The 64044-nt window shown below is 46.5% G+C and overlaps 1 protein-coding gene and 1 long non-coding RNA gene across 2 annotated transcripts; one reads left to right on the top strand and one right to left on the bottom strand.

Annotated features, from left to right (window-relative positions):
* Positions 1–4179: 4179 nt before the first annotated feature.
* ADAMTS8 (ADAM metallopeptidase with thrombospondin type 1 motif 8) lies at positions 4180–25032 on the top strand. Its single transcript, XM_027579343.1, has 9 exons — positions 4180–5120; positions 12814–13053; positions 14107–14242; positions 14912–15079; positions 16072–16373; positions 18744–18927; positions 21372–21544; positions 21666–21841; positions 23600–25032. Exons 1-9 carry the CDS (start codon positions 4320–4322, stop codon positions 24168–24170), a joined length of 2751 nt encoding a protein of 916 aa, XP_027435144.1. The 5' UTR covers positions 4180–4319; the 3' UTR covers positions 24171–25032.
* Positions 25033–26196: 1164 nt separating this feature from the next.
* Positions 26197–27556, bottom strand: LOC113914277. The gene is made up of 3 exons (XR_003517427.2): positions 27316–27556; positions 26571–26623; positions 26197–26249 (listed from the first exon to the last, which is right to left on the bottom strand). It is a non-coding gene; the product is annotated as an uncharacterized LOC113914277 (long non-coding RNA).
* Between the last annotated feature and the right edge of the window lie 36488 nt (positions 27557–64044).

The following is a 64044-nucleotide window of genomic DNA, read 5'->3' as shown; positions in this document are numbered from 1 at the left end:
AGGGAAAATAAGGTGAATCTTAGCACAAAAGTGATGTCAAAAGCCAACCATAATCCTGGGATAGGTGCTCAGTAGTGTGACAGATAAAGACCGGGGAATTGTCTCTCTGTTTTCGGCAATGCAGGGTTATGGTGGTTACACAATAGCCAAAATTATAGAAAATGAACAAAATTGTGGCAAAAAGACTATTATTTTGCTCAGAAAGAAAGAACTCTTTTTATATTTAAGTGCAAGACCAGGCTTTTGAGAAAATCTGTTTATTCCCTTCTTTGGGATCTCTAAAGATGAATCCTAGAATCCCTTCCAGCTCTGTAAGGCCATGATTTAATCCTTGGTTCTAAGCAAATAAAAGAACCCTAATTCAGTACAGGACACTGTCACCAGAAAATAATATATTTAATTGGTAGTTTATGAATGTGACCTTGGTTAAAAGCAATGTCTCCACTACTTATTAACCGAGAGACCCTAAGCAAGCCTCTCTCAATCTATTTATCTGTAGGATGCCTTTTTCAGAGGTCTATCCTGATGATAGAGTGGAATAATGTTTGTGAGCTGTTCAGCACAGTGCCTATCCCCTAGCAAGCACTCTCAAAAGGGGGAAGCTTTCATTTACTGACGAGTAAATGAAAATGAAATGAAAATGAGCCTTTAGAACAATGCCTGACCCAGAGTAAGCACTCAATTTTTAATGAAAAGTTATGAATTACAAATGGAATTTGAAAGTAATATAGCTTCTTTACCTTCACACAAGCAGTATCATAGTATCTTGGGAAAAAAATTCACCACTAATTATGTGTCTCTGGGCAAGTCCCTAAAACCTCTGCATTTCTGTTTCTTCTCTGCAAAATGAGAGTGCAAGTGGATTAGATGACCATTTATGTGTCTTCCAACCTGGTTCTAGAAGGAGGTTCTAGACAATACCAGAGCTTAGTATACACAATAAATGTATAATATGCACTCTGTAAAACTCCAGCTGTGAACTAAGAAATAACCAGTGACCAATAGTAGAATTAAAAACTTAAAATTCACAATAGCCCTACAATATAAAGTACCATAAACATAAAAGTCTTTTCATTATTTAAGGACTGATTAAATAATGAATAATTGCTAGATACAGAATCAAGCACAAACATAGATATTTGAATTTCAATTTTCATATAATTTCCTTTATATTCACACCGAGAAATTATTTTGAGCCTCTCATTCTGTAAAAATCATGTAGTGAGCTTAAATAACCCCATATTCCAAATGTGAGAACTCCAAGCTAATGCTGCTTTACTGTGACTGAGGAGTCAGCAAACGTTTCCTGCAAAGGACCAGACAGTAAATATATTTTAGGCTCACTCAACCCTGCCCTTGTAGTTCAAAAACAGCCATGTGTAAATGAATGGCTGTGACTGCATTCCAATAGATCAGTAATTGTGGACACTAAAATTTGAATTTCATACTGTTTTTAAGCGTCATGAATTTTTTTTTTCATTTTTTTTTCAACCATTTAAAAAGGGTTAATACCATTCTTAGCTTGTGGGCTATACAAAAATGGGGAGTGTAGGATTTAGCCGATGGGCCAAGGTTTGCCAACCGTTGCTGTAATTATATACTTTGGGAAAGAATGTGATAATGTAGGAAATCCAGAATTAGCAGAATACCCCTCTGGGATTTTCACTGGTTGGTTGGTTGGTTGGTTGGTGTTTGTTTTGTTGTACTGTTTTCATCTACTATTTTCCGAAGGGTTTTCACCACAAACCAGGGACCCTTTCTCAGTCCTAGGGCAAGGGCAGGCACTGGGTTTAAGCATAAGTAAGGCAAGCCTGACACCTTCAGGTCGCTCTGCAAGTGGCAGGTGCCACCCTGGAAATTAACCAGCAAGGCCCATCTCCTGGGAAGTAGGAATCCAGGAGGGGGCAGCCATACAGATTCAACTCAGCAGTGAGCCAGCCAGCAGCTGTTGTTATTGTTGAAATGGGGCAGGATAAAGTCCACAGATCACTGTCTGACTTCTCTCTCCAAAGGGCTGTCTTTAGGGGCATTTCATTCTATTGAAAAAATAAGTAACTTCAGAGGACTGGAAGGACAACTGAGACCAGAGGGCTCCAAGGACATTCAAGACTTTCCCTGCTCTGGATAAGTCTCCTGCCCGCAGTTATTCATACATTCCAGAGGAGAGGAAGCGGTATGAACCACAATGGCCCCATCCCTCTCCTTTCAGATGCTTACAGAGGAAAAAGAAGGGAAATGTATAGGACATAATTGCTATTGAAAATCAGGAGATTTACTCTGGGAGATGGTGATAAGGGGCTTCAAGAAGCAAAGGCCAATGATCAAAATGTTACAAAAGGCTGGAAGTAAATAGGATGACTCAACTGCCTACCAGGTCAGACCCTCCCAGGACTATCACGCCATTGTGCTGGGATGCAGCACTTTGCTCCTTTTTGGAAAAGGATTGTAGAGGCCATTCTTTCCATACCCCTCTCTCCAGAAGTGTTTCCCCGAAACATCCGAGACTCGAGTTATTCCCATCTTGTAAATTATCCTGGAAAAACAATCCTACAGCTTGCTAGTTCATCCTTTCATCTAACTGAAAGCCATCCTTCCGTGTTTCTGAGAGTAGACAGAGGGGACACTTGGAGGGAATTTGGCAGGGTTTACCCCTGGTTCTGTAGTCACAAAAGTACTTTTGTATTTCTGAGAGCCTCCGCTTTGGAGGTGACAAGCCCTGAGGGTCTCACATGCATGTTGAACATCCATAGCTGTCAGTTCGATGGGCTAAAAAGCAGGAAGGACCTCAACTGTCAGTACTCCCAACACAGGCAGAGAACTGGGTAGCTGGGCATAGGTGAGCTGGCAGAGGACTTAAAGGTCCCGGTCCCAGTGAATCTCCCACACTGACAACTTGGAGCAAGGGCAGAGAGGGGCGAATCTAGAGCCTATCCTTAGAGAGAACAAGACACTGAATCCGATTCAGAGCTGTGCCATTAAGATGGGGGTGCCATGAACTGCTGGGATTTTTGGTCCTCCGTGGAGACGGCAGATCATGCCACTCCTCTCCCTGGGTTGCGACCCCCCTCATCCTAGGGGGAGATGGCAGGGTGGGGCAGAAGAAATCAATTCTCACACATTTGTACCCACAGCTGTGGACAGTGCCATGAGAGGGAGCTTGCAACCTTTCGTGACGCCCCCTGGGGACCTGAGCAGTACTCACATCAAGTTTTCAGGGCCCAACGTGCAGTTCCTGAAGATCTGCTGCCCTCCTAGGGAAACGCTTACCTTCCCTCTGGGGTGATTCCACTTTGCTGCCAACCACACCTCTGATAACCACTGTGCTGGGCTCTGCCCTGCAGCCCCTGGGCAAGGCAAGTAACAGAGTCCTTGGTTGCGTTAACCAGGTGGTATTCCCCCCCCCCCCCCGATCAGAAGCTGGCGGTGAAAATGTGGGTTTTAGTAGGGAGCAGGATTTTAGTATGACCTTTCCTGCCTCCCTCTTTTGCTTTACAATGAAAAGCTCTGGAACCTCTCCGGAGACCTCTCTTCTACACATGGGATCCCCAACACCAGAGCTACAACTGTCGGATCCCCAGAGTGACTCTGCAGGGATGGGAACACTGTCTCTGGGGCCAGTGCAGGAGCCTCTTGAAGGCTCTTTTCTGGGCACTTGGCCTTAACGGAGGTAGGGACTGGGGCCTCCCGAAGGACTCGGCCTGAAGGGCCAGTCCAGCATTGTAGGAGTTAATGTGGGACCGCGCGTAATGGGAAGGGGAAAAAAGTTGGAGTTGACACTTACGGAGGGGGGTGGGGGGGGGGGCGAGTCTTGCTGACTCCTGATTGGTTTTACATTTCATCCAAAAATTTTTTCTCTCCTCTCTCGCTCCCTCTTTTCAGTTTCTCTCTCTGATCCCAGGGGAGGGGAAACGGGAATAGTGAGAGATCAAAAATAAACCTCTTATGTCAAAGCCGGGAAGGAAGTATAAATACGAAGGGCTCGGCAGCCCACTCGGTGCTTCCCGGGGTGGGGAGGAGGCAGGAGGCGGCTGCGCGGGGACCGCGCGCAGGGCAGGGGCGGAGGACCGGCGCACGCGGGCCGGGGCGCCAGTTGCTCGCGCTCGGCTCGGCGGGCGGGCGCGGGAGGAGCGGCCTGCGCCAGCCAGAGGGGCCGCTCGGGGACCGCCGCCGCCGCCGCCAGGCCCCCACTGGCCGAGTCGGCCAGCGAGCTGATTGATTTGCTTTTTCCTGGAGAGAGCGGCCGGGCTGCGCTCGCGCCGCCAGCACCTGCCCGCGCCGGGCCGCCTTCTTCCCTCTCCCGCGCCGCAGCCGGAGCCCCCATGCCCCGCGCCGCCCCCCGGTGGCCGCCGCTCCTGCTGCCGCTGCTGCTGCTCTTGCTGCTGCCGCCGCCGCCGCCGCCGCTCGCCCGCGGCGCCCCGGCCCGGCCCGGCGCCCGAGGGCAGGCCTCGGAGCTGGTGGAGCCCACGCGGTTGCCGGGCAGCGCGGGCGAGCTCGCGTTCCACCTGTCCGCCTTCGGCAAGGGCTTCGTGCTGCGCCTGGCGCCCGACGCCAGCTTCCTGGCGCCCGAGTTCAAGATCGAGCGCCTCGGGGGCTCCGGCCGGGCGGCCGGGGGCGAGCGGGAGCTGCGCGACTGCTTCTTCTCCGGCACGGTGAATGGGGAGCCCGAGTCGCTGGCGGCCGTCAGCCTGTGCCGCGGGCTGAGCGGCTCCTTCCTGCTGGACGGCGAGGAGTTCACCATCCAGCCGCAGGGCGCGGGGGGCTCCCTGCGCCAGCCGCACCGCCTGCAGCGCTGGGGGCCCCGGGCGCGCCTCGGGACCCCCGGGTTCGCCTCCTCCGAAGCCCACCCCCTCCCCGGAGGACCCGAGTGGGAGGTGAAGGGAGAGGATCAGAGGCAGGAGAGAGGAGACGAGGAACAGGAGAAGGAAGAGGTGGAGGAGGAGGAGGAGGAGGAAATGGAGGAGGAGGGGGGCAAAGAAGAGGAGGCAGAAGGCGTCCGCGATCTGCCACCACCCCTGGGGGCCACGAGTAGGACCAAGCGGTTTGTGTCCGAGGCTCGCTTCGTGGAAACGCTGCTGGTGGCCGATGCGTCCATGGCTGCCTTCTATGGAGCTGACCTACAGGTAGGACTCACTTTGCCTGGAGGCCCCCCGTCACCTCCTAGAGCCTCCCAAATCTCCCCTTTCCAGTTCCTCTGAGAAAATCCTTCACGCTCCTCATCCTCCCAAGACCGACCCCAAACAAGGTTCTTTCCCTTCTGAGAAAGCGCAGTAACTCTTTTCTTAACCTCTGACCCTTGGGCTACCTACTGCCCCTCTCCCCCGTGTCCCTTCCAGTATAGAGTGGAGGTCCTGGCGCTTCCTTGACCTCTGCCACTCACCTTCACCCCTGGCATCCTGAATCTCCTTCAGCACTTGGCAAACTGAACTAAAAGTGGGTTTAAAAGCGCACCCCCCTCCCCCAGGCACCTGCCTCTCCCAACAGAGATGAAAACTGGACATTTTGGAAGAGCATCCACCCTATCCTCCATTTCTCAGCCCTCTACTGTCTCCAGACCTGAGAGGTTCCCAAGGATAGTCAGCTGGGACGGAAAGATGTGTCTATTTCATTCCCTTTGCGGACAGAACTGAGGTTGCCATAAGTAAAAGATATTGTTTGGAGGGAGTTGAACCTGGAAAGGGGCTGCCCAACTTTTGTGTGCCCAGCTGGTTCTGATCAAGGGGCATGGACTACCTTGCCAACCTGGCACTAGGCCCCGGCCGAACTTGGCAGTGCCAGCATCAGCACAAAAAGGGAGGGGAACAGAATTTCTGCCTGGGGGCTCAGCCTGGGAAACTGAAGCTTCAGTGGAAAAGGGAGGGCATATGAACGCTTTCAGTTAATGTTCCTTGTGGAGCCAGAACTCTGCTTGGTCCACCCCAGCTGCTCTCAGCCCAGACACAGCTCTCTACTGAACTTGGGCAGGAAAATTGAGTTCAGGGGACAGCTCCTGTAGCCAGACCATGTCTAACTAGATTCAGAGGTGGTGCAGACTCAGCAGGAGGAGTCTGTGTCACCCTACGTCCCAACACCTCCCCCAAGAACAGGGTGAAGTACAAGGGTTCTAGGGGAGGGCTATACTTTCTCTTCCCTTGGGGAGCACAAAACCAGAGGTGTGCCAGGTAGAGAAGAGTAGAGAAGACCTGACCTGCCCAGAGGTCAGAGATGCCTGCAGCAGGGATCCTGGCCACTGCCGCAGCTCAGTTAATGCTTTTTCAATAATGGCAGTCTTGGCCAGTGACCCTCTTCTAGGCTCAGCCTATGCCCAACTGTTGGGGGCATCGAGTGCTTCCGTATCACCTGTGCAGAACAGTCTAGTTGATGCACACCATCTTCATCACTCTGCAATCACTGGGAAGTGCGTCCAGATGGAAGGATGGGAAGAGCTAGAGGGGAGAGGTCCGTGTGGGCTGCTTCTCTGGCTCCTGCAGGAGCAGGCTCCTTTGCACACTGTTGGAGTATTCACTTCTCCAGAGCACGGTAAGACAACTTTGAGCAGTCAGTGTGGTCTTCCCAATGGGCTTCGGGTCTATGAAGATTGAATATCTGTTTCCATGACTACCCTGAGAGCAGGGGGAGGCACCAGCTGACTCCTCTGACTCCTTCTCCTCAAGCAAGTCCTCAAGAGCGTAGCTAGCTGGGCTTCTCCCATCACAGGTTAGGACCACCACAGCTGGCTACTAGGGGGCTTGACCAAAGAGAGGTTAAAAGTACAATCACTGCAAACCCAGAGCTGAGATGCTTGAGCCCGTCCCCAGGCAGGGACCAGGTTCTGACGTCTGCCTAAGAACCAGGAGGTAGGAAAGATGACAAGAACACAAAGAAGCAGCAGAAAAAGGACTTTTCAGGCTTCGGAGCCAAAATGTTTTCTCTAGTGCCTTCCTACCATCTAGCTCTCTCAGCCCATCATCACCCAGTAACTTAAGACACTGAGTATTTGCCTCAAGGGGGTATTTGGCTGGGCTGGGTCTGCCCCAGGTTCTCCTCACAGAGACACCCCGGAGTGCTCCCACCCTTATAGATTTCTGGGTGGATGAGCCAGTGCATGCTTGTCCCACCCCCTCTCCCTCCACACACACCATTCCTGGACCATTCACAGACACACTCCTTGCACCCAGCCAGCCTATGTGGGTCAGGAAAGGACATCAGGCCCCCGTGTAGGCTAAGGTCCTTTCCATAGGGTATCTACTTCTGGGTCCTACGCCCGAAGGAAAAGTGCTCTCTTGGCTTGACCAGCTCCATCACCCCCGCCTTGGTCTTCCTATGTCACTGCCCACTTATACCCCTGCTGTCGCCATGTTGGGATGAGGCAGGGACTGAGGCACGGCTGCTTCTGTGACCTCCCACTGACCCCTCTGCTTTGACTGCTCACCAGCTGTGGAGATGCCACAGGATAGACTTGAACTTCTCAGCTCAATCCCCTGGGCTTCCTAAACAGGTCCATGAGCTCAGCCAAGACAAGAATGAATGTCAAGTTATAGTTCCCCAAGACCTTGCCTGCCCAAAATAGAATCCAGTTCTTTATTCTTCAAGGAATCTCCTGGAGACTTCGTTCACATGGATGGAAGGCAGTTTGGGGTATCTTAGCAACCAGGGGTGTAAGTAAGGATGAAGAAACTTCACCCCCTTGAGGGTTTGCATTTCCTCCTCTGTGAAGCCAGACCCTGCTCATCAGGACTAATATAAGCATCAGTGAGGCTGCTTCATGATGAGTCTTCTAGAAAGTTCAGCCATTGTCTGAGTGCATTCAATTTGCACAATGGTTTGCATGCATCACGTCAGCAGAAATACCAGTGAGAGAGGCAGAGGAAGAAGGTTCAGCTCACAGGGAATCTGTGCCTTTCTCAAGGTCACACAGCTAGTAAGTGGCAGGGCTGGGTCATGACCCAAGTCTCCTGAACCTGGGAGCAGTGCTCTTTCTTACTGTGCCATGAGGTTTCTTTAGCCCGAGGAGGGTCTGTGACAGTGGCTCTGCTTACCCCCTACACTTGTCTGTATTGTGGGAATGGGGCATTGAATCCAGCAGTCCAAAGATGCCCAGCCAAAGTGGGAGGCCCTATCCTGGGAAGAAACCACCTTCAAGGCCAAGAGAAAGAATTAGCCACGCTCGAGGCTGGTCACACTGTGAAGCGACAATGAAGTTTTCCAGAACTCTGTACACTTGAGTTCACTTAATCCCTTGACAGAAGGGGCCCCTGCCTCCCACCTTCTTATCTGGTTTCAGAGTTAATGAGCTCAGACAAAGGGGGCTTTCTGAAAGGAGGGACCACCTCGGAAGAGGCCATTAACTCTGTCTGCATCGGACTGCCTCTGTTGCCTGGATGAAGCTGCCGCAGGAAAGCTGTGAGTGGCAGGCTGGGCCGTGCCCCCCACGGCGGACTCGAAATCCGTCCCGCCAGTGTATCAGCTGAACTCTGAACTCTCTGCTCAGCAGAGAGGGTCCGGGGAGTGGCACTCCTCGTCCCCAGAGACCAGAAGATCCCCAAGATGTCAGGCTACCAGCAAGTGATTTCAGGGAAGGGTTAAATCCCAGCCATTCCGTCTCCCCCTTACCCATATCCTCTGGGAAAATGTCTCCCACAAGCCCTAACACTAAAGGGACCACATCTCCCAGCACAGTCCCCATTTAGGCCTGTTCTGGCATGATTATTAATAGCATCATCTTCGCTCTCAAAAGCGTCCTGGTTTGGATAGTGACAGAAGCAGACGCATGCCCCACTTGCTCTGTAGCTACCTACATCCTCACGGGGGAAAGACTTGTATTCTACCTGTGTGTGAACTCTGTTCCCCTCCTGGCAAGAGGATGAGTCTTTTCTGTTTCATTTCTCATTTCTCTCCAGTCAGAATGATCAACAATATGAAGCTTTTCCCAAAGAAAATGCCTTAATATTCAAAGGTCTTTGATTTACCACCTCTGCCTCCGCAGGTATAGACGATGCCAGGGGTAAGCTTGCTTGCTGGCGTGCTCTGGGTTTGCTCTGGCTCTGCTGCAGTTGTCCTTGTAGCAGCAAGGATAGGTGGCAGTCAGTGTGGTGATTAAGAGCATATACTTTGAAGAGTCATCGAAATAAGCTGAGTGTCCTTGAGCAAGTTACCGATTTCTCTGTACCTTGATTTCTTCACCAGCAAAATAGGAACAGTTATATCAATGTCCCAGCATTACCCTGAGGACAGAATAAAATATGGAAAGCGCCTGACCCAGTGCCTGGCACATAGTAGGTGCTCAATAAAGCGTAGCTAATAGTGGAGTTGCCTTTGGTGATGGCGTTTGTCAGAGTAGGACATGCCTTCACAGTCAGCCCATTGCCACGTCAACTCTGCTGTCCCACGCGGCAGGGAGACCTTCCTTTTCAGCTTGCTTGGCTCAGAGTGTTTAAGCTTGACTCCTTGTGGTAAGTGTGTGTGGTTCTGGAGAGGTGACATTGCCCCTTGCTATTTTGAGAATGAGGAGAGATGAAGGACATTGGTGCAGGACCCTTTCTTTTCTCCAATTGCTTCTTTGCTTCTCCACCACCTCCCCAGCAGTCTTGGGCCCTAGAGAGACCCCCAGTAGCAAAAATGTGGCACCAGTTGCTGAGGTCAGAAGGTTTCCATGTGGCCACTCTTCTCCTTGCCTCTCCCAGGCGTGCTGCAAGGAGAAGCGATGGGAAGCACAGTATGAAGAGCAAAAGAGCAAAGCATAGGGATGACACTCTGAGCAGAAGGAGCTGCTAGAAATGCATTTGGCCCCGGCCCAGACTTCTAGACTCTCCCCGCAGTTGGCTTTGGCTGCCATGGGAGCTCTGGGGGAGGAATGTCCCTAGTTGTATCACAAAGAATCAAATCAAAGAGCTAGGCTGCATCCCAGCCTAGCTGCCTAGGGCATTTCTTTCTCTTCTTCAGGTCATAGGGGCACCAATGAAGAAGGAGACTCCCTTTTTAAAAAAGGCTGTGTCTTTTCCTAATGAGAATTAAGGGCATGAGGTCCCCCAAGTCATTCAAGAGCAGGGTTGTTTGACCACCCCTGGCCAGGCTGGTCATGCCCCCCCCCCCCCCCGACCTGACATGGTTCTTGGAGGTTGTCTGCTGTGCTGGGACCCCCACTCCACCAGGGGCGCCATCTTGTTCACATTCTTCAGCAAGCAGCCCACACTTGGGTGGTGCACAAAGAAGTATAAATAGACACCAGGTGGTGGAGTGAGCCGTCTGACCTTCTCCTCGACTGGCTCCTGAGCCCTCTCTCTGTGGAACTGTAAGTCAGGCCTGGCCTTTTGGCCCAGGGTACTGCCAAGACTCGGAGGCTCACAGACTCTCTCGGCCACTGCCCCCACCAGGTCCCTCCCCCGAGGGAACTGTAAGATGCACTGCAAATGTCAGGCATTCCTGCCATGGTTTCTTAGAGGAGCTAACAGTGGGATAGCAGTGCTTCCCACCTCCAAAACCTCAGCGAGACTAGACGAAAAGGGAGATGAGCAGGACCAGGTTTGGGGACTTTAACAGAAACACTGGACCACACAGACCTTGCAGCTCTCTTGCAATGGAAATTATCTTCTGAAATAGCAACCAGAAGGACATCCAAAAGCTCTCAACTCTAACCATCCGCCTTGAAGGGAAATGGCCCTCAAGCCCGCTCAGCCTGACAGGTATTTAGTGTCCGGAGATGCTCTGAGCTCCCTGAACCGCAAGGGAGGCTCTCTGAAAATCTTAATGTTGGGAAGCCTCCCCTGATGCCTCACCTCGTTCCTTTGTGCAGAAATTGACACCCGTGTGCCTTTGGCTTTCACTGGGGGCGTGGCCGGTGCATGGTCCCCACTCAGCCGCGTTGCCCCGGAGCCTCAGTCTGATCTGGTCAGCTTGAGAACGCCGAGCCCTCTTAAACCTCAAGCCTGCCAGGACCGATGCTGAGCAGCTGGTATCTCTTGTGGTAACACCTTCTTTGTAAAACATTGTCTCCCCAATTTTGAGATTGTGAAACTGGGACTCAAAGGGAAGAGATCTTGTGAGGAGAGTTGCAGGTTGCCTCTGAAGAAATTCCATGGCTTGGTCCCTGGCCCATCAGATTCGACCCTTCCTAGGGCAAGAGAGCAGGAGACTCTGTCTGCCCCCTGGAAGCAGCAAAGGCCTGGCCAGGAAGTAGTCTCAGCGAGCTCCCATTCCTCAGCCCTCACCCCCAGTTGCATAATGATGTGATTGCTTTTCTCCCTCAGGAATCCAGCTCTAGGAGCAAGCGCCAAGTTTCAGCTTTGCTGATAAGATGTTTACATCAGCCTAAACATAGCTAGAGTGCTTGACACGCTAAGAAACCTGCCAACCCCTGTTTGTAGGGCTTACAAAATACCTGGCTTGTTGCCCGCGAGGTGAACAGACAGATCCCATTCACAAATAATAGGATTCGTCTGGAACGCCCACACATGGCCTGAACCGACGGAGTGTCCCTCTTTAGCCTTTCACCCTCTTTTCCCCTCCTTCTCCTCCTACCTTCCAGACCACAGGAGAGAAAAAAGAAAGGCTGACGGGAGATGGTGCCCTAGGGAATGGGGAGCGGGGGCAAATGAATGGCAGCTCGGCTGGCCACGCTCCCAGCTGAAGGCCTGCGTGCCCCTGCCCCTTTCTTTCCTGCAAAACAATCCAAGAGGACTCACTTCTAGAGGTCCCTGAGGCAGGAGAGTGAGCTCCATCTGGCCGCCTCCAAAGCCTTGGGAGTAGTTGGCAGCCCAGGGATAGGACAGAGGCCCAGCAATGATGTGAACTCCTTCAGCTGGTCTGGACAAAACTGGAAGCAGGTGTGATCCTCTGCGCCTGGGTCTCATTAGGCCCACTGCCCCCTCTCCAGCCCCTGGCAGAAAGGAAGAACCCTTTCGGGGTTGTCCAGAAACCCAGCGGTCAAGCCCTGGGAAACTTCATTTGACGAGTGTAGGCCTCAGAGACAGACGTGCCTGGGCTGGTGTCCTGGCTTTAAGAGCTGTGTGACCTTAGACAGCTTGTTTAACTCGTGTGAACCTCTTCTCCCTCATTTGTAAGCCCAGGATGACACTGCCTACTTCACAGAGTGAGTGTGAGCGTTTAATGAGGTGCGGGTCTGGTGACAGGTGCAGACTAACTATTAGTGACTACTGGAATGATTTCAGGGTTAACAGGGCCCATCCTGCAGAGTAGAAGTTACCCCAGCAGGCATCAGGAAAATGCTCCACTGGATTCTAAGGGACACATTCTACTAACCTTGAACACTCAAATAATTGCTTCTGGGCTGAGAACAGAGAGGGGAGGGGGCGGGCAGGGGGGCTGGCAGGAAGTTGCTTGGTGTCAGAGTTAAGGCAGAATAATAACCAGTGCAGTCCAATAGGACCTTCTGGTGATGATGGAAATGTCCTGTCTGCTCCGTTTAATACAGAAGCCTTGAGCTATAGGTGGCTACTGATGTACTTGAAACATGGCCAGTGTGACAGAGGCACTGTAATTTCCATTTTATTGAATTTAAACTAACTTCGATTTACACAGCCACATGTGGCTGGTTGAGATGTTAAAGGCACAAGCTTTGGAGCCCGGCCATCTGGGTTCAGAGCCTGGCTGTACACTCATTAGCTTTGGGATCTTGGGCCAGTTACTGAGCCTCCCTGTTCTTATATGTAAAATGAAGGGAAGTAACACTGGGACCTCCGGGGTTTTGTGAGTCTTCAGCAAGATGCTTTATCTCCAGCGCTCAGCGCAGAGCCCAGCACATGGAGGGGGGTGGCAGCGGGCAGGCAACGGGCCAGGAGATCGAACCGTTCCCTCCCCCTGCTCCCATCTTCCCTACAGAACCACATCCTGACGCTGATGTCCGTGGCAGCCCGCATCTACAAGCACCCCAGTATTAGAAACTCCATCAATCTCATGGTGGTAAAAGTGCTGATCGTGGAAGATGAAAAGTGGGGCCCGGAAGTGTCTGACAACGGGGGGCTCACCCTGCGCAACTTCTGCAGTTGGCAGCGGCGTTTCAACCAGCCCAGTGACCGGCACCCAGAACACTTTGACACAGCCATTCTGCTCACCAGACAGGTCTGTGGGCTGGCTCCAGAGAGCCCAGGCAGGAAGGGGGGCAGGATGGGTGGATCAAAGGGAGGACCATGAGGCCTGCCCAAACATGGGAAATGTCTCCCTGCTGGCCCCAGCTGGACACCAGGAGCCTCGTGTGTGGAATGATGAGGGGGAGGTCATGAGGACAAGTGTGAGGTATTTGCAAGGGAAGGAGAGGAATCTCGTAAGGGCTCTTTTCCAAAAGTTTGGGACCAGCTGTCTACTGAGGTCATAACAAGAGGAAATGGGCTCAAACTGCCCAGTAAAAGATCTGGAGTTGGAATGTAGAGAGAAGGTCCATCTACAATGACTGTTAAACACAGAGGCAGGGAACTGGGGGTCACCTTGAGATTTCTCCAAATCAGGAGGCCTGCCCTCCTAGCTGGTGCAATTGAAACAGATAGCTTCCTGAAGGCTGGAAAATCTAATAATATGTGCTGCCCTGTTGACGCTTTCAGTCCTCAGGACAACCCCACCAAGCCCCATTTTACAACTCAGGAAACTGAGGCATAGATTGCCCCCCCAAACACACAGCGGTGGCACCCATAGTCAAGCCTAGGGCAGTCTTGCTGCAGGGTCAGTACTCTTCAGCACTGTGCTCTCCTGCCTCCCAAAACAAGCCAGCCCTAGGACGTGCCAACTCTAGGACACGAAGTCCCAGCCAGCCCTAGGACACACCAGTGTAGAAAAAGAAATGGGCTTCCTCACGGAAGTGGCCTTTGCGAAGAAATAGGGCCTTCGGCTTACAAATTTTCCTTCAGGGGCACCTGGGTGGCGCAGTCGGTTCAACGTCGGACTCTTGATTTCCGCTCGGGTCATGGTGATGGGGTTGTGAGATCGAGCCCCATGTCAGCCTCTTTGCTGGGCATGGAGTCGGCTTAAGATGCTCTCTCGTCCCCTCCCTCTGCCCCTCCCCCTCCCTCGCTCTCCCCCTCTCTAAAAAAAAAAAAATTTCCTTCAACTCAGGAGGAGCAGAAATAGGAAGATTTTCTGTTGTATGTCTGTTCTCACGCCCTCACTCTCTCTGCCAAGCAGAACTTCTGTGGGAAGGAGGGGATGTGTGACACCCTGGGTGTGGCGGACATTGGCACAATCTGTGACCCCAACAAGAGCTGCTCTGTGATCGAGGATGAGGGGCTCCAGGCGGCCTACACCCTGGCCCATGAGCTAGGTAAGACTTGCCATGCCAAGCCTACTGTACTCTGTCAGGGGGAACTGCCTCTTCCAAATCCAGGCCAGCCCAGGGTCTAAGGAAGATGCAGCTCTCACTCTTGGCCAGATTCTACTCAGAGTTCTGACAGAGTGATTATATGTAAATAGATACTGTACTTTCTCCATTCCCACCCTGAGCATGAGGCCGTAATATTAAAATAGGGTCTTGGATCATCATCAGGGGTCCCCAGGAAAATGCCAAAATGAAACAAATGCTCGGGTAAAGCTACGATGCTTTGCCCAAGCTAAGCAGTCACAGTAAGAATTCTGGGGAGATCAATTGTAAAGAGAGTGCTGTGTCAGGGAGTGAATTTTTGAGGACAGGCTGAGGCTGAAAACAAAGGGATATCAAGGTTCCCCCAGTACTCTGAGAAAGGCTTCTGCAAGAGAAAAGCCCAGAGTGAAGCCCCAGACAAAAATCTTTAAGGAAGAAGGGCATGGCCATCCCCATGAGGAGCTGGTGACTGGTTGGCCCGAGACGCCCTCTTCTGTCAGCGGAGGGTGGCTGTCTCGCCAGAGAGAGGGAGAGGGGTGCTGGGCTGTGTGGGGAGCTCTTGGGGTGGGACAGGGCGGGCTGGAGGGCAGTGGAGACTGGTCAGGGTGGACTTCAGGTCTCTCTCCACCCCAGGGCACGTCCTCAGCATGCCCCACGACGACTCCAAGCCCTGCACACGGCTCTTTGGGCCCATGGGCAAGCACCACATGATGGCGCCGCTCTTCGTCCACCTAAACAAGACACTGCCCTGGTCTCCCTGCAGTGCCATGTACCTCACAGAGCTCCTGGACGGTGGGCACGGTAGGTGTCCCGCAGGCTTCTCCCTGCTTTTTCTGGCCCGCTGCTGGTGTTTGAGGTCTGCCCCGCCCGCCTCCATGGTGGCTAGAGTGCTAGTGGCACCCGTGCAATTTCTGGTGGAGCTCCTTCAGAGAGCAGCAGAGACGTTTCGGATAGGACAGATGTCGGAGAGGTGTTCCTCACCCAGCCTCCTTCTGTGCTGTGGCAGGCTAACCATCCCCACAAAGCATACTCTTTCTTGCCCTATCTTCCAGCAGCCAGCGTGCTGTGCTAATTTAGATGATTAGTCCCAGAGCCAGTAGAATTAGTCTGAGAAGGTTTGTCTGGAGGAGGTGGGTTTGAACAGAGCTTGAAGGAATGAAAGAACGCAGTACAGAGGAGAGAAGAGAGCATCCCGGCTGGAGAGATAGATCATGCTGTAGCTTAGGAATGGCAAAGAGGCAGGGAACAGGTCAGTGTGACAGCAAGGGTGGGGGATGGGGGTGGGTGGCATGCCAGGTTAAAAGCATTGGACTTATTCAGTAAAGCAGTGAAAACACAACTTACTCTTGATTGTTCTCATCGAAGGAGACAGGGACACCTAAGATACAAAAGTAATAGATTATCCAAACATCAGTACTTAGGCTTTATTTTGCCTGCCACGGTTTTTGAGAGCATATTTGCATCCCCCATTCCGTGTGCTGTAGATTAGTATTACAGTTAGCTGGCATTCCCTAGGTACACACTGAATGTATATAAGATGTTCTGGATAACAAAAAAAAAAAAATTCAATCCTAATAACATTTTACTTAACTGATAGTCAAAAATTGGATAAGCTCATATAGATGATTGAGTGTTGACAGTTTTTAGCTTATGGTCAAAGAAATTATGATGGCTAGGCCTTACACCCCATCAGTAGGAATTTAAGTGTAATGTGGGAGCTCCTCCACTGGGGAGCTGAGAGAGGGAAACCCCTGCTCCTCATTCTTGTTCCTCTGCTTTCCTCCATTTCTCAGGAGACTGTCTCCTGGATGCCCCCACGTCGGCCCTGCCCCTCCCGACAGACCTGCCAGGCCGCAGGGCCCTCTATGAGCTGGACCAGCAGTGCAAGCAGATCTTTGGGCTGGGTTTCCGCCACTGCCCCAACACCTCTGCACAGGACATCTGCGCCCAGCTCTGGTGCCACATGGATGGCACCGAGCCCCTTTGCCACACGAAGAATGGCAGTCTGCCATGGGCTGATGGGACGCCTTGTGGGCCTGGGCACCTCTGCTGGGATGGCAGCTGTCTGCCTGAGGAGGAAGTGGACAGGCCCAAGGTGAGGGATGGCCACCTGGGGGTGTGGGAGGAGAGGGAGGGGGAGGGCTGTTTTCAAGGAAGAAACCACACTTGAGAGCCATGAACTAAGAGACTTTGGGCCAGGCTGCGACTAGGACGTCTTAAGTAAAATCATTCGTCTTTTAACAAACGAAGCAAAGCATATTTACCCAAAGTCAAGAGGAGCCCTTCGAGGCTGGACTCAGAGCAGATGGATGACACCACCAGTGCTCAGGGCCTTCTGAGAACTCCCCTCTGCAATTGTTCTGGGGTGGACTAGGAGGCTTATGAGGACAGGTGATAGGCATGAAGCTTTCCAGCACAAAGACCAGATCGTGGCTGTTCAATAAAGGGAGGCCATTATGCATTCCATCCTAAACAGATAGTGTGATGGCAGAAGAGGAACATTCAGTCAAGAGCTGAGGGAAAAGTATTCATAACCTACCCATGTCTGAGCTGCATTCATCTTCAGAGGTCAGGAGAATGAGACTAATTGTGGGAATTCCATACTCAGGAGGGGAGAAGGAATCAAGCTGTCTCTGACCAGGCAGAGAAAACCTGGCCCAGGACTGAGGAAACTTACACGAAAAACCAAGGCAATGCCAGCGAGAGTTTTTAAGTGATTCGCTTCTTTGCCCTGCTCTTAATACTTCCAAACTGTGAGGCTGATCACATTTCTCTTACTGCAAGTCACTGAGCCCTGCCTATGAAACAGCATCTGCTGAGTTTCGCAGCCTGGTCTGGGCCCAGCACTGAATCACCAGGGTGGCCTGAGCACTCACTCTCCAGAGGGCTGTCCTCAGTGGCATGTCCTTTGCCCTGAGGCTCAGGATCCTGCTTGGGCCAGGTAAGCCACACTCTTGCTAAGCTTGCACCAGGGCAGGATTCACAGATTCAGCCTCAGCCACTTCTCATCCTCCCCATTCAGACACTGAGTTTCTCTTCTGTGTACTGACTCCCTCTACCCCGTCCAAAGCACGTGCTTCACACATTACTGAGGGGAGGAGGTCTGTCCAACATTCCTCGGCACCAGAGCCAAGCTCAATGCAGGGAGAGTTTGACATGGAATGATCATGGGATGATGTTTATCATCTATTTTTAAGGGCAAAAAACAGATCATAGAACACTATATATATGACAGAATCATAACTATGTAAAATTAAAACACCACATCTTTATGATTATTCAGAGCAAAAGTGTGAGAGGTTATTGATGAAAACCACATCAGTGATTTTATTTGGGTAGTGGTTTTTTTTAAGTGTTGTTTTCTTTCTTTATACTTTTCTGTATTTTTCATTTTTTATGTAAGCAACTTTTGTCATTTTTTTAAATTATTTCCCTTTTGAAAACTCTGTGAGCCAATCAAGGGCAAAGCTTTGTTCTCATAGGTTGATTGTAAGGATGGAAGCAAATCTGATTATTTCCCAGGCATTATCCTACCATTGGAACTGGTAGCTGGTAGACCAATAGCAACAGTTCCCAGCAATTATTCCTTTAAACCAGGACTTCTCAACCTCGGCACTAGAGACATTTGGGGCTGCATAAGTCTTGGTTGTAGGAGGCTATCTTCTTCACTGTTGGATGTTCGTTGGATGCTCATTGTTCGGCGCTCATTGGTGGACGCTTGTAGTTGGATGCTCGTTGGATGCTTGTTGGGTGCTCATTGTTGGATGCTCATTCTTGGGTATTCATTGTTGGGTGCTCATTGTTGGAATCTCATTGTTGGATGCTCACTGTTGGATGTTCACTGTTGGATGCTCATTGTTGGAGGTTCATTGTTGGATGCTCATTGTTGGATGCTCATTGTTGGATGTTCACTGTTGGATGCTCGTTATTGGATGTTCATTGTAGGATACCTCATTATTGGTTGCTCATGGTGGGTGTTCACTGTTGAATGCTCCTTGTTGAATGTTTAGCGGCACCCAACCTCTACCCGCTAAAGGCCAGCAGCATGCACCCTCCCCAACTGTGACAACCAAAATGTCTTCAAACATTGCCAGATGTCCCCAGAGGATAAAAACGGCCCTGATGGAGAACTGCTGCATTAGACACAACTTTATTCCCATAAAATGTTGTTTCATTCAACAACTAATACCGAGCACCTTACTAATGGCAAGGCACTGTTTTAGACACTGGGGAGTCAGCAGTGAAGAAGTCTAGCACAGCCTCTGTGTTCAAGAGGCCAATCGCCAAGCAAGCCACACAGTCACTAACAAATGATTAGAGCAGTTTACTGAACAACACCCACCAGGATGAGCATAAGTAGGTGAAGAGGTCAGGGCCAGGGACCCCTGTTACACTGAGAGCTGAGTCCCCCCACCACCACCCCACCACCCCCGCTCCTGACTCAGGGTGGCCTTGTGTGTTGCAGGCTGTGGTGGATGGAGGCTGGGCCCCATGGGGACCCTGGGGAGAATGTTCCCGGACCTGCGGAGGAGGAGTACAGTTTTCACACCGTGAATGCAAGGACCCTGAGCCTCAGAATGGAGGAAGATATTGCCTGGGTCGGAGAGCCAAGTATCAGTCGTGCCACACAGAGGAATGCCCCCCTGATGGTAATCGCCACTGATGGCCACTACTGTTGTCACTGCAGCTGATCCCCAGACAAAAAGTAGGGTGGGTCTCCTCCCGGGATGCAGAGCTGTCCTGTGAGCCAGACATAAATGGACCCTGCAAGGCACCAAGTTTTAGGGCAAAGCCTAGCAGCCGCTAGACAACTCTCACTGTGCTGGGAGAGTGTAGCAAAGTCAAGGAAAGAAATTGCCCCGATCTTCCAAGATGTGGAAATAGAGGATGACATTCCCAACCAAACTTATTCAAGGAGTTGGGAGGAGCTCAGCAGAGGGGCTAGCATCTAGGATAATAATCCTCCTGGAGGCATCTGAACCCTTGTCTGTGTGCAGAATAGAAGTGTTTTCCAAAGCAAGTGTCAGAGCCAAACCTCCACTGTCTTTCCAGCCAACATTCAGCCCAGGGTGGAGGGAGGGTTTCTGAATCTGATTCTAACACACATTCCTTCTGAGAAGAGTTGCCCATCTTCCCTTGAGCCCGTGGCAACTGCCTGATGGAACCTCACCAGAGAGTAGCACTGCCTCTACCTCCCCTTGGCATACATTCCTACCTCCTAGTACCCACTGGAAAAAACACACATTAACTCAGAGGCAGCCGGGGTAGCAGCAAAACTGGTGAGAGGGAATCATTAGCAGTTTTTCCCCACCATCCCATCCAACTCCCCTTTGTGCAGCTCCAGGAAATACTGGCAGGCGGCAAAAGACAAGCAGAGTTTTAAGAGAGATGCATCCAAGTGCAAAGACACACTGACATTGGGTTGGTGTCTAATGAGGGAATCTGTAGGCTTTGCAGTTTTGCAAGACAGGAAGGATCGGCAGCGGCCCGCGGCTCTAGAAACTTTGCCCCGGAATCGTGAGAATTTGCCCGGCACATGGGGTGAAGAGAGAGAGAGAAGAAGGGGAGGGGATGAAGATAAGGCACAAGGTAGACGGAATGATTTCAGTTGCACCAGGATCATCCTCTCCGTCAACAAGTGGTTTTTAGTGCCTCTCGTGTGGCTTGAACTATAATAGATGTTACAAATGACATCGTAAAAATGCACAAAGCACGGTCTCTGTCCTCAAAGAACTCGCAATCTAGTTAGAGATCCACATGCCTCTTACAAAGCAACTAAAGCCTAAGCTCTGAGGCCCGGACCCCCGGCTTATGAAGAAGTCAGAGCAAGGAAAAGCCTGGGCTAGTCCAAAGCTTCACAGGGAGTTAGGGCTGAGCAGGGCCTGTAGGATGGAGATGGTGACGGGGTGTGGGAGGACACGTGCCTGCGTGGAGATGGCGGGGGGCTTGAGAGGGGCTAGCATTTACTTGGGTGGAGTCAAGCAGCATACTAGCATTTTAAGGCTACACAGCAAAGGTCTGTCAAAGCTGAAATGGTATCTGGAGGTTCTCTGTGCAGGCTGTCCCATCACGTCACCTGGGAAGCTTGTTGAAACACAGCATCCCCGACGGCTCAGATGCATTGAATCGGAATCTTAGGGGTAGGGCACGGCCATCTGTGTTTTGAAAAGTCTCCACAGGCCATGCAGGGATGCAGGGGTAGAGAACCTCAGTAGTAAGAGCAGGTTTAATTTCAGGATTGTGGGGCAAAAAAAAAAAAAAAACCCATTTCTTACTTCCGACAGATTGTTCTGGAAGCAGCATGCAGCAGGATGGGAGAAGAGGCTGGGCACTAGGTCTCACATGCAACCGAGAGGCCTGGGCTTGTGGGAGGTGGACTCAGATGGTGAGAGTGGGAAGGAGACACTTAAAATCGCAGATTGTCATGAATAGAGTGTAGGACTTAAGGACCAGGTTGGAAATAGTCGACGTAGATACTCAAGTGTTCAGCAGACATCAGATGCCAGTCTCACACCAGAATGTGGCAGTATCCCCAAATGAAAATTAAACCAGTTCGTGGAGGAGCCATATGGGGTTAGGCTTTTTCTGAGCTGAAAGGTAATCATCCTGCTAAACATGGAGGTCCCCCGGAGACATCCAGAATTACAGCGGGTGAGCTACAGGGGCAAGATCAGAACTAGAGATGTCGATTTGAGGGTTTTGGTCACCAGTTAAATGTCATGAAGGAAGTCAAAATCGAGCACGATTAGCAGGGGCCCAAAAATATACTCCACGGATCATTCAAGCTTACTGAATTGTCCCCTGTTCCTACTAAGTTTATTCATCTGTAAGATAGAATTGGTATCTTCCCCCAGACGGAAAGGATATTTATCCCAGAAAGCCCAGCTTGAGGCTGGATGCTCCTTTCCTTGCCACGTGGACCTAGGTCGGGAGTGTCTAGGAATGTTGGGCCCAGATGACACAGAACCTATGTCCTGGGATTGGCTCAAAACCAGGAGGAAGAAAGGGGCCCTGAATGCTGGCATTTCTGCCGCTGGGTCCTCTCTGCTTCAGCAAGGCATGTTAACTGCATGCCGTTTCTTACTCTTTGTAGGGAAAAGCTTCAGGGAGCAGCAGTGTGAGAAGTATAATGCCTACAATTACACCGACATGGATGGGAACCTCCTACAGTGGGTCCCCAAGTATGCCGGGGTGTCCCCCCGGGACCGCTGCAAGCTGTTCTGCCGAGCCCGGGGGAGGAGTGAATTCAAAGTGTTCGAGGCCAAGGTAAGAGTCCTTCTGGAGCTCAGAACCACAAGTGGGGAGGAAGGCCACCTGCTCCGACCCCACCTGTGGGTGGCCTCTGTGCACACCACGCTCTCTGTTACCTTCTGCTTCCCTGCTCCAGGTGATCGATGGCACCCTGTGTGGACCAGAGACTCTAGCCATCTGCGTCCGTGGCCAGTGTGTCAAGGCTGGCTGTGACCACGTGGTGGACTCGCCTAGGAAGCTGGACAAATGTGGGGTGTGTGGGGGCAAAGGCAATTCATGCAGGAAGGTGTCTGGTTCCCTCAACCCCTCCAGGTGAGTCTCACCATAGTTCTGTGCCTAGGTTCCAGAAGAGCGGAACAGGCTTTAGAATCAGGCTGGCCTAAATGCGAATCGTGGCAGCTACTTATTACCCCTGCGGCCCTGAGCTGTAGTTTCTCTGTAAAGCTTTGGGAGTCCCTTCTATCTCGGAATCATCATACCGAGTCATGAGATGGGCGGAACGCTTGGCACAAGGTCTGGCCCACAGAGAGGACAGAGCACAGGGCCGCCAGAGGCCCTGAGGATAGGAGTGTATCAGCTCTGAGTCAACCAGCAATAGAGCTATGCTGAGTTACGAGGGCCCTTGCCAGAAAGTGGCTCTTCCAGGCCTGTTTTGGGAAGGACATCTCACCCTACACCTGGTGAGTCCCATCCTTTCTGCAGGTGGATCTTTCAAAGAGGGGGTCCAAAGAGGGGGGTCTTGGTGGCCTTAGTGCTTTCATGGATCTGAGAACTCTGGACGCTTTCGCACACCTGAACACCATATGTTCATGAAACCCCTAGTACTGAAATGCTTTCATTTCTTTTTTTTTTCCTTAAGTGCTTTCATTCCTATGGCCTCATTTGATTCCTAAAATAAGTCCATCAGGTAGCCAATACTATTATTCCCCATTTACAGATGAAGAAACCAAGGCACAAAAAGATCACATGACCCTCCTAAGGTCATACTGATAGTTAATAACAGCCAGGAAGAGAGCCCAGGTGTCTTAATTCCTGGGCTGGTTTTCTCCTGCCATGGCACACAGTTCCCAGGGAGGAAGGGCCAGGGCATATGTTACGTGGCCACACTGGGCTCCCCCCTGTCTCTCGCTACCTCTCACCTGGTCGGCTTCGGAGAACAGAACCAGCCCACAGCAGACAACTTGGCAGTCTTCAAAGTTAAACTCAAAGGATAGAGAAAAAAGAAGCATGTGGTGTGCGATATTCAGATAGCAGGTCTGCTAGCTGGCTTTCTCTTAGGCATTAGACATATGGGGCTGTGGATTCTTTCAGAGCCACCCTAGACTCAGCAGCTAGCTGAGTGGGCAGAAGGCAAGAGTAGCAGAGAACCGACCGCCTGTCCTCAATCTTCTTTGCTTTTCTCCCGGCCTATGTAATCCAAACACTTCTGCCCCAGAAGAGAAGAATAAAAACTAAGGTTTCTCCATCCCACGTAAAGCTCTAGACCTACAAGAGAGTTGACACACGGAGGAAGGCAACTAGAAGCAGCTTTATCGCCCGGGCTCCTGCCCTGGGGCCATGTTAACCAAATAGTAGGGGCTGATTGGCTCTAAGAGGTGGAGCGAGATGTCCATTCTGGTCGGATTCTGGAACTGGTGTGTGGAGCAGATTTTTCCACATGGGTTTGAACCCTGGGTATGAAGGGGGCCAAGCAAAGGTTTATACCCGTGCAGGGAACTGAGTGTGTTTGAGATCTCACTTGAGCCCAGAGCTGTCGGCTTCGGCAGGACCGATGCGATTTTGCAAGCCCTTCTGGGATGTCTTCCTCTGTGCTGATATCCAGATCCACACATCCAAACTCCAAACATTTGAAGCTGAGTTACCAGGCAAAGCAAAAACCCTTGAAAATCCCAATGTACAAAACATTCTTGTCGGCCCCAGCAGCTAAGTTATGTGGAACTTTGGGGCAATCACTTGATGATTTGCTAGCACTTTGTGACCGCCCACCCTAGTCACCAACATGCTACCTTGCTGAGGCGGCTGGGCTGGGTAGCCACTGGTCCTCAGGGGGTCTTTCTGTCCCTACCGTAGTTACGGCTACAATGACATTGTCACCATCCCAGCTGGTGCTACTAACATCGATGTGAAACAACGAAGCCACCCGGGGGTCCAGCACGACGGCAGCTACCTGGCGCTGAAGACGGCCGATGGGCAGTACCTGCTCAATGGAAACCTGGCCATCTCTGCCATAGAGCAGGACATCTTGGTGAAGGGGACCATCCTTAAATACAGCGGTTCCATTGCCACCCTGGAGCGGCTGCAGAGCTTCCGGCCCCTGCCCGAGCCTCTGACCGTGCAGCTCCTGACTGTCCCTGGTGAGGTCTTTCCCCCCAAAGTCAAATATACCTTCTTCGTTCCAAATGACGTGAGCTTCAGCACACAGAACAGCAAAGAGAGGGCGACCACCAATGTCATCCAGCCCCTGCTCAATGCGCAGTGGGTCCTGGGGGACTGGTCTGAGTGCTCCAGCAGCTGCGGAGCTGGCCGGCAGCGGCGGACCGTGGAGTGCCGGGACCCCAACGGCCAGGCCTCTGCCACCTGCAGTGAGGCTCTGAAACCCGAGGATGCCAAGCCCTGTGGAACCCAGCCGTGCCCGCTGTGATCCCTGGGGTGGGGGTGGGGGGGTGGGGGGGCGGGGCCGGTCTCGTGCTCATGGACTCGGGGTGCTGGGGTGCAGACCGGCGTACCCACTGCGGTGACCCGACCTATGGAGGCGGCATGGCCTATCCAGGCCTGCCATTGCCACAGCCACTCCAATTTGGCATGAATTCACGATGGGGAGACGAGAATGGGGACAATAGATCCTAAAGTCTACTATCTGGTGGGTTGGACCTAGTGCGGGTTCAGGTAGAGGTTATAGGTGAAAAGGTAAAAAATGCACTTATTGACCCAAACGGGAGACTCAGCCTGTTTGCAAGGGACTAGCAGAGTTCAATGAAAGAAATTTTTCCTGTTTGGTTTCCCCGATAAATAATCTACCTCAGAGGGGAAAAACAATTAGTAAAAGAGAGGTGCAGAGTGGGGAGGTCAATGACGAATGTCAAAGCGCCATAGCTGCGCCCCCGGGGCTGTCTTCAAAAATGAACGTGACTGTCCTCGGTATTCAAATCCATCGCCTGCAGGGCTGCAGAGTCGCAGGACTGTGGAGAGCCACGGGTTCTCGGGCTTCCACCTGCAGGGGTGGATCCATTTCAAGTATTTATGCAAATGTGTCTCTGAACTAAAGTGTGATCTTGTGCCAATGCAGTGGTCTGAGCTGGTTCAGTATTTCTTTGGAAAGGGCAGAGGACCCAGAGCCCAAGGACAGAGGCTAAAACTAGGTCAGCAGACCTTGAACACACCCAGGGAAGCTGGCACCTTGCTTCCGTCTCTCGGGCCTTCCTCCTGCTGAATCCGGCTCACTCGAGCAACTCTTCTTTATAATCTAGACCAGTGGTTCCCAAACTCGACTGGGCATTAGGATCATCTAGAGGGATTCTTAAAATACAGATTGCTGGGCCCTACCCCAAGAGCTTCTGATTCAGTGGGTTGCCGGGGGGGCGGGGGGGGTGGGCAGGGGGTCCTGAGAATCTGCATTTCTAGAAAGTTCCCAGGTGATGTGGAGCCTGCTGGTTTGAGAACCACCACGCTAGAGGAAATGTCTGACTCGGAGGCAACAGTGGCAAACGTGATGTCTCTGGACTCATCATTCTTGAGGAAGACGATCCCATTCCACTCTGCAAACATCCCATCCTCCCTTTGATATACCGACCAGCCAGAGATACCAGATTCTCTTAGGACCTGAGGAATGCTGGACCGTATCTAAGCACCATCATCCCAACGACCTCAGCTCCTTCTCTTCATATCAAACTTTATCCCCACCTCACAACTCTTCTGGCCCCAACAACTTGCAAGGGTTCCATTCAGCCCTTTCTTTCTTTTTTTTTTTGAGAGAGACTGCATGCACACGTGTGCCTATGTGAGCAGGGGGTGGGGGGGGGCGGCGGAAGGAGCAGAGGGGGAGAGAGAGAGAATCTCAAGCAGACCCCACGTCCAGTGCAGCATCTGATGTGGGGCTCAATCTTACGACCTTGAGATCATGACCTGAGCGAAATCAAGAGTCGGACACTTAACGGACTGAGCCATCCAGGCTCCCCCCATCGGCCCTTTCTACACAGAACTGCATTCCCCACCTGCCACCTGAAACCTACCTGAGAGCCCCCAAAATCCCATCTTCCACTCCATATCTCCTCACCTCTTCCTGGCTCAGTCTTCCATATGGTCTAGTGTAGAGGAAGCGTAGTCGTTGGTCACAAATGGGCGACATGAAGTAGGCGACCACATCAAGGACTGACATTCTAGTGAAAAGAAGGAACGTATATACATTTACATCTTCCCTTTTTTATCATCTTTGACCCCTTTGTCCTTTTCTTTCACTTTCTCTCAAGACCCCTTCAAATAACCGGTGAGGCTGGGCAGAGAAGGTGCTATATGGAGCCCTGGGGTGAATGAGGAAAAGGGGCCCTCTGGGAGGACTGGCCCTGGGGGCACGAGACAAAACAAGGGGGATTTCAGCCCCTACCGTGCCCTCGGCTGGTCGCTGCTGGTCACCTCTGTGTGGTGCACACTGTGGCCTTCGACATGGAGTTGGCCACTTTTTCCCTGTCTGCTGACTCGTTAGGGAGTGGGAGGCCAGGCTTACCTAAACATAAACAAGCACACACACAGGCATGTTGAGGATGACTAGTAAAACCAGATTTTTCCTTGCTGTGCACCAGTTTTGTTGAAACTGATGTATGTTTCTGCAACTCTTCATCTACTGTTTCTCATTCTCCCCAAAATAACCAAGGCTAGGAGTGTCCCCCATGAACTGCCCATATCAGTCCAGTGGTGCCATCCCTACTGGCAGAGCGTTTGCCCTGGAGTTCAGCTTGCGGCAGAGCGGCTGATGTGCAAAGCAGAATGGAATCCAGCTTGGCTCTTCCTTGCTGTGTGGGCTCGGCCAGGCTCACAGAATACATACTTGTTTGTGTCTGGAAATTCAACAGCTGCAGTGCAGGGACTCGGCAAATAGATCTGCAGAGAGAGACCACACCATTATTTCCCCTGGCCAACCTCGACCACTCTTTTAGCCCAGAGAAGGGAAGAGTACATTTCCTCTGCTGAGAGTTTGCATTTTCCAGCTAGTACTAGCGTCCCCTAAAGTCCTTAAGGCCCTGACTCGACAGGTAACTGCAGCAGTCATTCATCTGGATCCTCCAAACACCTGCCAGAAATATTTCAGAGGTGGTGCGTTAGCATCAAAGTTCATTTCTTTCATCCTCAGGATCAGTGAATCCTTGCCTGGGGTTTACTCTCTGCCCTTTATTCCCCCGTAGCTGAACAGAAGGATTTGTTCCAAAACTATGCAACATTATTGCTCCCCAGCCCACTTTAGCAAACCATCCCCCTCCCAGGAACATGGTCCAGAGGTGATGGGACCATCTTCCCATGAGCTCCACGCTCCACATCTTGCCCCTCTGATGATGTTCACTAGGTTCTTCGTGTTTGGGCTTTTTAACCAAGTGGGCCCTCATAATAAGGACTGTCCCTCCTCCCAGGGTCTGAGTCTCCCCTGAGTGAAGGAAAAGAGGCTCCTGAGCCCACAGCAATCTCTGCTCCACGTGCTGTGCCTCAGATCACCAAGCCCCTTCGAAAAGCAGCCATGTCCCCTTCACTTCGGGGAATGAGGAATGGTTTGTGAGAGTGAACAAAAATATGGAATCTACCAGTGAGAATCAGATGTAGTATTATCCTTAGGTTCCCAGATTTCTGCTGCCACGGCCTTATCCCTTCCTTGTGCCTCTTCGGTCAGTTGAAGCTCAATTACGGGATATAGAGCCAAAACAAAGCATGAGGTAGAGTGAGCATGAGGAAGACAATGAAGGCAACATTTTAGGCAAGGTTAAGCTACCGTCCCCGACACCTGTCCTTCTCCACCCTGACTCTGCTCTGCTCTATGCAGAGTGAGAGGGAAGGCGCTAAGTAAAGAGAAGCATATCCTCCTCGCCAGCATTCCCCACCCCAAGGCCTCGAGCAGTTGTGCCCATGGGCGCCAGGACAGAAGGCAGAGAAGGGGAGGGAGGGAGCCCCACTCCCGCCCTTGAGAACTATGAATGGGTTTGCTCACCTTCGGTGGCCCTTGGCTGCAGGACAGTATGTCTGTGAGAAAGCTCTCTTCTGGCACAGCGTATTTTCCTGTGGTCCTTCAAGAAAGCTACATGTGGAAGGTGAGAGAAAGAAGTCATTCACCTAAGCTGACATTCCTGCTGGTTCCATTTAGATCATCATGAAAGTGATATATTGTGGTCATGTTGGGCTCACATGTGAAAAACTTCTCAGCAAGAGAAAATAACACACTGAAGGGAAGTGAATGTTGGAGCGCTGAGTGAGCAGAGTGCTTGGGTTGTGACCTCCACGCCCTCCCTGCCTCACTGGTACCACATCAGCCCTCACCAGACACCTGTCTGCTTCCTAGGGTAAGCCTTGCCAACAACCTGGCCAGGCTTATCACAATAGATGTGATCCCTTCACAGCTTGGCTCATTCTTCTTCAGGAGGTAGTTGGCCTCCCTTGCTTAAAATTGAGCCCACACCTCTCAAAAACTAAATTAAAGGGCTCCTCACAGACACTGCCCAAGTGTTGGGAAGAGAAAAGTGAGACCAAATGTAGAAGTGTCTTCTGAACCATAGATGCTAGTGCAGGGAGAGAGAAATACAGGAACCTTCAAAGCCACCTGTCTCTTGTAGAACACACTTTCCCTCAGGCCTTGGGCTGAGCGAGGAGACACAGGAAAATTCTGGCTAGTCTTCCATCCCCATGAGCTAACCAGCCTACCCCTGGCAGATACACACTTGCCCCAGGAAAGGAGTGAGTAAAGAAGCCTTCCCCAGACCTCACCGTTCCTCATTCCAAACTTCTTGCAAGTCCCAGGGTCACTGGAAGAGTTTGTCCTTAGCCAAACACAACTTCCTGTTTCTAAGAAAGGGCAGGGGGAAAACAAGTTGAAAGAGGTTTTGGACACTGGAGATTTCGAATTTCAGTAAACGCAAATGAATCAGACACATGTGGAAAAAATTTCTCCGGAAGTAAGAAAAGATGCTGTGAGTTCCCTTTGCTGGACCAGGAAGTGGGAAAAGGGTAGCTGAGGTAGGATGTACAGCAGAGGCTGACAGAAGAGAGAAAAGCCATGTGAACGTTGGATCAGGGAGAGGGTCCCGGTGATGACAAGGGTCAGTGTGGGCCCTCCCAAGGCCACATCCCCCACTTCCTTACTACTCAGAACTTCTCCGCCTCTGAAGTCATAAATTTAAATATCCTGCTACCAACCATGACCTCCTGTCCTTCAAGATCTCTCACTAGCTCCCACTAAATTTATTCTAGGGACCCCCGGATCCTTAACCACCTCCAAACATACACACTGCCCGGTCTTTATATCTCCTCGGTCTCCCCTTCGTCTCTCCCTGTGGTGTTTAGACTCCATGTTCCAGAACCTTCACCTCAGTCTTGCCAACAGCCCCAACTTCCTTGTCCCACTGACATTCTGTGGAATTCAACAAGCAGAGCCTCACTCCAGACACCCTCACCTCTTTGCCTCATGCTTATTATCATCATGCTAACAGCCTGGCTTCACACCACTGAGGGAAATCACATAGGTGCCACTATAAAATTATGGTCCCCAGTGGAAAAACTCTGACCCAAGCAGGCTTCTTTAGTCAGCTCTATTGCTTGTTCTCGGAAATTATTATACACTTTCTCCACTATCTTCAAGCTCATGATCCTGCCACATTCCCCTTCCTATGAGTAGATAACCTTACCTCCTACTACCAAGTGGTACCAAACATTACATTTCCCATGATAGAAGGGAGAGAGGCTCAGCGAGGAGAGACAGTCTCACTGTTGCCAGGTCAAGGTACAGACATGAATCTAGAGGAACATTATAATTCTACCTTATTTTGGATTCAAGAGATATATTCCAATTGCTGTCAAGTCCACAGGAGGGTGAAGATACAGGAGATAATTTCTCTACCTTATTAAATCAATCCCTCAGCTCCGCTGAAGGTCGCAGCACATCAGGTCTAGACACCCAGGGCTCATACATGGCTCAGCTTCCCCATCCTATCATCCTTGTTGACCCCTCTGTTCTCCACAGAGTAAGTGCCTTTTCTACCCAGCGAAATGCCTTTTCTTGGACTTGGCCCCTGACGGGATTTGTCAGTCATTCCATTCCATGTAGAGGCACTGCTACATGGAGTTGGGTCTTCAGATCTCAAGGGTGGAGGAGGGGAAAAAGGAAAAAGCCCTCACAGGGACAGATCCAAGGACAACATATCTTAAAGACAATAGACTTCCCACCATGCTAACTTCGGCCTCCTGCTAGCCTATCCCTGATGTGTTGTAATGCTGAAAGAATGTGTCCCTCTTCTCCATCTTGAGTTATTTACTACAGGCCCCTTTTGTTTTCTCAGCCTCCAAATGTGCTAGATTTCAGGAAGGGGGATGGGGTGGGGGGGAGGGAGGAAAAAGCTGCCCCACGGGAAAATGAAAGTCATCATACAAGATGCTCAATTTCTTGCTACCAATCCTAGGGTCTTAGCTGTAGCTACACCTATCCTTTTAAAACCCATCCTCTCTTCCTGTTTCTGTTACATGATGAGTTATTTCCCTATCAGAATTAAGCCCTTCTGGACACCACCGCCGTCCACCTTTTCAAGTCCTTCAAGGATCCCTCCCTCTCCTGTAGATTTAGCTTCTCCCTCTCTCGGCTGGCTCCTTCCCATGAGAGTCTGAAGGGCGCTGCCTCATCCTGCCGCTGTCATGTTGTGGCCCTATCTCTTCACACTCCCCTCGCTTGCTAAGCACCTTCTGCTCCTCCAACGTATGCACTCTTTGCTCCCTGTGGACCTCCAAATGCATTCTTCCCTTGCCCTGAAATGTCCTTCTCCCCTTTTCTCCTCTCCTCACTTCAACAAACTCCTATTTATTCACAGGGCCCCAGATTCAAGGTCACTTCCTCAAAGAAACCCCCCGGGTTGGGTTAAACACCCTCATGGCATCGTGCACTTCACGTTTCAAATACGCAGCACACAGTCTTCACTGCAGACCCATAGTCCCTGATAGCCAGACTACATGTTGTGTTCATTTGCATACAGCAGGCACTTCATACATGAAAACACAAATGATCAAGTCTTTTTCTACTTCAGTAGGTTTACACCACCCCCACATTCCTCTCTGCTCCTTCCAAGTCACATTTCAGAAGATTGCTACACCCCTCACCCCCTACCAATCCAGCTCCTTCCAGAACTGCCCACAGAGACTGTCTTGCCAAGGTCGCCAATGACTTTGTGCTAAATCCAGACAGTCCGCTCTCCTACCGCCTGAGTTCTGGCCCTCCTTCCTAGTTGTGGAGATCCTCAGGGATCTACTCAGTCTTCCTGGGTGATCTCATACACTCCCACAGTTTCAGTCTTTTCCACACACTGATCACTCCCAAATTTAAATCCTGAGGCTGTGTCAGGGGTCCCCAAGACCACGCCGTCATTTGGAGATTCACTGAAGAACTCACAGAACTCAGCATGTAGCTATTCTCATGGCTGAGGTTTATTACAGAGACAGAGACACAGGCAGAGCCTGGAAGAATCCACAGGAGGCTTCCTTGTGCTCTCTTCCTCCCATGAGGGGCCACACAGAGCCCAGTCTTGCTCCAAAACTTGCGTGTGATGTTTCTGCCCAGGGAAGCCCATGAGAGACTCAGTGCCCTATGTTTTAAATGGGGACAGTCAGGTAAGCAGCCTCTGCCTAGCACATACCAAAATTCCAGACTCCCAGAAGGGAAGTAGATGTTCAGCATAAATCATCTTGTCTGCACAAACAGTGCAGGAAACCAGCCTTATCAGTCAACTGTTGACTAGGACACTCTGAGAGCCAAGTTCCCAGACACCACCAGCCAAGGGCCCACCATGCCATCAGGTCTTTCTAAGGACAGCGGTGGCAGGCCGGCTGTGTTGACTCCTTTCTGGCTGGAGCTATCTCCCAAACCACAGGCCCGTGTCTTTCCAATTTCCCACCAGACTCTGTCCTCAAACTCACCCTCTTCCTCCCAGCTGTTGTGACTATGACCTATCTGCCATTTCCCCTTCTTCCCCACCCACCCTACCCCCTGGCTCCCAGATGCAACCACTCCTCTCTACTCCCACTGCTGCTCAGTGTCACCTCCCCCTAGGATGGCTACAGTAGGCCTCTCCCATTCTGCTTGATATCCCTCCAATCTGATGCTCACGTTATTCCGTTAGCTTTTGAACATGAAAATTGGATCACTTCATTTCCCCGCTCAACCCTTATAATGGCTCCCCAGTCCACGAAGAATATAAATCTAAAACTCTTAACGAGACCGACAAGTTCCTAAGTGAACATAACAGCGCCCAGTCTTATTTTATGTCACTCTCTCCCCTCTGGTGACATTTGTGTCTTATCAGTTTCTCACCAAGCCTTTTCTCATCGGAGGGCTTCACACATGCCCTTCCCACGCCTAGGATGCTCTTTCCTCTGCCCACCCCTGGGTCCCCTCAACTCATCCTCAGCGTCCCAAGTTGTGGGTCACGTCCTCAGGAAGCCCTCCCACATTTTCCCTAGTCTAAACGAGGCCCCATTACTCTCTCTTTCATAATTAATAACTATACATATCTTATGTGCATTTTTCATGTCATGCCTCCCTCTCCTCCCCACTAGACTGGAACCTCCATGAGGACAAGAACTCTTTGTTTGCCGCTGGATACCCAGAGCCAAGCTAGAACCAGCCACATGGCTGTGTGTGGGCTCCTTTGGCTCAGGCTGCCCTAATGAAGTATCGTAGTCAGGGTGGCTTAAACTGCAGACATTTCTGGAGCCTGGAAGTCTGAGACCAGGGTGCCGCCATGGTTAGTTCCTGGTGAACACCTACTTCCTGCCTTGCAGACGGCCCCCTTTCCTCGGTTCACACTGATGGGGAGAGAATGAGAACCCAAGCTCTCTGGAATCTCTTCCCATAGGGCCAGAAATCTCATCACCCTCATGACCTCCTCTAAACATACCTCCTCCTCAAGGCCCCATCTCCAAATACTATCGCCCTGGAGGTTAGGGCTACAACACACGAATTCAGGGACAGGATCCAGAGTACGTGCTCTCGGTGTTCAGGGAACAAATGTGTGAATTGCTGACAGAGTGGGATTTCTAAAATGCATATTTAATCTTGTTACTCCTTCACCCAAAGCTCCCTCATGATTCCCTCTGCCTATAGGATAATTTCCTAAGTCCTTGGCACAACCTCTAAGCCTGTGATGACCCAGCCCCTGCCTCTCTGTCCAGTGTCTCTCCCCACGGTGCCCCCTGGAAAGCTCCCCTTTCTCCTTCGGGAGCATGTTGGGTGCTCCTGTCTTCTTCCGCTTCCCTGCCATCTCAGGGCCGCCCTCCTCTCTGTGGTGGCACTGGACCCTGTTCAAAGCTCCTGAAAGCATAAAGCACTAAAGTAGAGGTGGTGCAACTGAGGAGGCCTCGGCACCAGATGTAGCAAAACTGCCAGAAACCTGACCTCATAGGAGCTGAGGAACTCCAGAGAAAAAACACATCCACGGGAGGAAAGAGCCACCCATGTGAGCTTGACCTGAGTCCCTCTTTCCTGGAGGGAGGAGGTTGTGACAAGCATGGTGTCTATCCCTCAGCACTAGGTGTCACCAGCTACACAGCCGCTTGCTACCCTAGGGAACTGTCGCCTGCCTGCTGGGGGGAGCAGAGATAGTCCCACCACCCCAGCACCACCATCACCCCCCGCTGTCGCACCCTGAGAAAACTGGGGCGGCCCTGTCATATCTCTGCATGTGTCCTTCCCCAGGTTGGTGAGTGATTAATGGGTGAGCGTGGCACGGCAGACACTTGATCTGCATACATTCTTTGCCTCTCTTCCTGTCCCCCATCTTGCAAGCCCATCCCCCCCCACTTCCACATTAAACCTGTGCTTTCAGCCCTGGTACTTCTCCCACCATACCTCCTCCTGCTCCCTGGACAACTGGCGTTGCCCTCATCATGTTATGGACTACCCCAGTGTATACTCTATCGATGCAGGAATTAGTCCATAATTCCTCCTGTGTGAATAGCTTCAATCTATCTGCTGACTGAAATGAAATTTGGGGGAGAATTTGCTAGAACTCCAGTCTCCCACCATATTCCAAATTGAAACCTGACTCTGAGGTTACATACCTGGCGAAAGGGTTAGCATGTGTATTAGGAAAGCAGTAGGCGAATCATCAGATGATCTGGCTTCAAGATGTGTATCTGTCCTTCATCAACTAGGTGACCGTGGGCCAGCCACAAAGTCCCTCTGAGCCTCAGGTTCTTCATCTAGAAAATGTCCCGCCAACCTCAGAAAATCTGTATAAGAATCAAAGGAAAGAATGTTATATGAAGTTATTTGGCAAATTCTAACATTCTACAGAAACGGAGGGAATTCAGTGCCTTAAGGATTAGGAGATTGGGGGGCATCACTTGCTGGAAGAGTTTTCCGGTTACAATCAAACCCCTGAATAGGAGGGAGGATGTAGGCAGAAGAGAATGAAAAGAATAAAATTACCTAATTTAGTGAACACCGGAACGCACAGCATAATTCGCTGCAGGATGACACATTGGAGAGAATTAGGGAGAACAAAAGGGCGAACCTGGCCGTATTTGACTCATGGTCCAGGACTTCAAATCCAATACCAAGCTTGGCAGGCATGTGGAGCATGGACCACCCTCCTCTCCCCTCTGAGCACTGAGTCTTTGGGAAATAAATACAAGATTTGAGGACCAAAATGTCAACTTTATTTTTTTATGATAGCCTAAGATTGGAAACTACCAGATGCCAATCCAGATGGGACTCATTCAATAAATTATGGAAATTCAGTCAATGAAATACTATGCAGCCATTTAAGAAGGAAAAAACTACAAGGTGTTGAACAAAATACATAGTATGCTACCAATCGTGGGGAATGTATGCGCATATGTATGTGTGTGTTATTTGCTAATGGACTTATGAAGTATGTCCAAAAGGATATATAAGACACTGTCAACACTGATTACCTCTACAGAAGGGACTAAGAAGCCAGGAGAGTAGGAAGCTGGAAGACTTTTCAGTCTCTGCCCTTCTGTGCCGGGACTAAGAAGCCGGGAGAGTAGTAATGCTGGAAGACTTTTCACTCTCTGCCCTTTTGTGCCTTCTGAATTTTGAACTGTATAACGATGAGCCTGCATCACATATGCATATGTGTGTGTGTGTGCGTGTGGTGTTATTGGACTGGATAAACGTCTTGGACCCAAAGTCAGTGGGCTCCCCATCTCCTAATACCTAGGTCCCCACCCTAAGTTCAGACTCCGTGACCCATGTGGGGGGAAACCGAATCCAGACAGCACTGTGAAGGACAGGAACAACAGAACACATGCCATCGGTCTCCAGGCGGGACAGCCACGGGCTATGGACACAGCCCCCTCTTTCCCGGTCTCAGCCGAGGGAAGAGAGGGATTGGAAATTTCTCCAACTGCATGTCCTCTCGCTGCTTTGGTGACAAGCGTCCTCCCTAAGAGTACAAAGAAAGTTAGCATCAGGTGGAGGAATCAAAGATGGGTCATACGTGTAAAACTGTGGGGCTGGGGAGGTGGATGCCCAGAAGGAAGGTGATACGAGGCGACAAGGCTAAGCTGAAGGATTAGGGGGAACAAATAAGTGGTGTCAGGGTTTCGTGGGTCACAAACTTTTGTAAGGGCCAGAAAATGAGAGAATGGCCCTGAAACGGGACCCAAATATTTTATATTGCATCCATTAGGTGAGATTGAAGAGTAAAAAAGATGTAACCTCTGATCTGGCACAATTATCGAGGATGCTGACAAGATGGGTCAATGACAAACCTCACCAGAGCATGATTCAGCCTGGTTCTAAGGAAGCCCCTCCCTTTCCTGATCCCTCGCTGTTCTCCACTGCATTCCCGCCCCCCACATTTAGAAAAGCCTCTTCGTTCAGTGTTCCAATGTTCTGTTTTGCATTTGGTTTTGTTCAGCAGCAGCGTCTGCTTCGCCAATTTCTGCTTAGGAGCCCCAGTGCCAAGAAACGACACAAGAAGAGCAAGGCCTGGGCAGGCTCAGAAAATGCCAGAGATGTTGCCACCAAGCCTCCTCCACCAAGGCTGCCAGGAGAGCTTTGCAAATGGAATCAATCTGAATGTACTGATGGGAAACATCTGAATGAAAGAAGCCAGTACAAACAGAAACTGCCGAGTTTCCCACTGCAGTAGCCTGGTTTCTCCTCGTATACATTTGCTTTTCTATCACAAGGAGGACACATGCTTCTTCTCGGAAAAGTCTCCAGATCATGATGATTAACCATGACCTCACAAATCCCACTTTCCCTCAAGTCCACTCAGTGTGCTGTGCTGTAGTCTGCCCCTTGGCTGTTTGCCCTTGTTGCCTTGATACGTTTTTATACAAGGCAGGTGGGAGGTCAGTTTTGTCCACAGTGTGCTGCCTCTTTTCCCTGGAATTTGAAAAGGTCAGAAAACCTCACCCACTAACCGTGTATGTCCCCCTCACCCCCAAAGAGAAGCCAAGAATACCTTCCAAATGTAGTCAAGGAACCCAGGGCATTCCTCTATAATTCCCAAGCCTACCTGATGTCCAACAAGCAGTGGTGGCATTCACTGTAACACGTCTCCGATGAAGTTATGATAAAGGAATGTCATTCTTTCCCTAGAGCTGAGGGAAAAGAGTTAGGTAATAAAACCTGGACAGAGGTTGTCTAGCAACTTCCAAGGAAGGATTCTAACTAATACCTGGCATTGGATCCTAGGCTTCGGCGTCTTCAGAGGGGAAAGTCTGAACTGTCTCAAGAGCTATTAACTTTAGATAGATGTTGTTTTGGCAGGGTCCTGTTTCCTTTTCCTGATCTCATTTTCACCATGCAGCCTTCTCCATTTCAGTTTAGAGCAGTTGGCAATTCCAGTTGCCCTCACAGATCGTGACCACTATACCTTAGCGTTGTGCTTTGTCAATCTGGTGCTCTTGATGTTTAGCCTGATCTAGGCAAATGCCACATAGGGATCTGGCATCTGTAGAGCTTTGGTTCAGTCCTGGGACCCATGGTGATCAAGAGTGCTGTGATTCAACACTTAGGAAGCGTCGAGCCACCAGTCCAGAAGCAATTAAACCATTGGTCAGGGAGTTGCTCAGCTTCTCAGGTTCTCTGAAGGATAACTTAGCTACGTGTTACTCTGAGCATAAACATTATGCTGACCTTGATCCAGGAATTTAAACAGTGTCATTTAATGTAAACGCTAGCAAATGCCTTCTTGCTGAAGTGGTCTGTTTTCAGGATGGGTTAGGGTTTCTTCTCTACAAAAGCACTTTGGGGCATTGGATTTTAAACTCACAGTCAGATCTGCATTTCTTCTCTCATTTACTTTGGCTTGGCCTTGCAAGCATCAATACCAGCTTCTAAGGTTGAGGGAGCCCTCTGCTGATGGCTTGGGTGTAAATTCATAGCACAAGGCAAGGAAAATTGGGCAGTCTTCACAACTCTCCAACCTGAGAGCCATAACGTGTCTCTAGACCTGGAGCAGCCCTCTGCTGTGAAAAGCCAGGTTCTAGAAAGTCCTGAATTGTCTCAGACTACGCACGTTGTTTCAGGTTTTATTCTTTATGGAAGTAGAAGACAAAAAGTCTGCAGAGCGGTTCTCATACTAGGCATCGAAGGAGCTACACTCTTGCAGCGCACGTACGCACACACGCATGCGCACAGCATGCAACGGCTGTGCCACAATCCACGACTGGAAGGTTCTGCCCTGTGTGCGCACGTCCTGGAGTAAAGGAGTGCGAGGTGCCCGGGTATATATAGCATCCCGGAATCATGGGACTGGATTTAGGAACATTCGCCCTTTGTGGTGTGTCCAGATGAAGAACTGTGATGAGACCACAGCTTGAAAGAGGAATTCTTCCCAGCAGCTGTGGCCTTGAGGCTGGAGGTTAACAGCTTAACACCAGAGTGTGTTGCCCAATTCAAACTCTAAAAATTAATGGTGATAAGGGTGGGCTGTCTGCCAAGGCCTGTGGTGGTGAATCCCAAGAGAAGTACTTTCTATTTTGAGACCTCTCTCAATGCACGATGTGCTGTCCTGTGCTTTGATGCATGTCCCACCTCTTTGTCTATGTGCCTCTTTCCCCAACTCTTTTATCCCTAAACTTTCTTGAGCTTTCAACCCATAGGCAGTGATGACCCATGTAATTCACCGAAAAGAATAGTCATGTGGTAACAGAAGTCAGAAACCTGACTCAGATGCCAATCGCAAGAACCGATGAGAGAACTCTTGCCTTGCCAAAGGCATCAGAGGAGAGACGAGAAATGGTAAATAGAAAATCAAACTAAACTTTTTTCCAGGCCAAAGGGGACAAAAGCACAGTAAGTATCTTTTCCTTGAGAGAACTCCCCTGAAAAGGAAAAGGAAAAGTGCAACTCGTGCCAGATAATATAACCAACACCGTCCAATAGCTGTACAGACAACAGGAGCCAACTCTGGAAAACAAAAAGATGAATAGATGCTATACTCCTGCTCAAAAATCTTCCGAGACTCCCATTGCCCATATTGTATCTAAACTCTTTAAGAGGATATTCAAGTGTCTTTACATCTCCTGCTGCACCCCAAACCCCTGCGCCTGCCTGCCCCAACACCTGTACACACACCTCACTTTTGCCTTAACTATTAAACCATTCCGCCTCGTGTTTTTCCTGCTGCTATTCCCTCCTTCCTTCCCCATTTGTCAGGCACCTGCCCATCGTTCAAGAAGGAGCTCAAATGTCCCATCCTCCATGAAAGCTTGCCCAGCTCTCCCAGACAGAATAACCTGCTCTCTCCCGTCTGTTCTCAAAGGATTTTACTTATACCCCCCCATTACCATACTTATGTATGGTCCTCGCCATCCAGTACCTTCTACAATTTATAAATTGAAATCAAGGCCACATATCCATTTCTGCATCCTCCCTTGAATTTCTACTTCCACCACGTCACTCCACACCCCCCCCCCGCCCCGCCCCCCCCATGCCACATTCCTCCCGTCAAGGGTCTGTCCTGGCAACACCCACATAAGAGATTCTCAATACGGTGTTTGTTCCATTAAATTACATTCATAACTAAGAGGATTAGGAGGGAATACATTCACTCCAAAGACAGAAGAAAGGCAGTGCCCTGATAACAGGCAAGTGAGATATCACTTCAGGTCCTGCTAAGAACTCTCATTTGTCACTTTCAAGGTGGCTCATCTAGAAGTGGCTCAGGATTTCAAATTCCTCCAATTTAAGGACTCTGCCTTCTAGATGTGACAATAGAGCACGGAGAACAATTTTTAAGCAACTACGGGGGGAAAAACCGAAATCTTTTTTAAGACACTCTACAGCCATCTGTTAGAAATTGGTCATAAAAACTATCCAGATACGCTGTGAACAGGAGTTCAGTGCCGCCCCCTGGAGTTTGTAGTGAGCAGTCCTCAGTGGCGTTAAACTGAGCACATCCAATCGAGTGTTTGTCCTCCAAGATGGTCGTCATAGTGCCGCATGGGCTTTGGGAGTCTAAAAAATCCGAGTTGAAATCCAGGTTAACCATTACAACCTTTAGTTTCCATGCCTCTAGGATGGAGCTAATAAAATCCCTCTTCACAGGGCTGCTTTTAGGATTAAATGAGATTTTGAATATCAAATACTTAACGACTCACAACAAATGCTCAGTAAGTGGAAGCTATTATTATTACAGTAATGATTCTATAATTTAATACATTTCTGAATGTTCTCTTTTAAAATTACTTTCAAAGCCTGTCTATAAGCCACATGCAAAAATCATAGATTTTTTCCCGTTTTTTTTTTTTGTATTCCTTATTTTGTGCTAAAATATCACGATATTTGAGTCTGCATTTTATTAATCAGATTTATCCAAAAATTATATTAGAAGCTTACAAAAGCCAAAGCCACTATTGAAAGAAAGTTTTGCCACCACTGACTGTTTTGCAGGTACTTATGGAATTTCAAAGGCAGTGTTCAAAACCTAAATTTTGTATAAAAAGCATTCACATCTGATACAAACATCTCAGACATTCTTCACGAGATCTAGTAAAAAGACATACTACTCCTTGCTTAATCAAATCATCAAGTAAGTAGCGATTAATATGAATACGAAGGCTATTATGGGATGACAATCATAAAAATCAGGTCTTCTGAGTTCATAACATAGAATCCCAGGAAACCTAAAACTGTGGAAGCAACCCAACATGGAAGCTGAGTTAAGCTGACATTCTAGATGGCTCCAGGGAACTTCAGTGGAGTGATAGTCTCTGAGCTCCCTACTGGACCTGAGAATAACTTTAATTATTACCTCATATTGCACTGCTTAGCCAGAGAATGTCCTCGAAAAGTTGCTGGATTCACTAATAAATAAAATAAATTAAAAAATCAGAGCCAAAGCTCTGATTTTTCAGTAGGAGATTATTATTCATTCAATCAATAAGTACTTCCTGGCCCGGCTTATGTATATAACATAGTACTTAACACTGTCAGAGTGACAAAGAAGATACTGCCTGACCTCTGACCTCATGGGCTTTCCATCCCAGGGGAGACCAGAATTCTAATCTAAAGTCTGTCAATTCTAATCAGTATATAAGCCTACAAGGAATATATCACAAGTAATACAAATACTCACTGAGTAAATAGTACAAATAAGGCATGCTATGGAGAGAAAGACACCTGTGGATGGGAGTGGTCATGGAGGTCCCAGAATTAAACTCAGCCTGATGGATAGAAAGGCTTTCCACAGCCAAAGAGAAGGGGAACGATTTTAGGGGAGGAGACCAATACAATAACGGCATAGCGGTATAAGTGGCCCAGGAAAACAGAAAGTAAAGCAATCCAGTTAAACAGAAGCTAAAGTAAGGATGCGGTGAGCTATAAGATGGGAACAGTATTTGGAACCAGACTGTAAAGAACCCGAATGGCGGGAATGCATACTTCATCCTGCAGGGCCAGGAAGGACGCTCTCTGGGGCACACTGTAAGAAGTCAGCAGGAGATCTCGAAATGCTGAACTTTCAATGGGCCCTTTTGACATTAGCTCCATTGTCCCAGGGATTCACAGGTGAGTGAGTCTAAATCTTCTGCCTAAAGAAAAATGAAATACAAGATTTGGGGTTTAGCTGTACATCTCCATCTTCCCATGTTCACCCTGGCCTCTCTGCCCAAGGGTCATGAGTAATGGGCGACAGAAGCAGGAAAAGCCAAAGAAACTCAGAGCTGCTGGTGTCTGGAAAGAAATTGTTCCTGGCAGGGAGCTCTGTCCTTTCGATGCCTGGGGGTAGAGCAGTGGGATTAGGTGGTTTGCTGGGCCCCACAGCATGGTCTGTGGTGCTGTCAGCAGCCTTTCATCAAAACATGATGGGGGTAACACGCAGTGCAGGCTGGTTTATGTTCTGGATATTAAAGGCAGGCTTACGCGTCCCTCTATTTATACATGCACCCAGGCCTGCTGGATGACTGCCATTCCATTCAAGAGAGATCAAATAAAACCGTCCCGTGTAGCACGCCGGGACACACACCACGCGTTCCTGGAAGCAGCAGACAAGAAAGGGGTTGACCTCCAACCACAAAAAGGAATCCAGCAGGGGAAACCACAGTGGCCTACCAGACCACAAAGAGAAATCCATTCTCGGAGTGTGGAAAGCTGGTCTTGGTAAAAGCCGTAGGTGGGATTTTTTAAACAAACCACACCAATTTTGAAGGATGGGGAGGCAAGGCGAGGGGCCCTGGGGGCACCACATGTCCTCATTCATATCAGCTTCATTGTCAGACTACAGTCTTGTCAAAACCCTGCCAATGGGAGGGCCCCTAGTTTACTCGAACTTCATCCCCTGATTCATCAGACACATTCTACGACTGCCCTTCCCCCGGAGACTAAGCCAATGGAGAGCAGATTGCAGAACTCTGTGTAGCTGGTTGGGTGGGGACTGGTTTAAACGGAGTTCAAAGGCCCTGAGAGATACAACTGGTGAGCAGCTCCCCCTGACAAAATCCACTGCTGCTACACAGATCTTTAGTTCCATGCCACCAGCCTCTCATTCTCTCCAGTTCCCCCACCTTGAGCATTTTTCGGACAGACACATATTTTTATTGGCCACTTCCTTCCTAAAGCTTTCCTAGGTTGCGAGACCCGAATGTTCCCTCGATTGAACTTGTTCTAATTTCGTGGTACTTTTTTACATATCCTGTTTTATATATTTATTTACATACACAGCTTCCCTCCCCCAATGAGTTTGTAAACTCCTATAGGCAAGCTATAATTTCCTCCATCCCCCTACACCACCTTAGACATCAGAGACATTCAAGAAAACTCTTAATTGAAACCACGTTACAAATTGTAAAACCTCAATGGTTTTGAATAAATGTTGCTGACTCATTCATTGACTTTTAGAGCAAAATGGCACACTTAAGTAAAGCACAAATACCACCCAAAATGAAGATCACGATGCAAATATTATCGCTGTTTGGCCAGACTCTGACCGTCTCTTGAACAGATGGACTGGGTATTAAAACCAGTGCTATTCAAATATAAAAATAGAGAGGCAGCAGGCCTTGGAAAGTGACTACAACCTTGAAGAAGAAGAAGCAAAATATCAAGATTCTGGCCTCCAGTTCCCTTCACTTCCATCCCTTCATACTTTCCTGGCCAAACTCACATCTCCTTCGTTCCCTCACCCCTGAGTTCATGCCTTGAATTCAAATGCTCACTAACTATCCCTTGAACGGTGGCACTTGCCTCCTAATGTTCTTTGACTTGAATAGCTTCGAGAGTTTCCAATTCTTTTCTAGATGCTTTACAGTTTCCCAAACATATCCCATACGTTCCCCTCTCCAGGTCTCTGCTCAGGCTTTTGCTGTGCTTGTGGAATATTTTTCCCCACAACTATCCACATTTTATTTATTCTTCAGTCAACCACTTCATCCTTCATAGAATCTTCCTTGAAGTTCCCCTCCTGGAAGCCATTTCTCTTTTCCCGAACTCTCCATAGCATCTGGCACCTTTCTGATGGCATTTAGCATCCTGTACATTATAGTTTTCCGTGCACGTCTTCTCTCTACAATTAAGATGGAAATTCCTGAGAGCAGAACTGTTTATCTCCCATAGTATCATGCATCGTTAATTTCATATACTATGTCCTCAGTGAGTATTTGTTGAGTGAAGGAATGTATGTATGAATGAATGAGGATATAAAGCAATAATAACTCATTGAATGAATGAGAGGCATTGTCAACATTCCCACATTTAAGGAAAAGGAAAGTCACTCCAGTATTTATCAGGTCGAACCTCTTGCCTTTACTTAGGTTAGTTATTATTAGTCTCACTTTAAACAGACCAGGCAACCAAGGCCAACATAGACTAAAAGCCTTGTCAAAGTCAGATGGCCCAATGTAGAGCTCTTTCTTCTGTACAATTCTGCTCTATATTAGTATCTGTCTTTCAATACTGGCAACGTATCGTGGTATTATCTTCACAGATAGCAGAAAAGATACCCCACCTAGTTTCTTTTCCTCCTCTTTCCAATAACCCCTTCTTGGTCCCATGCCTTCAGAGAATGTACAGATGAACACTTACTTATAGTAGAATGATGTCCTTCTCATTATAAACAAGGCAGACCTGGTCTACATAAGTCCAGAAAGCAAAAGTCTTTCAAGATCGAAAGTAATTCCCAGATGAGAGTCTGCGGACGTGGCAAGGAAGAAACTTAAATCAAAAGAAATATAATCAAAATGTTCTCCCTGGTAGATGGTTCCTGGACTTGGTTCAGCGCCTACAAATGGAAATTCTCAGGGCAAGCTTAGTCTTCTTGCTGCTGGCAAACTGCCACAGAAACATTCCAACAGACCCAGGTCCAACCAGAGAAGCAGGCATCAAATCAAAAGAGCAGAGCACCCGCTTCTAGGGACAGAATGGACCCGGCCTAGTAGTGGCCCCAGGCCCCAAGATGTGTGAAGACCACTACAGAGGCTAATTCTGATGTAACAGGAAGAGTTAAGTCTGCTCTTGGGAAATCTCTGGCAAATGTTCTCACAGTTGGATTTGTGAGAACAGCAGTTCCTGATAAAAGCCCAGAAAGAAGATAGTAGCTATTAACACCCTTGGCCTGAGGCCTGCAACTCTTTGGACAGTCTTTCTGCATGTTAGACAAAAGTGCCCAGAAAATTTACAGGCCGGTGGTGGTTAGAGCAGCCTGGCACAAAGAGGGAGTTCTCACTCAGCCTTTGTAAGAGCTAAGTAGGGGCGCCTGGGTGGCTCAGTCGGTTAAGTGTCCGACTCTTGATTTCAGCTCGGGTCATGATCTCAGGGTCGTGAGATCAAGCCCTGTGTCAGGCTCCACGGTGGGTGTGGGACCCTGGTTAAGATTCTCTCTCTCCTTCTCTCTCTGCCACTCCCCCACCCTGAGCTAAAAAAAAAGAGAGAGAAATAAAAAAACTAAATGATTCTGTGCCTTTGTTTCTCTTGCTGTAAAATGGGTTTGATCCTGAGTTAGGACTGTTGTGCTTGTTATAAAATACTGAATCTCTGCTCTATGAGTGCAGGTCAAATGTCTCCAGGCCGAATCAGCCTGGAGTGGGAACCCCTGACAGAACAATATTCAAGACACCCTTCTCACCTAAGAGGGGACTTCCTCCCTCCCCTGCAAGGGGACTTCCTCCTCCCCTGCCTTTCTAGTCCAGGAGCTCTTGGGCATCTGATGTGTGCTCCAGAAGCTCCACTTCCTCCTGGCAGCCCCCACTATACACCCAATGTTCCCAGGACACTGTGCCCTTCTCCTAGCTGCACCGACCCTGTTGGCGCCCCTACTCTGGGCTGAGGGACTGTGCCAGCCCCACAAACCCGGGTGTGGTACCCTAGTACTCTACCCCAACACCACCTCACCAAAGCACGGGAAATCCAGCCCTCTTCATTTGTAATCATCCTTTTCCTACGCTCTCATATCACCGTTTCGACCCTTGAGTGAAGTATTTGAGTGGTTTCCATAATTAAGTTTCCCTAAAAGGTTGGGGTAAAAGACCATTGGAAAGGCATGTATTTCACCATGTTACCCTCTGTCTAAAATGTCCTTATCTTAATGTTGAGGACATTTATTTTTTTAAAGATTTTATTTATTTATGAGAGAAAGGGAGAGCATGAGTAGGGGGAGGGGCAGAAGGAGAAACAGACTCCCCGCTGAGCAGGGAGCCCGATGCAGTGCTCAACCCCAGGACCCTGGGATCATGACCTGAGCCGAAGTCAGACTGAGCCACCCAGGCGCCCCGAGGACATTTTAAACATAATTACTATACCTTCAACACACTTATCAAAAATAACAATAACTCCTTAATGACCTCTCCTACCAATCCCTATGCATATTTCCTTGATTTTTCTCCAACAGCTCTTTTTCTTGTTGATTTGTTTGAATCAGGATCCAAACAAGGGGCCTCACAATGCGTTTGGCTGTTTTCTCTCCTCGGTGTATTTTATCCTATAATAACTCATCCTCCCTTTTTCTCTAATGCCATTCTTGTTGGAGCATAATGCATATTTGGAGAAACCAGGTCACATTTCCCATAGAGTGTCCTCTCTTTGGGATCTAGCCAACCACATCCTTGTCATTCGAGCAGTTCTTCTATCTCTTATATTTCCTGTAAACGAGTAGCAGTTCTAAAGACTCGATTGGAATCAGGTTCAATTTTTTAGGCAAGAAACATATAAGAAATACTTCCTGGTATCTCATCTCATAAGGCATGTAACATTTAGGCTGTCCAACTTTCAGGAGGCCAAGATTGATCACAGGGTGTGGGTGGTGTCAGCCTGACCCTTCCATTATAATGTTCCCCATCAACAGTTCAGCTAATAAGTTTTAGCCTCATCAACGAATGTTGCTTAAATCAACTATCTCATTAGAGGTCAAAAATGGTGTGTGTTTTTAAATTCTATCATTCCTTCTGCATTTATTATTTGGAATTCTTCTATATAGGACCTACTTTTATCAAATATCTAGTAACTCTAAACTATAGTTGGCATAGAAAGAATAAACTAAAGGCTTTCTCATTATTTATTCATTTTCAGAATAATTAATTATTATCTAGCAACTTCCAAAGGCAAAGTGTTAGCTGTATTTTGTTTTTGTGGTTGTTTTAGGTATCATTGTGAACTCATGGTTTTTATGTATTTGACAGGTTTTAATCCATTGTAGTTATTATTCTTTTTGATGCAGAAATGACCCCACTTTGGCGAGTGGGAGTCCCTGTGAAGTGGTTCCTGTGTTGATTTGACATGACCTCAAATAGTCTGGAAGAACTTCCTTGCAAAACAAGTTGGCTCGTCATGTACATTTCTTTCTTTTTTTTTTTTTAGATTTCATTTTTTTATTTGAGAGAGAGAGGGAGCATAGAGGGAGAGTGAGAAGGAGAAGCAGACTGAGCACTGAGCCCGATATGGGGCTTGATCACAGTGCCCTGGGATCATGACCTGAGCCAAAGGCAGATGCTTAACTGACTGAGCCACCCAGGCGCCCCTCATCATTTACATTTCTTTCCCAGACCTGGGATCAGCCATTTCTCCAGGTGAAATGGTATTTGGAGACCTGTCTCAGGATTTTTTTTAATTAAACACTTTTCTAATTAAGCATTAATGAATACAGTTGAGACTTCCTATGCAGACATATCCCTGATCTCATTGCCCTTCTTTTTCTGTTGGAGGTAAATACAACCATGAATACATTATTTATCATTCTTGTTCAAGTTTTCATTTTTTAACACATATTTTGTATACATAATATTAAATAGCATTGTTTTACAGTTGTTTAAATCTTACAGAATGCTATTTTTACACTATAAATATCTTACTTCAACCAGTTTTTTTCCTACATGATACTATTTTTTTTCTAATTATCCATGTCGGTAGATATATTGCTGGTTCATTTTAACTGCTGCATGTTATTTCATGGTATATATTATGACAATATTTTTTCCCTGTTAATGAATTCTTAGGTTTTCAAATTTTGCTATTACAAACAACACTGAAATGAATATTCTTGAAACCTCTCCCTCGTGCGCAGCATGAACATTTCTCTAGCATATATTTCTAGACATAAAACTGTTGGGTCACAGGATATGAGCACCTTCAAATTTACTAGATATAACCAAATTGCTCTCCAAAAAGTTTGTGCGAATTTATACTTCCACCAGCAGTGTACAAAAGGCTTCATTTTCGAACCATACTCAAATAAAAAAAATTTTAGGGGCACCTGGTTAGCACAGTCAGGGGAGCATTTGATTCTTTATCTTGGGATTATAAATTCAAGTCCCAAGTTGGGTGTAGAGATTACTTTAAAAAAAATAAAACCTTGGGGCGCCTGGGGTGGTTCAGTCGGTTAAGAGTCTAACTCTTCACTTGGGCTCAGGTCATGATCTCAGGGTTGTAAGATCGAGCACCACAATCAGGTTCCACACTGGGCATGGAGCCTGCTTAAAACTCTCTCTCTCTCCCTCTCCCTCTGCCCCACCCCCAAAACAAATAAATAAATTAAATCTTTTTAAATTTTTTAATAAATAAATAAAGTACATCTGAAACTAAGATAACACCGCGTTGCAACTATACTCAAAATTTTAAATTTTAAATAAATAAAGGGTTTCATTTTCTTCTACATCCTCACTCAAACTTGGTATTATCAGACTTTTTTTTTTCCCAACTCACGGTGTGAAATGATTTCTCCTTGATATTTTAATTTGCACCTCTCTGATTGCTAGTGAGATCGAGATTCTTCCTTATATGTGTGTTGGCTACTTGGGTTGCTATCTCTATTGAGTATGAGAGCATAGTAGCTTAGACCATAGGAACCCGAGCCAAACTTCTAGGCTCAAACTCCGTCCTACCAGTTACTTGAAGCAAATTATCGAACACTCTCTATGCCTGTTTCTTCATCTATAAAGTGGGGACAATAAATACCTCTCTCATAGGAACACGGTAAAGATGAAATGAGTTAATACATCTCAAGTGCTTAGGACAGTGCCTGGCTATTACCATTATCATCATTATTGGTTTGTAAGGGCTCTTTCTTTATTCTGGATACTTTTTCTCTGTCAGATTTTGCATTTGAAATAGTTTTCCCCAAATGTCTGCATTTTTGTCTTTTTATTTTGTTTACAGTATCTTCGGTTGGTGCAGAAAATTTACTATTAATATAATGTAATAAAATTTATCCTTATTTTTTCCTATATGGTTTGAGGTTTTGGTGTAAACTCTAAGAAATCTTTCTTTCTTTTTCTTTTTTTTAAGTTTATTTATTTATTTAAGTAATCGCTACCCCCAACATATGGCTCGAACTCATAACCCCAAAATCAAGAGCCTCACACTCTTCCAACTGAGCCAGCCAGGTGCCCCTAAGAAATCTTTTCTCAGGGCACCTGGGTGGCTCAGTCGGTTAAGCGTCTGCCTTCGGCTTGCGTCATGATCCCAGGGTCCTGGGATCGAGCCATGCTGCTTCTCCCTCTCCCTCTGCCTGCCACTCTGCCTACTCTCTCTCTCTCTCTGTCAAATAAATGAATAAAATCTTAAACAAGAAATCTTTTCTCTACACAAAGGCATGAAGACCAATATTTTCTTCTAAAATTTTAAAGTTAGGTTTTTTTTACTTGCAGGACTTTAACCCACCCGTAAGATGAGAGAGGGCTCCAATTTTGTGTGTTTCCATACAGATAATCAATTTCCCAAACACCACTATTGAACAGCCATTATATCTCCAGATTTGTAATTCTACCTTTATCATATACCAAGTCAAGTGTCCATGTATGTGTGAGTGGGTTTCTGGGCTTCCTGTCTTTCAATTAATTAATTGAGTTAATCCATCAATTAATTTTCCAAATTCTTGCACTATCCCATGTCCTAATTTTTAAGATGTCTTTAAAAATAAGTCTACATATCTCATAGAACAAGTTCCACCACCTTTTTCAAAATGGCATCTGGGTTTCTTGGATCCTTGCTCTTCCATGAAGTCTCCTAGAACTTGAAAAACAGTGTAGACTGTCTCTAACATCTGAGAAATCTGAACAGGGAGAGACTGGCTGGTAGCTGTTGCGATGCAGCGCAAACAGAGGCATTAGAGAAATCCCACATGCCCAGAATTTATCTGAGCAGAGAATGGAGACAGTTCTCATGGGCCAGTTGTGAGCCGTAAGAGAATATGTGCCTTTGTGGAATCATCTTAGAGTCATGTAAGAGGGCCAGCTTCTATAAAGAACTAGCTTTGCTATGGGTGGAAACTAAGTAGAAAAGGTGCACTCTTCTGCATGAATGAAATTGCAAGTGAGAGATTCCCAGAAATAGAGGGTCTCAAAGAAAACCCACAGAGAGTTCCATGATTAAAAAAAAAAAATAAAAGTCAGCTTTAAGCTTCTACCCAGTCCGGGGTGTTCGGATGCCAGTTCATAACAGTGCTGGGCAAGTAGGACCTTCTTACTGCTCCCCTCCCTTCCCCTGCTTCAATCCTAGAGGAGTCAGCGACAACTAACAAGTGCATGAGAAGGAGAAGGAAATCCAGTTGTGGGGAACAGATGAGACACATACCTGCTGTCTATTCCCACCACAAGCTTTCCACCTGCTGCAGGCTCAGGCTGGGGCTAAGGATAAGCTTTGACTTTGGGATACTATAAGTTTAACTATTACCGGGGACTATATATCTTAATTCATAAATTGAAACTGTTTTTCATGAGCAAAGGACTTTTTACTTAGAGTGGCCAGAAAAGTCCATGCCTTTTCATTTATTCATAGGCAAGAAAGAACTAGCCCCATAAATCAGCTCATAAGGACAAGAGCAGAAAGAAATAATGCCAGAGCATGGCTGTGTCCCACGGATCCTACTTATTTGAAGTATTCGCTACCTATTTTTTTTAAGTTTTTATTTTCATTCCAGTTAGTTAACATACAGCGTTATATTAGTTGGAGGTGTACACTATAGTGATTCAACACTTCCATACAGCACCCTGTGCTCATCACAACAAGTGCCCTCCTTCAACCTCATCACCTAGCTCACCCATCCCCCATCCACCTCCTCTCTGGTAACCACCAGTTTGTTCTCTACAGTGAAGAGTCTGTTTCTTGATCTGTGTCTCTCTTTTTTTCCAGGTTGCTTGTTTTTTTTCTTAAATTCCACATATGAGTGAGATCATATGGCATTTGTCTTTCTCTGACTGACTTATTTCACTTAGCGTTCACTTATTTCTACCTCCATCCAAGTTGTTGCAAATGGATACCTATTATTTTTATTACACTGCTGAATTAAATTTACCAGCCCTTTATTTAGGAATCCTACATCTACATTCTTAAGTGTGACTAATAGATCAGTTTCTTGTTTTGTCCTTGTCAGTGGTATCAAAGTTATACTAATTCATAGAAAGATCTGGGTAGCTTTCTTCCCTTTTCTATCATCTGAAACAGGTATAATATAATGATTGTATGCTTGTTGATGATTTTGTAACACTTGTCTCAAACCCTCTGAGCCTGGTGACTTTGGGATAATATAATCTGCGATTCCCCTTAGGTAGAGATCAGGTCTCAGGGGCCTGGAAACTGCAAAGGATGGGGGCACCATTGTGCATTGTCAGACCACTCGCCTTCCTCCTAAGGCACCTCAGGTACCATAGATGTCTCAAAGGTGCCTCAGGAAAAATGCCAGTGTCAATTTGGATATCGACTTCAGTAAAGCTGAATTTCTCTTCTTTTTTAATAAAAATCAAATAGAAATTGAAAAAAAAAAAGATAAATATTTTCTTCCCCAGACACCAGCAGAACCTCTATGCACCCCATCCTTGGAGACCACTGCTCTAGAGAGTGGACTGAGCATAGCCAGCAGCTAAAGCAATTCCCTCAGGTGCTCTGGGAGGAAAGGGAGCGGACAGGAAGCGGGGCTAGCACTGGGCAGCGGTCATTGGCAGGTTTTTTTTAACCTGTGGGAGGCAGCATGATATTGTGCATTTTCAAACTAGTCTAATTATAAGAATCACTGGAGCACGCTTGTTAACAAAAGAGATTCCCAGACTTTAGCCGGGATTTATTGAATCAGAATCTCTGGGGCGGAGCTGGGAGGAGAAGGGAGAGTGTGCCTGAAAACCTGTATAAAACCAATAAAAACTCCAGAAAGTCTTGCCAATGGGTAAGTTTGGGAAACACACAAAAGGGGAGAAGGCATGCCTGTTGGAGTTAGGGCAGGGTTGAATAATGACTCGCTTTTTAATAGTTGTTTGGCTTAGAGCATGTCATTTAATCTCCCTGTGCCTCCATTCCCTTATTCCGAAGAGGGGTTAATCACACCTGCCCGGTAGGGCTAAATGAGAGGATATATGTAAAACCCCACACACAACATCAGACACTCAGTAAACGGTCATCTTTATTATGGAGAAGGTTCTGGAAGAAGACATTAGGCTTGAATTACCAACCTACAAAGCCATTCATCCCTGAAGTGGAGATGAAAGTACAGTACCTCAGTTTTTCAGGTTCAGCCTCCAGTCACATTTTTCTGGTAACTGTGCCGGTTTTTTGTTGGAGAATCACCACCACCTTCTATTACTAGCTCACATGGTTTGGATTGATGGATCTGACCCTGCCTTTCACCCCCAGGGGTGAGCATGATTAAGGCCTGGCCAGTGAACATACTCCATCCCCCCTGGCCATCATAACTGATTCAGAATAAAGACCATGACCCAAGCTGGTCCAGTGAAATTCCATCTTGGGACTTTCACCAGAGATGTGAGCCTGGAGTTAAGCTGCCACCTGCCATCTTGCCAGAGGAGGGGAGGGCCCACCTAAGAATGCAGCGGGAGAGCACAGAAGAGTCGAGACATGGAGAGCATGGGACCAAAGCTTGAAGATATTTTTGAGCGCTGGAATCTAGACATGCTGAAGCAACCCCGTACTGGGACTTTTCATTTATGTGAGCCAAGGAAAATTTTGACATAGACAGTTTGATTTAGATTTTCTTGTTACTTGCATTCAAAAGGGTCCTGACAATGATCTTAATGCATTTCTTCTATTTTAGTCTCCAGCTTACCATGTAATCGTGCAAGCCTTTTTCTTGTCTGATACATTTCGTAACTTTATTAGGAAGAAGCAATCCCATGGCCTTAGCATTTAGATTTGATGGATATGGAAATTGCTACGGCATGATCACTCTCTGGGGATTAGAAAACTCAAATCCTTTCCATCTAAATGGATTCTTTTCTCTCAGGGTGGGAAGGAGTTGATATTTAGGTAAGTCTCTGTTTTTGTTCTCCAAACTCTGAGAAAGGTTGCCATTAAAGGGCAATACAACAATTAAAAGCTTTTGGATATGGGAATGACAAGCTTGGCTGGTATGCAATACTGTGCAGCTGAGATGATTATTCTCAATTAATGGGCAAACATTACACAATTGTCTCTTTCAAGTCCAGAGTGCTAATATATAATACACAATCAGAGGGCATTGTACATTGGAATATAACTCATTAGCCAGTGCCAATTCTTTACCCTCAGAAATAAAATAGTCCCTTGTTTATGAAAGCTGCAATTTTGAGTCTTTTAAATTTGCAGTTACAGACCAGGTGAGAGATTTCAAATTGGAAAGAATCCAAATGGAATTGGGAGTAGAAATTCCTATTGGAATAAGGGGCTTGGCAGAACAGCCATGGAAGGTAGACTATGGACAACCCCCCCCACCACCCCCCACCCCCCACCAGCCTCCACCGGGAACCAGATTCAAGGACCTTTGGCAAATCTGGCTGAGGCAGCATCTGCCCTGCTGAGGGACATCCCAGAATGGACATGTCCCTGTGTGACTGCCCAGCGAATACCAAACAGATTGGGTCATTTTATTCAAACCTGGAGTACTTGGCTGCTCCGGCACATGCTCTGTGGATGAACTCACTTTTGCTTTAGTCCCGCATGGCTGCTGAAGTCTGAGAAGCTCAGACAGCAAGGGACAGAGGTGAGGAAAACACAGGGCGGGCGATCAGAGAAGTCTAAGGAAGGGGATTGGATTACCGTCAGATCGCAGGGTGTGGGAGACTCTGGGACAGATTCATGGGAGAGCCTAACGAGCTGGCAAGGAGCTGAGAACTGTCACAGTCAGCTGTGCTGAGCCCGCTGCACTGTGGGTACCTGCAGAATGCAGGCTAACTGGGAGGAGGAAATCTTAACAGTTACCACAAACACCCTGCGGTCCATCAGCCCACCCGACTGAAAAACAAAGCATGCCTCTTGGACTCCACATCTCACAAACCAAAGAGATAGCTACAAGGTTATCCAGTTTCTTGCTTCATGGGACATGTCGCTACCAGTCTTTCAATGGAGACTTCTAAATGTCAAGGCTGTGCTGGGTGCTAGGGATATGGAGGAAATATGTACAGAACTTTCCTCTCAGGAGCTCGCCACCTAGTCAACAATCACAGAAAAGGGAAAATGCAATAGGAGCTATAGGAGCTGGGACAAAAGAGAGCATGGGTACTGCAGGAGCCCAGGAAACAAGCACCAGATCATGTAAGTTGTGATCTAAAGCTCAAGAATTTGTGAGTTTCTTCAAACATATATAAACTACTCTTCATGTGCCACCCCCAACATTATGCCCACCCAACAGTGTTCTCTCCCCCAAACCTGTCTCATATCTGTGACCTCAGCATGGTAAAAGTATCCCCCGTGAATGTCAAGGTCTAGTAATAATTGAATGTTTTATTCTCCTCTGTGTTCTCTATGTTTTCACATCTTGGTTGCCTTTCTTTTTGAGTGTGTTGTTTACTCTGGTTGGTAGAATCTGATATTAAAAGGTCAGGGCTTTAATTTTATGGGCCATTTAGCTTCATTTGGAATGAGGATAAAGCCCCCACCCCCAGAGGTGTATCCATCAATCAAAGCCAGAGGCCTAGCTAATGTCTGCTGTGACCTTGATTACTGGGGGCCAGAGCAAGAAACCAGAGATGGTTTACTCCATTCAAACCTACCATCATTACCAGATATGCCATCAGTAGGACACAGCCTTTAGTTCGGCGCAGTATATACTCACAAATAAGGGTAAATGTGAGCGAGTGTGCATGTGTGTGTGTGCATGTGTAATTTTGCAATCCCCCCGAGGGCAGCAGAAATAATAATTACTATGAATTTATAAGCATAATCCCAGATACTGACAAGCACATCCCCTTATACATTTCATGTCTGTGCTCAATATCACCTCCTCACAAAGTCCTTCCTGGACCAGCACTAGAATGTAAATTCACTGGAATCGCTGTCCATTTTGTTCACTGTCCATAAAATTAAAGCCCTGAGCTTGTAAAATATCAAGTTCCATCGATTACATTAAACAGCACACTCAAAAAGAAAGGCAACCAAGATGTGAAAACATTGACAGAACACATACACAAAGACACAAGCATTAAATTGTCCCTAGACCTGAAGGGCCTGGGAGTTGTTCCTCCCATGCTGAAGTCATGAATATGAGACCAAATGGGATGAGAGAACACTGCTGGGTGGGCATAAGAGAAGATGTGGCATTTCAAGAGTGGTTTATGAGACTGAAGACAACCACTAAACTCTTAGCTTTAGATCACAACTTATATGATCTGGTGCTGTCTTCTGGGAGCAGTTCCTGGGACAGTGCCTGCCACACGGTCACTGCTCAATAACTATTGAGTGTCCGGTGAATCAAAGAACCAGGTGCTCTTTAGTGAAGCTTTTATTTCTTTTCACTTAATTTTGTAAAAAGGTAGTGTGTTGACATAGTTCAACGTTTATTTCAGTGTAAAAAGGATAATACAAAGTCTTTTTTTAAAAAAAGATTTTATTTATTTGACAGAGAGAGAGAGAGCACAAGCAGGGGGAGAGGCAGAGGGAGAGGGAGAAGCAGGCTCCCTGGGGCTCGATCCCAGGACTCAAGGATCATGACCTGAGCTGAAGGCAAATGCTTAACTGACTGAGCCACCTATCAGCCACCCTGATAATACAAAGTCTTGTCCTCACCCTGTTTTCCCCCATCCAGTTCCCACATTCTGCACAGCAAACTCCCCCTATAACCATTTTTATTAGTTTCTTATTTATCCTTCCAGAGTTTGTTTATGCAAATCATTTACAACTATATTTTTATTTCATTATGCAAAAGAGAATGTACTATACACTCTGATATCAACCTTGCCTTTTTTCACTTAATAATGTAACCTGATGAATGAACAAAGAAAAAAAATATATATATATATAATGGAATACTATTCAGCCATAAAAAAGAAGGAAATCCTACCATTTGGACAACATAGATGGACCCTTGGGGCATTAAGTGAAATGAGTCAGACAGAGAAAGACAAATACTATATGATCTCATTTATATGTGGAATCTAAAAAAGCAAGCAAACAAATTCATAGAAGCAGAGAACAGATCACTGGTTGCCAGAGGCAAGGCGTGGGGGGGATGAGCAAAATGTGTGAAGGTGGTCAAAAGGTACTAACTTCCAGTCAGTCATAAGGTAAACAAGTTCTAGAGATGTAATGTATAGCATGGTGACTATAGTTAACAATACTATATTATATATTTGAAAGTTGCTAAGATCTTACAAGATCTTAGAAGTTCCCATCGCAAGAAAAAAATTGTAACTATATGAGGTGATGGATGTTAACTAAACCTGTTGTGGTGATTATTTGCAATATATACATTTATCAAAGTATTATGTTGTACATCTTAAACAAATACATTGTTACATGTCAATTATATCGCAATAAAACTGAGGGGTAAAATGCAACTTGGAGATTCTTCCAAACTCAACTTGGAGAATGATTTCAATTTTTTTACAGTTCCAGTCCATTCCACTGTATGAATGTGCCACAATTTATTAAACCAGCCCATGTGGATGGGCATTTGTGTTGTTTCCAATCTTTTGCTATTAAAAAACAAAAACACTCTATAGTATATGATAGGATAAATTCCCAGAGACAGGACTGATAAGTCAAATAGTCTATGTATTAGTAATTATATATATATATTGCCAAATTGCCTTCCAGTTATACCAATTTTATCCTCATCAGCAATGTAAAAGAATGCCTGTTTCCCCACAGCCTTTCCAAAAGAGTTTTATTAAACTTGGATTTTTGCTACTTTAACAGGTAAAAAATAATATCTCAGTATGGTTTTGATTTGCATTTCTCTTCGGACACAGAGCACCTCTTTATTTCTATGAATGGACACTTCATACCTTTCTTATGTTTCTATTAGGGGAATAGTTTTTTATACTTGGCTTACAGGAGCACATTATATAGGGAGATTAGCCCTTTCTCTGTAATATAAATTGCAAAAAGTTTTTTCCAGTGGTGTGTTGGTTAATTTCGAACAATGGTCTCTGGGGAAAATAAACCCTGGTTTATAGCATTTGCCAACTTCCATGATGTAAATGTTCCCACCACAGACAGTCTCAAGCTACCAACATGACATCTCTAAATGTGGAGTTGGAAAGAGATGTGCAGTAGCAGACCATTATATAATATCTCCACGGTAGAGATATAATAAACATAAATAACCCCTAGATCATGGATTACAGTAAAATGTAGTTAAACAATTAGAAAGTGATGAGTTTGGAGTATTTCTTACCTTTGTAATGTTCTGTGTTTAATTATAAGCTTGTCTGACTTAACTTTAAATAATGGCTGTGTTTGATAATCAGCTTTCAGAATTCCTGAAAATTTAATAATCAGCCCCTGGGAGCCAGTGCAGGCCATCTCCAATGCACTGCTGCTATTTATCACATTTGGTTTTTGCCTTTTGACTTCTTCTCAAATGATGTTTTTCACCATACAAATGTTTGATTTTGATGTAGTTTGATTTATCAGTCATATTCTTTGGGTTCAGAATTTTGAATGACTGGAAGACCGTCCCCATTCCAAGATTATAAAAGAGTTTTCTCATGTTTTCTTCTAATACTTTTATGGCTTCATTTTTACATTTAAAGCTTTAATCCATTTGTTATATTTGGAGGTATGGCTTCTACTTTCATTTTTTCCAGAGGCCTACCCAGTTATCTTGCACCAGGTATTGAATGGCTCATCTTTTCCCATCTTTAATAATAATGAATAATAATAAAGCCATCTTATATAATGCAGCTTTCTTGATTTTGATGATCATGGTATTTATCATCATTTGAATTAAAAGTTTTAATTATGATTGTATTTTATAAACACTTTCCCTGTGTCTGCTCATTTGATTCTATAGTGGTAGGTTTGATAAATTATAATAGCTATAATATTTTTATGCCCAGCATACTTTCCCATCCTCTGCCTTCTGAATCCTTTAGGAAATTCTCCCTCCATGCAATGTGATCCTGAAAAGGCAGTCATCTATGGTATACTGGCCAAATCACTGGTTACACATATGACTTAGGCTGGCCAATCAAAAAATCCCACCACACAGCAATTGGCTAGGGTTTAGACATCTGACCTGAGCAAGGCAATATAATCTTCCTGGGACTGATATCTGAATGAGATTTTCTGTTAGAATTGTTAAGCTGGGATATACATTTTTTAGATCTTCTTAGCTAACACATAAATTAAAATTGTGTGAGGATAAATCCAAACAAAACCAAGCAGAACTAAGAAATAGAGAGTCAGAAAATTCTGAAGGTATTCTTTAGGTCTCTGGATCCAACCTTACCCAAAAGCCAATGCCCCTTAGACATCCAGAATGAAGCCTATAAATTCCCTTTTTCCCCCCATTTAACCTAGTTCAATATGGCTTTGAAATCGAAAGTTCTAACTCTCTTCAAAAGCTATTATTGTTCCCACATTACAGAGGAAGAAACAGAAGCTAAGAGGTTAAATGCAATCATGATAATAATGTGTTTCCCACTCTTAGCTCTTACTTCCTGGTACCCATTTTGCTAGCACTGGCAGCTCCCCACTTTATGTACTGTATCCCAATGAAGATTCTCTGATGATGACTAGGAAGAAAGGCCATATAAAGGTATGAAGGCTGCTTATTATCCTCTAAAATATTCCAGATTCTAAATTAGATCTGTTCTATTACTTCTTAACAGCTTTTCCTGTATCAAGGTGAAAATCTCCTTGACTTGACTTGACTTCTCAATATCATCAAGGCCTTGGCTTTATCCCTGGTGTCTCTCCCTGAAAAAATGTAAAAGGTCATTATCCAATGACATTATACTCAAATCAGCCCCAGAGCTTCATTTCACATTGGGAGGACAAATTTGGTTTTTTAAAGCTCTTTTATAATTTGGTATTTCTTCATGCTATCTGGAGTAGTGAATACCTAGAAAACAGAAAAATATTGAGTTGGCACAAGCTCCTCTAAAAATTCTCTTTCCTGTGGAACAGTTAACACTTAGAGCTTCACAATTAGAAATTTTTTTCTTTTATCTTGAAAGATAGATTTCTGTTAAAATGCAAATAGCCCCTGAAAGTGTTTACACTCAAGTCTTATTCACTATGTACACCTTAATGTGAATTCATTTAGCAGATGATTTCCTTGGAGTATTATTTTTGCTGAGGAGGTAGGGAGCAAAGGAGGATAAGCAGTCAGAGAAGAAGACTGAGAGGAGAGGCAGGGGTATTATTGACCGGGGGCGGGGGGGGGGGTTGGAAATAGAGAGATGGAGACAATTGTTAAAGGCTTACCTTCCCAAGTTACTTCTGAGATAAGGCTGCGAACCACAGTCAAGGTTGGGACAAACTGATATGACAGCTACCATTAGGAATGAATTGAATCAGACAGGTTCTTTGAGCCCTGAGGGGAGGCTCTAATTTAGCACCAGAACCAGCCATCTCATTATTTTCACATATTCTTCTACTAGATCATTTTTGGCATTGCTCAAAACCCTTCATGAGCTGGAATTAATTTGCATCCAGAAACAGACCCAACCATTTGTAGCATGTAACTGCAGCTGTCCCATATTGTCAGCAAGCACTAGCTCCCTGAGCAATTTACTACCTGGACAGAACATTTCATGAGCTTATCTGTTCTCAACTCATCCAATATCCTAGTGGATTCCTCATCTATAAAACTTTAACTCCCCAAACAAGTTCTTATGCCAAGTTTCTTTATGGTGGCTAAGAGTGTCTTTATTCCCACCATTTTTTTGTGATTGCACACACCTTCATTTAGGTCTCATGCCAAGGCCTCTAATGTCCTTTGGTGAAAGTCCAAGTGAAGGCAAAACTATGCTGAAAAAGAAGACATCAGCAAAATGGCAGCTAGGAAGCTCCAAGCTTTCATTCCCCCTCAGAAACATTTTTTAAAGTCAGAAATTATCTGAACCAATCTTACTGGAGCTCTGGAAAACACTCAAAGGTTTACAGCCACCAAGCAAACACCCAATCAAAAAAAGAAAGCAATCTTCAAACAGTAAGAAAGTTTTGTGGCATTTTTATTCACCCTTGCTCTGCCCCTCCCCAGCATGGCAATGGTTTTGGTCTGAAAGTGATGGCAGCCTCGTTCCCAGTACTATCTCCCAAACTGGAAGCAGCAGAGAAGACCTTGTTTGCAAACTATTGTGTACATCTGTTCGAAATTGTCTGGGGGGATACTTGAAGGACTGATGCAAGGAGCTTGTTACTGTTATGTCTAACTCAGAAATCATATAGGAAAAGCAGTGGGTACTACTCAAATTTGAAATATGACTACAGTCCCACAGACTTCTGGGGCAAGAGATTACAGGTGGAAACACAAGAGTCTATCTAAGGCCCAAAAGAAAAGCTGGGGTGCAAATGAGAAATTAAGTGGAAATTAATATATGGGAGAATTTAGGAAGCAACAAGCACACCCAAGAAAGATGCATGCTTCAAAAAGATCTGAGAAGACCTTAAGCTTTCACCTCAGGCTGATTGCTAGCCTCAGAACAAGCCTAGCTAAGTGTTGCAGGAATGCCCTGGCATAGAACCAATGTGCAAACACTGGAAGAATTCCTGGGATTCACAGAAATCTCTACCAAAGTAAAGGCACAGAGACCTCAGTGATCATATATGACAAGGATTATATTAGCCTCTACAAAAATACTTAGGAAAACACTCAAAAAATACAGACTACTACAGCCTTCAACAACAACAACACACACACACACAAAATCAAACCCTGGGGAAGGGGGAGAATGTGATCTCTAGAGATTACCATATTATAATAGCTAAATTCTAATTTTTAGCAAAAAATCACTAGGTATAGATAAAAACAGAAAACATAGCTTATTCAAAGGAACAAAGTAAATTCACAGAAACCATTCCTGAGAAAGCCCAGAAAGACTTACTAGAGAAACTTAAATATATTCACAAACATAAAGGGAAACATGTATAAAGAACTAATGGAAACCAAGGAAATGATGTACAAAAAAATGAAAATATCAACAGAGACATAAATTATAAAAAGGAACCAAATAAATTCTGGAGCTGAAAATTACAATAATTGAAATGAAAAATTCACTAGAGAGCTCCAACAGCAGATTTGAGCAAATACAATTTTAAAAATCAGGAGACCTGAGAATTAGACAATTGAAATTATGGAGTCTGAGGAGGAGAAACAAAAAGGATGAAGAAAAGTGAACAGAATTGAAGGGACCTGTGGGATACCATGAAACATACCAACATACACATTATGTGAGTCCTAGAAAAGAGAATGGGGGAAAGATCAAAGAAATAATGGTAACACATCCCAAATTTGATGAAATACATGAATCTACAACTGCAAGAATACTTAAGTTTACAACCCCAAGAAGGCCAATGAATTCCAGGTAGGATAATCTGTAAAAAGGGGAAATTTGGAGATGAAGGCAGAGATTGGGGTGATGTTTCTATAAGCCAAAGAACAACAAAGATTATCAGGAGAGCACCAGGAAGTAGGTAAGAGACATGAACAGATTGTCTCTCACAGACTCAGAAGGAAGCAATCCTGCTGACATGTTGATCTTGGACTTCTAGCCTCCAGAGATAACTTCTAGCCTCTGTGAGATAACAAATTTCTCCTATTTAAACCACCCAATTCTGGTAACTTGTTAAAGAGGCACTAGGGAACTAATATAGGCACGTAATATATAAAAATGTAACTTGTTACATCAATAACATAAAGTTGGGTGGGGAGGGGGATACAGCTGTACAGAAGTGGAGTTTTGTATGCTATTGAAATTAAGTTGGTATCAATTCAAATTAGGTAGCTATAACTTCAGAATGTTATATGCAATTATAATTGTAACCACAAAAATATAACTAATGAATGCATACAAAGGAAATAAGAAGAGAATCAAAATATGTCACTACAAAAAATCAAGAAAACAAAAGAAAGCAGTAATGGAGAAAATGAGGAACAAAAAAGCTATAAGACATACAAAAACTAAATAGCAAAATTCCAGAAGTAAGTTCTTACTATCAATAATTACTTTATTTTTTCTTCCAAGTTTATATTTAAATGCCAGTTAGATAATGGACAGTGTAATATTAGTTTCAGGTGTAGGATTTAGTGATCCATCACTTATCAGTAATTACTTTAGATGTAAATGGATTAAACTGTCCAATCAAAAGGCAGAGATTGGCAGAAATGATTTAAAAACATGATCCAACTATATACTGCCTACCAGAGACTCACTAGATCCAAAGACACAAATGAACTGAAAGTGAAAGGGTGGAAGAAGATATCCCAAGCAAACAATAATCAAAAGAGAACTAGGGTGGTTATAACAATATCAGGCAAAGTAGAAATGAAGTTAAAGACTGTTACAAGAGACAAATAAGGACATTATATCTTTTTTAAATTAATTTATTTGAGAGAGTGAGAGAGAGCGTGCACGAGTGGTAGGGGCAGGGGGAGAGAGAATCTCAACCAGACTTCCCACTGAGAGCAGAACCTGACAGGGGCTTGATCCCAGGATGAGATCATGACCTGAGCCAAAACCAAGAGTCAGATGCTTAACTGACAGAGCCACCCAGGTGCCCCAGAACATTATATCTTGATAGAAGGGTCAATTCATCAAAAAGATATAACAAATATAAGCATAGATGCACTAACCAGCAGAACCAAATATACATATAAATATATATATATTCCAAACAATTCTTAATAAATTTTAAAAAATTGAAATTGTGCAATGCATCTTCTTATCAAAATAGAATGAAACTAGAAATCAAAAACAGAAGGAAAGTTTTAAAAATCAAAAATATGTGGAAATTAAAGAACATACTCTTTTCTTTTTACGATTTATTTATTTGGGGGAGAGAGAGAGAGCAAGTGAGCATGAGTGGGAGGGAGAGAGAATCCCAAGCGGACTCCCCCACTAAGCATGGAGCCCTACATGGGGCTTGATCTCACAACCTGGAGATCATGACCTGAGCTGAAACCAAGAGTGGTATCCTTAACCAATTGCACCACCCAGGCTCCCCTAGCATGGACCCCCACATGGGGCTCAATCTCATGACCCTGAGATCACGACCTGAATGAAACCAAGAGTCAGATGCTTAACCAACTGCAACACCCAGCCTCCCCTAAAGAACATGCTTTTTTTTTTAAGATTTTATTTATTTGTCAGAGAGAGCACCAGCAGAGGGATCAGCAGGCAGAGGGAGAAGCAGACTCCCTGCTAAGCAAGGGGCCCGATGCGGGAAGCAATCCCAGGACCCTGGGATCATGACCTGAGCCAAAGGCAGATGCTTAACCGACTGAGCCACCCAGGTGTCCCAAAGAACATACTCTTAAACAACTAATGAGTTAGAGAAGAAATCACAAGTGAAATTAGAAAATACCTTGATAAAAACGAAAATGAAAACACAACATATCAAAATTTATGGGAGGCAGCAAAAGCCGTTCTAACAGGGAAATTTACAACTATAAAAACATATTTTAAAAAAGAAGAATATCAAAATCAATAACCTAACTTTACACCTTAGGAAACTAGAAAAAGACAGAGAAGCCCAACATCAGCAGAAGGAAGGAAATAATAAAGATTGAGGTGGAGATAAATAAAATGGAGAATAGAAAAGCAAAGAAAATCAACTAAACCAAAATTGGCTCTTTGAAAAGCTCAAAAATTTGACAACTCCTTAGCTAGATTGGCTAAGAGAAAACTCAAATTACTAAATAAGAAAAAAAAGTGGGGATATTACTACTGATTTTAAAGAAATAAAATTAATCATGAGAGAATACTATGAATAATTGTATGCCAACATGCTGGATAATCTAGATGAAGTGGACAAATTCCTAGAAACACAAAACCTACCAAAACTGACTCATGAAGAAAGAGAAAAATCTGGATAGACCTAAAACTAGTAAGTGTATTGAGTCAGGACTCAAAAACTCTCAACAACAACAACAACAAAAAAAAAATCACAGGATCAGAAGGTTCACTGGTGAATTCTAGTAAACACTTAGGAAGAATTAACACCAGTCCTTTTTAAATTGTTCAAAAAAGAATTGAAGAGGAGGGAATACTTCCTAACTCATTCTACGAGGCTATCATTACCCTAATACCAAAGCCAAACAAAGATACTACAAGAAAACTACAGACCAACATCCCTTATGAATATTGATGCAAAAATCCTCAACAAACTACTAGCAAGCCAAATTCCACAGGGTTATATACCATGACCAAGGGGGTTTTATTCCCAGGATGTAAGGACAGTTCAACACACAAAAATCAACCAATGTAAAATACAATACTAATATAACTAATAGAATGAAGGGGGGACACACAATTGATGCAAAGAAAGTATGACAAAATTCAATATCCTTTTGTGATAAAAACAATCAATGAACTAGGAATAGAAAAAAATTTCTTCAACATGATAAAGCCCATATATGGAAAAGCCACAGCTAATATACTCAATGTCGAAAGCCTTTCCTCTAAGATCAGGAACAAGACAAGGATGCCTACTTCTTTTTTTTTTTCTAAGATTTTATTTATTTATTTGACAGAGAGAGAGAGACAGCAAGAGAGGGAACACAAGCAGGGGAGTGGGAGAGGGAGAAGCAGGCTTCCTGCCGAGCAGGGAGCCCGATGCAGGGCTAGATCCCAGGACCCTGGGATCATGACCAGAACCGAAGGCAGTCGCTTAACCAACTGAGCCACCCAGGTGCCCCTAGGATGCCTACTTCTTGCCACTTCTATTCAAAATAGTATTGGAAACTCTAGCCAGAGTAACTAGGCAAAGAAGAAGGTGGGGGGGAGGAAGAGAGGGAGGGGGAGGGGATGGGGAGGAGGGGGGGGATGGGGAGGAAGATGAAGATAAGAAGAGGAGGAGGAAGAGAGAAAAGAGAAGAAGAAGGAGGAGGAAGGAGAAAGAAAGAAAAAAAGAAAGAAAGAAAGAAGAAAGAAAGAAAGAAGAAAGAAGAAGGAAGGAAGGAAGGAAGGAAGGAAGGAAGGAAGGAAGGAAGGAAGGAAAAGAAAGAAAG

The sequence above is a fragment of the Zalophus californianus genome, chromosome 11 (genome assembly GCF_009762305.2).
Source record: "Zalophus californianus isolate mZalCal1 chromosome 11, mZalCal1.pri.v2, whole genome shotgun sequence".
NCBI lineage: Eukaryota > Metazoa > Chordata > Mammalia > Carnivora > Otariidae > Zalophus > Zalophus californianus.
The sequence above is the reverse complement of the archived record's forward strand: the minus strand, read 5'-3'. Positions and strand labels throughout refer to the sequence as shown.

Excerpts from the sequence above, each read along its gene's own strand:
- ADAMTS8 (XM_027579343.1), top strand. The coding sequence starts at position 4,320 with ATGCCCCGCGCCGCCCCCCGGTGGCCGCCGCTCCTGCTGCCGCTGCTG. Across the intron at positions 15,080-16,071 it reads GCTCCTGGACGGTGGGCACG|GAGACTGTCTCCTGGATGCC; the intron begins GTAGGTGTCCCG and ends TCCATTTCTCAG. Across the intron at positions 21,842-23,599 it reads GGTTCCCTCAACCCCTCCAG|TTACGGCTACAATGACATTG; the intron begins GTGAGTCTCACC and ends TCCCTACCGTAG.